Source organism: Coenobita brevimanus, chromosome 86 (assembly GCF_032717465.1).
Source record: "Coenobita brevimanus isolate Jiangsu-jjx chromosome 86, ASM3271746v2, whole genome shotgun sequence".
In the NCBI taxonomy this organism is placed as follows: Eukaryota; Metazoa; Arthropoda; class Malacostraca; order Decapoda; family Coenobitidae; genus Coenobita; species Coenobita brevimanus.
The window spans coordinates 16,373,303-16,443,155 of NC_137039.1; the positions used below are offsets into that span (position 1 = coordinate 16,373,303).

At 46.7% G+C, this 69,853-nt stretch overlaps 14 protein-coding genes across 14 annotated transcripts; all 14 read left to right on the forward strand.

Moving 5' to 3' along the window:
- The first annotated feature begins 6,417 nt into the window (after nt 1-6,417).
- LOC145410576 (uncharacterized) lies at nt 6,418-8,544 on the forward strand. The gene is made up of 2 exons (XM_080280692.1): nt 6,418-7,066; nt 8,081-8,544. Exons 1-2 carry the CDS (start codon nt 6,418-6,420, stop codon nt 8,542-8,544), a joined length of 1,113 nt encoding a protein of 370 aa, XP_080136818.1.
- Nucleotides 8,545-9,188: 644 nt separating this feature from the next.
- LOC145410577 (uncharacterized) lies at nt 9,189-10,121 on the forward strand. Its single transcript, XM_080280693.1, has one exon. The coding sequence runs from the start codon at nt 9,189-9,191 to the stop codon at nt 10,119-10,121; it is 933 nt and encodes a 310-aa protein (XP_080136819.1).
- A 6,991-nt stretch (nt 10,122-17,112) lies between these two features.
- LOC145410578 (uncharacterized) lies at nt 17,113-17,766 on the forward strand. Its single transcript, XM_080280694.1, has one exon. It carries the CDS (start codon nt 17,113-17,115, stop codon nt 17,764-17,766), a length of 654 nt encoding a protein of 217 aa, XP_080136820.1.
- A 95-nt stretch (nt 17,767-17,861) lies between these two features.
- LOC145410579 (uncharacterized) lies at nt 17,862-18,299 on the forward strand. The gene has a single exon (XM_080280695.1). The coding sequence runs from the start codon at nt 17,862-17,864 to the stop codon at nt 18,297-18,299; it is 438 nt and encodes a 145-aa protein (XP_080136821.1).
- A 5,418-nt stretch (nt 18,300-23,717) lies between these two features.
- LOC145410580 (uncharacterized) lies at nt 23,718-25,845 on the forward strand. The gene is made up of 2 exons (XM_080280696.1): nt 23,718-24,396; nt 25,382-25,845. The coding sequence occupies exons 1-2, from the start codon at nt 23,718-23,720 to the stop codon at nt 25,843-25,845; spliced, it is 1,143 nt and encodes a 380-aa protein (XP_080136822.1).
- A 97-nt stretch (nt 25,846-25,942) lies between these two features.
- LOC145410581 (uncharacterized) lies at nt 25,943-26,380 on the forward strand. The gene has a single exon (XM_080280697.1). It carries the CDS (start codon nt 25,943-25,945, stop codon nt 26,378-26,380), a length of 438 nt encoding a protein of 145 aa, XP_080136823.1.
- A 231-nt stretch (nt 26,381-26,611) lies between these two features.
- LOC145410582 (uncharacterized) lies at nt 26,612-27,373 on the forward strand. Its single transcript, XM_080280698.1, has one exon. It carries the CDS (start codon nt 26,612-26,614, stop codon nt 27,371-27,373), a length of 762 nt encoding a protein of 253 aa, XP_080136824.1.
- A 4,692-nt stretch (nt 27,374-32,065) lies between these two features.
- LOC145410583 (uncharacterized) lies at nt 32,066-34,041 on the forward strand. The gene is made up of 2 exons (XM_080280699.1): nt 32,066-32,744; nt 33,731-34,041. Exons 1-2 carry the CDS (start codon nt 32,066-32,068, stop codon nt 34,039-34,041), a joined length of 990 nt encoding a protein of 329 aa, XP_080136825.1.
- A 260-nt stretch (nt 34,042-34,301) lies between these two features.
- Nucleotides 34,302-34,700, forward strand: LOC145410584 (uncharacterized). Its single transcript, XM_080280700.1, has one exon. The coding sequence runs from the start codon at nt 34,302-34,304 to the stop codon at nt 34,698-34,700; it is 399 nt and encodes a 132-aa protein (XP_080136826.1).
- A 153-nt stretch (nt 34,701-34,853) lies between these two features.
- LOC145410585 (uncharacterized) lies at nt 34,854-35,735 on the forward strand. The gene has a single exon (XM_080280701.1). The coding sequence runs from the start codon at nt 34,854-34,856 to the stop codon at nt 35,733-35,735; it is 882 nt and encodes a 293-aa protein (XP_080136827.1).
- Nucleotides 35,736-35,813: 78 nt separating this feature from the next.
- On the forward strand, nt 35,814-36,377 carry LOC145410586 (uncharacterized). The gene has a single exon (XM_080280702.1). The coding sequence runs from the start codon at nt 35,814-35,816 to the stop codon at nt 36,375-36,377; it is 564 nt and encodes a 187-aa protein (XP_080136828.1).
- A 4,314-nt stretch (nt 36,378-40,691) lies between these two features.
- On the forward strand, nt 40,692-41,592 carry LOC145410587 (uncharacterized). The gene is made up of 2 exons (XM_080280703.1): nt 40,692-41,214; nt 41,282-41,592. Exons 1-2 carry the CDS (start codon nt 40,692-40,694, stop codon nt 41,590-41,592), a joined length of 834 nt encoding a protein of 277 aa, XP_080136829.1.
- A 260-nt stretch (nt 41,593-41,852) lies between these two features.
- Nucleotides 41,853-42,350, forward strand: LOC145410588 (uncharacterized). Its single transcript, XM_080280704.1, has one exon. It carries the CDS (start codon nt 41,853-41,855, stop codon nt 42,348-42,350), a length of 498 nt encoding a protein of 165 aa, XP_080136830.1.
- An 887-nt stretch (nt 42,351-43,237) lies between these two features.
- LOC145410590 (uncharacterized) lies at nt 43,238-43,924 on the forward strand. Its single transcript, XM_080280705.1, has one exon. It carries the CDS (start codon nt 43,238-43,240, stop codon nt 43,922-43,924), a length of 687 nt encoding a protein of 228 aa, XP_080136831.1.
- Nucleotides 43,925-69,853: the final 25,929 nt, after the last annotated feature.

A 69,853-nucleotide genomic window follows, 5' to 3' on the forward strand; every position in this document is an offset into this window, starting at 1 on the left:
AATGTGAGTGTAATATTCAGGAGGTCGGTACTGATATCGTAACGTCGCTTATATGCTATAATGTTGTGAATTAAAACTAATTAGTGCACCTTGGATATTAAGAGTTGTGATTGATACTAGGCTCTCAGTGAGAAATGTGAGTGTAATATTCAGGAGGTCGGTATTGATATCGTAATGTCGCTCATATGCTATAATGTTGTGAAATAAAACTAATTAGTGCACCTTTGATATTAAGAGTTGTGATTGATACTAGGCTCTCAATGAGAAATGTGAGTGTAATATTCAGGAGGTCAGTATTGACATCGTAACATCGCTCACATGCTATAATGTTGTGAATTAAAACTATTTAGTGCACCTTGGATATTAAGAGTTCTGATTGATACTAGGCTCTCAGTGAGAAATATGAGTGTAATATGCAGGAGGTCGGTATTGATATCATAACGTCGCTTATATGCTATAATGTTGTGAATTAAAACTAATTAGTGCACCTTGGATATTAGCCCTTTAACCACAGGTGTCATTCCAGAATGACAGTGACAAAACTGGACCAAACCGCGGGTGTCATTCTGGAATGATCGTGATTTTTTTGAACACCGCGCGTTTTCCCCGTGCGCAAATAGTCTCACTCAAGAGTAGCTGTCGAGTTCTTTCACGCCAGCCATCCCACACCTCCCTCCTCCAACCCCGAGGGGGCCCCCCCCACCCCTGCCCTGACCCGCGTCAGTCAGTATCTGTCCAGCTCTGTGCATGATAATGGCGCTCCGTCCCGACTCATTGTCGCTCGCTTCCTCCTCTACAATGATTAGTGCTAGTGTTCCCTCTACCTCTACACCGGTAAAGGAACTGCCGACGGCGAGGCAGAAGGGGTTGAGCACTCCTGAAATTAGAACAGCTGGACAAAACTGTAAGTACCACTCTTGATTGTGGCAGTGAAAGTGACACACTCACAGCAAGCAGTGATGATTTGGCAGTGATTGGTGGTGAACCATTTTCCATTGATAGTGACAGTGAGAAAGTGATCGTGTTGATTCCCCCCCACCACCCCCAACTTACTCTGGGAAAGGAAAGGCTCCTATGGCCAAATCTGGTATTGCACGTGGGAAGGGAGTGAAGCGCGGGCTCACGTCTCCCACACCAGGCCCTAGTACGCATTTCCCATCAGTTTCCCGTTCCCCTAGCCCTATTGCCCTCACATCATCATCATCATCATCTGTCATGCCCTCTCCTCAGTCTACATCATCTGAGGAGTACGAATTACCAAAGCCTGCAAAGCGAGGGAAGGCAGGCTGTGCAGGCCGTGCAGGCAGGCCTAGAACAAAGGGGATGCGTGGCAGTTGGAGGGCAAAGCTGGGCGATAAGCGAGGCGATAAGCGAGGTGATAAGCGGGGTAGAAAGGGTCAAGTTTCACCACGCACCAGGTCAGAAACCCCCCCCTGCCCCCCGCTCAGCTCCCTCACCCGTGCCACCCCCCCCACTCACCGCCCCCGCACTCACCCCCCTCCCCGTTGCCTCCTGCCTCACCCACCTCCCGCTTGCCTCCTGCCTCACCTCCTGCCTCATCCATTGCATCCACCTCAGCTCCTTCTCATGGGGAAACGAGTGGAATGCAACCTGCCCCTGCCACTGAACCACGCACAGGGCAAGTGGATGCATTTGTTTGGTCTGACGGTGGAGATTTTCAGCCACACAATCCACCGTTTGATATGACAAATGCTGGAATACAGCCTGCCTTCCCATGCAACGCAGGAGATGACTTTGTTGATTACTTCCTGGCCTTCATGGATGATGAAATCGTGCAGCATGTCAGCAATGAGACCAATAGGTATGCAGCTCAGTGTGCAGCAGAAGGGCTGGGACCTATTGGCTCACCAAAGCAAGTGTCGTGGTTGCCTGTCGGGATCAGAGAGCTGTATGTGTTCTTTGCACTAATGTTTTTGATGCCCCATATAAAGAGACATGAGTTGGAGGAGTACTGGCTCGTGGATGACATATCTACTATCCCAATATTCGGGAAGTATATGTCACGGGATCGGTTCCGACAGCTGCTTGGATACCTGCACTTCACTGACAATGACAACCCGTCCCAAACTGACCCTTTGTGGAAAGTGAGGGATTTTCTCAACAGGATTAGGGATCGATTTATGCGATTTTCCGGCCTATGCAGAAAGTCGTCATAGACGAATCCCTGGTATTGTTCAGAGGACGTCTCAAATTCATGCAGTACATCCCCAGCAAACGCCACCGCTTTGGGATAAAGTTCTTTGTGCTGTGTGACTGTGAGACGGGGTATATCCTGGATTTTGTCATTTACTCGGCTAGCACAATGGATGTGAACAGGAAAGACCCCCTTGGCTTCTCTGGCTCCGTTGTAAAAGTGCTGATGGAGAGGTATTTTGGTGGTAATCATGTGCTGTACACAGACAATTACTACACAGCACCGAAACTCTCCAAATACCTTGCTGAACACGGCATTGGCACTGTTGGCACTGTACGGAGCTATAGGAAAGAGTGGCCTAGTTTCCCCGAAGCATCATCATCATCCAGGGGAGATGTTCACCTGAAGAAGTCAGACAAGCTTCTTGCGATCAGGAGGCATGACAAGAAGGTCGTGAATATGATCAGCACCATCCACAAGGGGGAATTGAAGAGAACTGGGAAGGTCAGCTACAGGACGGGAGAGCCAATCATGAAGCCTGATGCCGTCATTGATTATAATGTAAATATGAGACTTGTTGATAAGTCTGATATGATGATTGGCGAAATCGACTGTCTCAGGAGAAACACCCGATGGTACAGGAAGGCTTGCCTGCACATGCTCGATATGTGCATGCTCAACGCCTTCATTCTCTACAAGACACAAGTCGGGGGCATAAGGCAACCATCACTGAGACAGTTTTCCAAGACTGTCGTGCAGCAGCTACTTGCACGATTTGGTCAGGTGACGGCATTGATCCCGAGGCGACACTCTGACACACAACCTGACCGTCTTGAGTGCCGCAATTACATGAGCCGGCACCAGCTTGTGAAATTACCTCTTACAGCAGGCGGCAGGTTGTCACAGGGCCGCTGCAGAGTATGTTCTACCACCACACGGAGGCCTAGGACGAGAAAAATGAGCACACACCAGTGCCTTGAATGCCAAGTCGCTCTATGTGTAACTCCGTGCTTTGCCAAGTACCACTCTCTGAGTAAATACTGAAAGTGACAGTGATATATAGTGATGCGACAGTGACGTGCTTTGCCAATAATTGTATAATGGATAATGTAGTAATAAAGGATATTTTGCCTAGAAAAAAAAAGGAAATATTGGCCAGTATAATAAGTGATATTGTAATAAGAGAATCTGTGGCACTTGTGGAATTCTGCGGCACTTATGTAATTCTGTGATGCGCCAGTGACGCAATATAATAATAAGTGCATTGTAAATATAATGTATATTGCCCATATTATATGTAAAATAATATTAGAAGTTAGAAAGAATGAAAAGATCGCATGAAACGTCAGTGAGTGGGTGCCGCCGCAGTGAAGTGAGGCGCAGCCGCAGTGAAGAGCGGGCGCAGCCGCAGGGAAGTGCCTTTTACCTACCTCAGTGAACACAGAGTGGGTGTTTATCGTATGTACAGTGTTCATATATGTTTATATTACTATTATGAGAGAGTGGTTGGCATTTGGTACTGGTGTGTGGGGCGTAAAATAGTTATTTCACATCCCTCACTTCTAACGGCTCTCCCCGTCCTGTGAAAGTCAACAAAGTCATGAAACCTACATCAATGGAAAGCTGAAGGTTAGTACTTTCTAATGGTACCTTATTTTTTTCTCTAGCTTTATTCTGTCCAGTTATTAAGGTTTAAAGGTTTGTTTACATTTGGCTGAAACCCCCGCGGGAGAGGACAGTCAGACCAAAACAATACCCGCGGTTAAAGGGTTAAGAGTTGTGATTGATACTAGGCTGTCATAGAGAAAGTTCTGGTGTGTCACTATACTTTAAAGGCTAAGCTTAGCACTCGCTGTCTGGCTGTTTGGAGTGTGATGGGATAAACGTTGCATGAACGAGAGTGTGACTAAGAGAGTTAAAAAAAAAAAAAAAATGGAACAGGGAGCGAAACTGAACATACCGGGCGGAACCCAACCTAACATACCGGGTGGAACCCAACCTAACATACTGGGCGGAACCCAACCTAACATACTGGGCAGAGCATACCAGGCGGAACATATCGGCATGGACAACCCAGAAGGAAAGAAACGTGCGGAACATGACGGGCAGAACGTAACCCATGGAACGGCTCAAAGGATAGTCAAGGAGGCAAGGGAAGCAACGAGGGGAGACGAGTACGAGACGGAGGGTGCGGGGACGATGATGGAAAAAAGAGAGGAGGAGAGGGCCGAATCTGGGCTGCAAGAATGCTTAGAGAAGTGGCTGGCAATTGAAGGCAGACTGGCTGAGGCACGTGAGAACGTGTTCATGAGAGCACTCCTGCCGACTCTGCAAACCCTGCAAGAACAGAACAAGGCGATCCATGATCACTTGACACAGCTGGAGAACTTCATGGGAATGGAAGGGAGGAAGGAGATGAGCTTGAGGCCACAGGTGCAGCCAGAGACTATAGCAGTACACGAAGGATCGGCAAAGAGGCCAAGATATGGTGATGGCATTGGAGACAAACAAATGTGGGAGACTGGGGGAACTCAGTGGGGGGAGCAGGAACAAATGCAAGAAGCAGTGAGTCTACATCAGGAAGAGTCAACAGTTAGCAGACTAGGGCCAAGGTGGCAAAGGTCAGGGAATCCGAAACTGACTAGATCAGGAACAGAAGAGCTGACATGCGTTGCCTCTATGGGCATGGAGGTGATAGTTTCTGGCTTGAAGGAATTGATTGCAGCCATGAGGTTGCCACAGACCCAACTACCAACCTTCGAAGGGAATAGCCGAAGGGAGTATTGGGAGTTCATTCGTGCATTCGAACAACACATAGGGAGGGCCGCAGTCCCAGAGGAATATAAGCTGCAGATGCTCATGCAAGCATGTGCAGTGTCTGTCAGGAACATGCTACAAACATGCAACTATTTGGACCCAAGAGAGGGTTATGAGAAGGCGGTGGCCATATTGGAGGACAGATACGGAGACACACATCAGTACATCCGAGAGATTGTGGAAGGAATACTTGAAGGGCCAATGATCAAAGGTGAGGATGAGGGTGGCCTTAGAAAATTCGCCGACAAGTTGGGGTCTTGTATTCTGAGTCTGGAGACCATCGGGAGATTGCAGGAGTTGGACACCGTTCGCCCGATGGACATGCTGTCGCATCGGTTGCCTGAAAGAGCATTTATGCGGTATAAGGATGAAACTTATGCCCACAACAAACGAAACGGATATTATCTCAGCGTTAAATGGTTGAAAACCATTATCATGGAGGAAGCGGACAGAGTGTGTGTGAGGAGGAGAACCAAGGAAAGGGGAGCAACCACCAAGCGATCCACCGAGGTTGGTGTTAGAAGGAATCCAGATGGGCGCGTGATCAGCTTGGCCACCATTGGTGATGACGAACCTGCGAGCGAGAGAGACTTTTGTCAGCTGTGCTGGGGGCTACACACCTGGTGGGTTGCAAGAGATTCCGTGCCATGAGAGTTGAAGAAAGGAGGTCTACGGTCAGATGGCTTAAATACTGTTATGTTTGCTTCAATGATACCCACTTGGCAGCTGAGTGCCGGGCCTCAGTATGGTGTGACATAGAGGGTTGCACTGGGAAACATTCATGATGGATACACCCGACCATCCCTGTAAGGCAAAGGCAGGAGTCTCTGTACCATTGGGAACCCAGGAAAAGAGACGGAGCAGAACCATGAATGGAGGGTCAGAGGAAACTGAGAGATGATCGTCGTTGATACACTGAGCAGGAGGAGGCACATGGAAACAAGCAGGGAGTACATTGAGCAGAGCCAGAGAAGAGAAGTGCTTCCTGTGGACAGACCGACAAACGTGATGAGGCAAGAATGGAGGGAACACTTTAGAGGCCCAAGCTCGAAAGGGGCAAAGGCGGGAATTAATGACTCACTGCTATGGCAGGAACAACGCGAATACATGGGCAGCTTCGCAAGGTGGCGTTGCCCATTATTGAAGTGAAGGTGGCTAGTAAAGGCTCGGATGCCGTAGTCTGGATGAGAGCACTTTTGGACTTTGGCAGCAACCGAATTTTCTGTACGACCCAATTGGCAAGCAGGCTGGGGGCACCACGGAGAACCGTATGGGTAACACTAGACTCTATAACTCAGGTGACAGTGCAGTGAACTGAGGAGATAGACTTAGTAGTTAGCAGTGGGCATTCCCGTAAACCGAACCAGAAGATATCGCAACATGGGGTGATTGTCACTCAGCGACTCCTTTCAACGCTGAAGGATTCAGTACCCTCTGTACAGGACATGGCACGATGGAGTCATTTGGCGGGAATAGAGCCACTGAACACATACGAAGGTGAGGAGCAACTATTGATTGGTCTTGATGCTCCACAAGCATTGACGCCCTTGGAGGTCAAGGCAGGGAACAGTGGAGAACCCTTTGCGATAAGGACGCCGCTGGGATGGACCGTCAGCGGACCTATACGACCTCGTGCTGAGGTAGAAGACAGACCAGAGGAGGTAGGATGTGTGGCTGTAGTGGACAACATTTCCCAGGAAACACGATTGGAGGAGCAAGTGCGACAGCTTTGGGAACTGGATGCAAGTTACTTGAAGAAGGGAGATGGCCTGTCTGTTGAAGACAATAGGGTGATAAAATTGTGGTCAAGCACGGTGACAAAGGTGATGGGGCACTACCAGCTCCCTATACCATGCAGACGAAATCCACCCAAGCTCCCAGACAACAAGTTAATGGCACTGAGGAGGTTAGAGAGCCTGAAGAAGAGGCTGGTCAGAGACTTGCCCTTACGACCGCGCTACACAGAAGAGATGCAACTGCTGCTAGATAAAGGCTACGCTGAATTGGTGCCTCATAATGAATTTCACACAAGGCCTCGCGTGTCCTGGTATCTGCTACACCATCCAGTGTTAAAAGCCAAACAAGCCCGGAGAGGTGCGCATCGTATTCGGCTCCTCAGCAGAATGTGTGTCGGTGTCTTTAACCCGCCCCATCCCGACGTTTTTCGGCCTTTTTTTTTTGGCTCAAACATCCGCTTTTGGTGAGAAACATCGAAAATTCATAGAGAAATCGCTCACCTGAGGTTAAAAATACCCGCTTTAGGTACGAGTACTTCCTTACCTGACTGGGTTTTCTAACAGGCTGGTACCAAAGAAAACGAGTTCTATGGAAGGGAAACTATTTTATCCACTCATAAACAGTATTTATTTATTTACTTGGTACGAATTTATATGTAGTACAAGAGTATAATGGTTTTCAAACAGTAATATAGGGATTATAAGCGTTGTTTCACTCACTAACTCATCACCATTCATGACCTTTTTTTTCCCACATTACCTGATCATCATTTCTGACTGTTTCTTCCTCTAGTGCTATGTAAACTTGTCCTCCACATTGTCATCGATTGGGGAATCACTCTGGCCCTGAATGTCTTTATTGGCCAGGTCACTGGTAACAGGTGAATTGCCGAGACAATTGCGTGCAGGGGGGGGTGAGAGGTTATGTGCTGTAAGGCATTGTTACTGCTTGACATCTTGTAGAGGAATAGAGGAAGGTGTTCCGTGTATACATGCCAAAAATCACTCGCAAAATCACTCGCGAAAATTGGAAATTGTGCAAATTAGGGACCTTGCAATTTTCCCGCATTAATTCACGTCGCTGGGACGGCGCGGGTTAAACAGCCAGAGCTACAAGGGCCTGATCTAAATAACAAACTGCTAGGGGTACTCCTCCAGTTTCGCCAAGGGTTAGTGGCCCTCATGGCGGACATAGAGGCTATGTTTCACCAGGTCAAGGTAGCTCCGGAACACACGGACGCCCTACGATTTCTTTCGTGGCCGGAAGGGGATGTACAGCAGACCCCCCTGACATACCGGATGATGGTGCACCTTTTTGGTGGGGTCTGCAGTCCGTCATATGTCTTGTATGCTTTAAAACGAACCTTTCTAGATCACAGAGATGTGTGTCCTGCCAACGTGGTGGATGCCCAGCAGAATTTATATGTGGATGACCTGCTTATCTCAATGCAATCTGCTGACGAAGGAATAAGGTTGGTAGAACAACTGCGACACGTCACCTCGCTGGGGGGCTTCAGACTCACCAAGTGGGTGAGCAACAGTAAGGAAGTACTCGAATCCATTCCCGAATCAGAGAGGCATAAGGAAGTAAAGGAGATCGACATAGAACGCAAGCCTCTTCCTGCAGAACGAGTCCTTGGAGTAAGGTGGGACCTAGAGAAGGACCAAATGGCAGTGGTCATGAAACACTTTGAGCAAGGGGGGTCAGTTACAAGGAGGGATCTCTTGCGTGTAATCAGCTCAGTATATGATCCGCTTGGATTCCTTGCACCACTCTTCGTTCGTGCCATGGTCAGATTGCAGGAGGAAGAAAGGGTGGGACGAGGCTATATCTGACAGCAATGAGGTGCAGTGGCTACGGTGGCTGGTAGAATTAACTCACCTCGCAGATTTCAGGATACCACGGTGCTATGGCCCAAGAAGTGCAAGGGGAATGTCATTTCAACTACATCACTTCTGTGATGCTTCACAAGTGGCATGTGGAGTAGTATCATACCTGAGGATCTCTGATGGGACCGGAGACGTTCACTGTGCCTTCGTCTACAGAAAGGCCAAGCTGGTCTCGCTAAAACAACTGACTATATCCCGTCTGGAGTTATGCTGCTGCGTTGGCTGTCAAGGTTGACGAGACATTAAGGCACGAGCTGTCGGTCGACGTGGGAGGGTCCATCTCCTGGACAGACAGCGTGATAGTACTACAGTATATACGTAACACAGAGAGGTGGTTTCACACGTTCAAAGTCAGTCGAGTAGCGGCCATACACGAACAATCAGAAGTGACCCAATGGAGGCACATGGGTTCAATACTGAACGCAGCAGGTGAAGCGACACGAGGACTGAGTTGCTACAAACTGAACAGAGGGTGTAGATGAATTGAAGGGCCCGACTTTCTCCGGAAAGAGAACAATCACTGGCCGCAAGAGCCTCGACTTATACTCGACCTGGGGACGGACCCAGAGGCAAAGGGGGATGCTACAACTATGGCAATAGGGGCTAAGCATGGAGAAGACCCGCTGGCGAGATTGTGGTCCAGATACTCGTCCTGGCACAGGCTGCTGCGAGGAGTTTCATGGATTAGAAGGTTTTTGTATTGGAGGCAAATGGGAGGACCAAGGCAAGTTGACAAATCAAAACTGAGGGTGAGTGAGCTCCGAGGGTCTCGAGCGGCAGTGTTGGGTTGTGTACAACGGGAATATTATGAACCCGAAATAAAGGACCTGAAGGAGCAGGGTGCACTTAGGAAAATGAGCCCACTGTTCCCGTTGGAGATGCACCTGGGGGAAGACGGACTCCTCTGTGCTGGAGGACGGTTGGAGAAAGCCCCCTTGATGACCGACAGCAAATACCCCGTGCTGTTGTCACGGGACCACCATGTCACGGAGCTTATAGTAAGAGAAACCCATGAGAACAAGCCTGGACACTCAGGAAGAGAACATACACTAGCAGTAATGCGCCAAGAGTTCTGGGTGCCCAAGGGACGAAGGCTGATTTACCGTGTGCTAAAACGGTGTCTCGTTTGTCGCCGAGTCAGTTGGAAGGAGTCACTGCAAAGACAAGCTAACCTCCCTGCTGACAGGGTATGCGTGGTGAAGGCACTGTTCACACATACTGGTGTGGACTGCTTTGGACCATTCATCGCAAAGCAGGGTAGGAAACGAGTGAAGCGGTGGGGTTGTCTCTTCACTTGCCTGAACTCAAGAGCCATACACCTGGAGATTCTTGATGGACTAGACGCTGATTCATTCCTCAATGCAATAACGCACTTTTCGGCAAGGAGGGGTGTACCGGAGTGCATTCGTTCCGACAATGGAACAAACATGATTAGAGCAAATAAGGAGCTCTGGGCTACAGTTCTCAGCTACAAGAAGAATGACAAGGTCCACAATGCACTGTTGAGGAAGGGAATTGAGTAGGAGTTCAACCCACCGCAAGCATCGCACATGGGTGGTGTATGGAAGCGACAGATCTGGACAGCCAGGAAGGTCTTGCAGGCGATAGTAGGCGCACAAGTTGTGGATGATGAGTGACGCCACACATTCTTTTGCGAAGTGGAGGAGATGGTCAATGGAAGGCCCATCACGCATACCTCCAGTCACGTCAGTGACATCGAAGCACTTACCCCACCGCATATTCTGCGCCCTAAGACTGTACTTCACTGCCCGTTAGGAGGTAAGGCAGAAGAGCCTGTAGCGGACATCTATCGGAAGAGTTGGAAGCATGCACAGTTCCTAGTGGATCGGTTCTGGAAACGATGGTTGAAGGTGTACTTACCATCCTTACGACAATGCCAGAAGCATTTCAAGTGGTTGCGTAATCTCCAAGTGGGGGACCTGATATTGGTGACGGATTGGAATGTACCCCGTCATCACTGGGTTCTGGGAAGACTGGTAGAGGCGAACCCGGTGACTATGGCGTCGTGAGGCATGTCAAGGTCAGGACGTCCACACGCAAAACCCTAAAACATGCCCTGCGAACAAGCTGTGTCTGCTGGAAGGGAGCTGCGAGTGAAAGTGTATACGGTATTGGTCGTAACCGACTAACGGGGGCAATCTTACCTCATCTAACGCAGTAAAGAGAGAAAGAGAGAGAGAGAGTGAGAGAGAGAGTATAGGAGAGAGAGAGAGGCACAAGGACGCTGACACGGTGTTTATATGTATGTACGGTCGCATCAGTATAAAATCCATTAGCCTAGCTATAATGAACACAAGGCCTTAGAATAGATGCTATGGGCGAGTGTGGGGGCAGTGTGTTGGTAGTCAGGGACGAGTGAGGGACGAAGTGACGTCAATCCTTGGATTTACTAGGCGGAGACTCCAAAAGGGGGGAGTTCAAGCAATGTGCGACTCCACGTCCATCCCGTGAAAGTGTTACTGCTGTGAGAATATTACGCCCGTGAGGGACTAGTGTTGTGTACTTCACACCCCTACCCACACACTGATACTGTAAGACGAGAATTGGACCCGCCACAAGTGAGTTGCCCTTGCTTACTTTAAGAATGCTTATTGATCTGTGCGTGGCTGATGTCACGACATAATCCAATTATAAATGTAGGAAACTAAGGACGAGAATTAAAGCGATATGTGTATACGAGGTAAACTTTGGTAAATTGTAATTCTGTGTATGACCCAGTGTTATAACAATGATGAGTGATGCCATTATGGCATACTGAGAGAGTAAAATTGCAATTCCAGGTATGACCGAATAAATAGTCGAGTCCAGCTGGGCGGGTTTCATTACCCGTTTCCCCCTCCAAGAGTGCAGGCGGTTACAGTCATACTTGGGGTCCGTTGGTGGGGGGAGCGGGCCCAACCAGACCTACAACAGCGCTGGGTGTGTTAAAGTCTACAGAGGCGGCCTACCTACGATCGGTGACACCGTCACTCAGGGTATCCTGGGTTGTGAGCGGGAAGACTCCACAGGACCACGAGTGTTGATAGGCAACTTTACTCAGGCGATTGAAAGCCGGGAGCCGATACGTTACGTCTGGTGCATCATAAAGAAAAATACGTTAGTTTACGTACTTAATAGGAACTTATTGCCCGTTTGCCAGACGATGTTATATAATCGTGACACATTAAATGTGAGAAATGTGAGTGTAATATTCAGGAGGTCGGTACTGATATCGTAACGTCGCTTATATATATATATATATATTTTTTATAAATAACAGAACGAAGGAAGGAAAAACAAATGGGTAAAAAAAAAAATAATCCATACACCAGATTACTGGTGTCCTCTGTTCATAAAATATCTGTAACAGTTAGACTTGAACAGTTGTGGGTTGAAATTTGGAGGAAAGCAACTCTGGGGAAGTGAGTTTCAGAGAGATGCAGTTCGGGGAATGAAAGAATTTGATAAGTAGAAGTTCTGCAATATGGTTGAGTGACATTCTAGTCATGAGCGCTACGAGATGCCCGTGTAGCACGAGGGAAGGCATGGAGAGGTGGCACCATGGACGCAACTTCGCCTGAGCATTTGCCAAAAAAATATCTGTAAAATAATCCAAGGGAGGCAACATTCCTTCTTACTTGCAGGGGAGGTAGTTTATATGTAATGGTAGGGTTGTTAATGATTCTAACAGCTTTATTCTGAATTTTGTCTAGTTGTCTTAATGCAACCTCTCCACAACCATACCACAAGGGTGAGCAACATTCAAGCTGAGAGCGCACATGACTCTTCTAAATTATAGCTAACTGCTCATTGGCGAAGAAGTTACGGACTCTGTAGAATAATCCAAGTTTCTTTGAGGCGGTTTTAGCAAGTGATCTGACATGAGAGGTCCAGCTGAGGGCACTGTTAAGTGAGACACCAAGAATTTCAATACTTTTGGAGTTGGGAATATTAGTAGCACTGAAGGTAATGTACGAATCTGGCAATATCTGTCTATTAGTAAACTGTATATATTTAGTTTTACTAGCATTAAAAGAGACAAGGTTGTTTTGTCCCCATTCACTGATTGTAGATAGATCTTGATTTATGGAGATGGCTGTACTGAGTTGAGAGGTAGAGATATTAGACTTTGTAAATGGATGTCTGAGTGTGCATAAACTACGTAGTGTTGAGTCATCTGCATATGAGTGAATGGGATTGTGAGTGACAAATAAGAGATCATTAATATGAACCAGAAATAGGGTTGGCGCCAGAACTGATCCCTGCGGCACGCCGGCGTTAATTGAGCGGAAATTTGAATATACATCATCTACTTTTACTCTTATTTTCCTGTCACTAAGATAAGAAGAAATCAAAGGAACAAAAGACGTTAGTCCATAGCAAGGGAGTTTGGACAGCAGAGAACGGTGCGATACTCTGTCGAAAGTTTTAGAGATATCAAGGCAACTGCATGCTATAATGTTGTGAATTAAAACTAATTAGTGCACCTTGGATATTAAGAGTTTTGATTGATACTAGGCTCTCAGTGAGAAATGTGAGTGTAATATTCAGGAGGTCGGTACTGATATCGTAACATCACTTATATGCTATAATGTTGTGAATTAAAACTAATTAGTGCACCTTGGATATTAAGAGTTGTGATTGATACTAGGCTCTCAGTGAGAAATGTGAGTGTAATATTCAGGAGGTCGGTATTGATATCGTAATGTCGCTCATATGCTATAATGTTGTGAATTAAAACTAATTAGTGCACCTTGGATATTAAGAGTTGTGAATGATACTAGGCTGTCATAGAGAAGGTTCTGGTGTGCCACTATACTTTAAGGGCTAAGCTTAGCGCTCGCTGTCTGGCTGTTTGGAGTGTGATGGGGTAAACGTTGCATGAACGAGAGTGTGACTAAGAGAGTTAAAAAAAAAAAAAAAAAAAAGGAAGAGGGAGCGGAACTGAACATACCGGGCGGAACCCAACCTAACATACCAGGTGGAACCCAACCTAACATACTGGGCAGAACCCAACCTAACATACTGGACGGAACCCAACCTAACATACTGGACGGAACCCAACCTAACATACCGGGCAGAGCATACCAGGCGGAACATATCGGCATGGACAACCCAGAAGGAAAGAAACGTGCGGAACATGACGGGCAGAACGTAACCCATGGAACGACTCAAAGGATAGTCAAGGAGGCAAGGGAAGCAACGGGGGGAGACGAGTACGAGACGGAGGCTGCGGGGACGAAGGATCGGCAAAGAGGCCAAGATATGGTGATGGCATTGGAGACAAACAAATGTGGGAGACTGGGGGAACCCAGTGGGGGGAGCAGGAACAGTTGCAAGAAGCAGTGACTCTACATCAAGAAGAGTCAACAATTAGCAGACTAGGGCCAAGGTGGCAAAGGTCAGGGAATCTGAAACTGACTAGATCAGGAACGGAAGAGCTGACATGCGTTGCCTCTATGGGCATGGAGGTGATAGCTTCTGGCTTGAAGGAATTGATTGCAGCCATGAGGTTGCCACAGACCCAACTACCAACCTTCGAAGGCAATAGCCGAGGGTAGTATTGGGAGTTCATTTGTGCATTCGAACAACACATAGGGAGGGCCGCAGTCCCAGAGGAATATAAGCTGCAGATGCTCATGCAAGCCTGTGCAGTGCCTGTCAGGAACATGCTAAAAACATGCAACTATTTGGACCCAAGAGAGGGTTATGAGAAGGCGATGGCCATATTGGGGGACAGATACGGAGACACACATCACTACATTCGAGAGATTGTGGAAGGAATACTTGAAGGGCCAATGATCAAAGGTGAGGATGAGGGTGGCCTTAGAAAATTCGCCGACGAGTTGGGGTCTTGTATTCTGAGTCTGGAGACCATCGGGAGGTTGCAGGAGTTGGACACCGTTCGCCCGATGGATGTGCTGTCGCATCGGTTGCCTGAAAGGGCATTTATGCGGTATGAGGATGTAACTTATGCCCACAACAAACAAAACGGGTATTATCCCAGCGTTAAATGGTTGAAAACCTTTATCCTGGAGGAAGCAGACAGAGTGTGTGTGAGGAGGAGAACCAAGGAAAGGGAGCAACCACCAAGCGATCCACCGAGGTTGGACTTAGAAGGAATCCAGATGGGCATGTGATCGGCTTGGCCACCATTGGTCATGATGAACCTGCGAGCGAAAGAGACTTGTGTCAGCTGTGCGGGGGGCTACACACCTGGTGGGTTGCAAGAGATTCCGTGCCATGAGAGCTGAAGAAAGGAGGTCCATGGTCAGATGGCTCAAATACTGTTATGATTGCTTGTATGATACCCACTTGGCATCTGAGTGCCGGGCCTCAGTGTGGTGTGACATAGAGGGTTGCACTGGGAAGCATTCATGATGGATACACCCGACCATCCCTGTAAGGCAAAGGCAGGAGTCCCCGTACCATTGGGAACCCAGGAAGGGAGACGGAGCAGAGCCACGGATGGAGGGTGAGAGGAAGCCGAGAGATGATCGTCGTTGATACACTCAGCAGGAGGAGGCAAATGGAAACAAGCAGGGAGTACATCGAGCAGAGCCAGAGAAGAGAAGTCCTTCCTGTGGACAGACCGACAAACGTGATGAGACAAGAATGGAGGGAACACTTAAGAGGCCCAAGCTCGAAAGGGACAAAGGCGGGAATTAATGACTCACCGCTACGGCAGGAACAATGCAGATACATGGGCAGCTTCGCAAGGTGGCGTTGCCCATTATTGAAGTGAAGGTAGCTAGTAAAGGCTCGGATGCCGTAGTCTGGACGAGAGCACTTTTGGACTTTGGCAGCAACCGGACCTTCTGTATGACCCAATTGGCAAGCAGGCTGGGGGCACCATGGAGAACTGTATGGGTAACACTAGACACTATAACTCAGGTGACGGTGTAGCGAACTGAGGAGATAGACTTAGTAGTTAGCAGCGGGCATTCCCATAAATCGAACCAAAAGATATCGCCGCATGGGGTGATTGTCACTCAGCGACTCCCTGCAACGCTGAAGGATTCAGTACCCTCTGTACAGGACATGGCACGATGGAGTCATTTGGCGGGAATAGAGCCACTGAACACATACGAAGGTGAGGAGCAATTATTGATTGGTCTTGATGCTCCACAAGCATTGACGCCCTTGGAGGTCAGGGCAGGGAACAGTGGAGAACCCTTTGCGATAAGGACGCTGCTGGGATGGACCGTCAGCGGACCTGTACAACCTCGTGCTGAGGTAGAAGAGAGACCAGAGGAGGTAGGATGTGTGGCTGTAGTGGACAACATTTCCCAGGAAACACGATTGGAGGAGCAAGCGCGACAGCTTTGGGAACTGGATGCAAGTTACTTGAAGAAGGGAGATGGCCTGTTCGTTGAAGACAATAGGGCGATAAAATTGTGGTCAAGCACGGTGACAAAGGTGATGGGGCACTACCAGCTCCCTATACCATTCAGACGAAATCCACCCAAGCTCCCAGACAACAAGTTAATGGCACTGAGGAGGTTAGAGGGCCTGAAGAAGAGGCTGGTCAGAGACCCGCCCTTACGCCAGCGCTACGCAGAAGAGATGCAACTGCTGCTAGATAGAGGCTACGCTGAACTGGTGCCTCATAATGAATTTCACACAAAGCCTCACGTGTCCTGGTATCTGCCACACCAACCAGTGTTAAACCCAAACAAGCCGGGAGAGGTGCTCATCGTATTCGACTGTGCAGCAGAATGCGTGTAGGTGTCTTTAACCCGCCCCATCCCGACGTTTTTGGACCTTTTTTTTTTTTTGCTCAAACATCCGCTTTTGGTGAGAAACATCGAAAATTCATAGAGAAATTGCTCACCTGTGGTTTAAAATACCCGCTTTAGGTACGAGTACTTCCTTACCTGACTGGGTTTTCTAACAGGCTGGCACCAAAGAAAACAAGTTTTATGGGAAGGAAACTATTTTATCCACTCATAAACAGTATATATTTATTTACTTGGTACGAATTTATATGTAGTACAAGAGTATATTGGTTTTCAAACAGTAATATAGGGATTATAAGCGTTGTTTCACTCACTAACTCATCACCATGCATGACTTTTTTTTTCCCACATTACCTGATCATCATTTCTGACTGTTTCTTCCTCTAGTGCTATGTAAACTTGGCCTCCATATTGTCATCGATTGGGGAATCACTCTGGCCCTGAATGTCTTTATTGGCCAGGTCACTAGTCACAGGTGAATTGCCGAGACAATGGCGTGCAGAGGGGGGAGAGGTTATGCGGTGTAAGGCATTGTTACTGCTTGGCATCTTGTAGAGAAATAGAGGAAGGTGTCCCCTGTATATGTGCCAAAAATCACTTGCAAAATCACTCGTGAAAATTGAAAATTGTGCAAATTAGGGACCTTGCAATGTTGCCGCATTAATTCACGTCGCCGGGACGGCGTGGGTTAAACAGCCAGGTGCTACAAGGGCCTGATCTAAATAAGAAACTGCTAGGGGTACTCCTCCAGTTTCGCCAAGGGTTAGTGGCCCTCATGGCGGACATAGAGGCTATGTTTCACCAGGTCAAGGTAGCTCCGGAACACACGGACGCCCTACGATTTCTTTCCTGGCCGGAAGGGGATGTACAGCAGACCCCCCTGACATACCGGATCATGGTGCACCTTTTCGGTGGGGTCTGGGGTCCATCATGCGCCTCATATGCTTTAAAACGAACCTTTCTAGATCACATAGATGTGTGTCCTGCCAACGTGGTGGATGCTCAGCAGAATTTATATGTGGATGACCTGCTTATCTCAATGCAATCTGCTGACGAAGGAATAAGGTTGGCAGAACACCTGCGACACGTCACCTCGCTGGGCGGCTTCAGACTCACCAAGTGGGAGAGCAACAGTAAGGAAGTACTCGAATCCATTCCCGAATCAGAGAGGCATAAGGAAGTAAAGGAGATCGACATAGAATGCAAGCCTCTTCCTACAGAACGAGCCCTTGGAGTAAGGTGTGACCTAGAGAAGGACCAAATGGCAGTGGTCATCAAACACTTTGAGCAAGGGGGGTCAGTTACAAGGAGGGATCTCTTGCGTGTAATCAGCTCAGTATATGATCTGCTTGGATTCCTTGCACCATTCCTCGTTTGTGCCAAGGTCAGATTACAGGAGGAAGAAAGGGTGGAACAAGGCTATATCTGACAGCAATGAGGTGCAGTGGACGGTGGCTGGAAGAATTAACTCACCTCGCAGATTTAAGGATACCACGGTGCTATGCCCCAAAAAGTGCAAGGGGAATGTCATTTCAACTACATCACTTCTGTGATTCTTCACAAGTGGCATATGGAGTAGTATCATACCTGAGGATCTCTGATGAGACCGGAGACTTTCACTTTGCCTTCGTCTACAGAAAGGACAAGCTGGCCCAGCTAAAACAACTGACTATATCCCGTCTGGAGTTATGTGCTGCTGCGTTGGCTTTCAAGGTTGACGAGACATTAAGGCACGAGCTGTCGGTCGACGTGGGAGGGTCCATCTCCTGGACAGACAGCGTGATAGTACTACAGTATATACGTAACACAGAGAGGCGGTTTCACACGTTCGTAGTCAGTCGAGTAGCGGCCATACACGAACAACTAGAAGTGACCCAATGGAGGCACATGGGTTCAATACTGAAAGCAGCAGGTGAAGCGACACGAGGACTGAGTTGCTACACACCGAACAGATTGTGTTGATGAATTGAAGGGCCCGACTTTCTCCGGAAAGAGAACAATCATTGGCCGCAAGAGCCTCGACTTATACTCGACCTGGGGACGGACCCAGAGGTAACGGGGGATGCTACAACTATGGCAATAGGGGCTAAGCACGGAGAAGACCCGCTGGCGAGATTATGGTCCAGATCCTCGTCCTGGCACAGCCTGCTGCGGGAGTTTCATGGCTTAGAAGGTTTTTGTATTGGAGGCAAATGGGAGGACCTAGGCAAGTTGACAAATCAAGACTGAGGGTGAGTGAGCTCCGAGCATCTCGAGGGGCAGTGTTGGGTTATGGAGAAAGCCCCCTTGATGACCAACAGCAAATACCCCGTGCTGTTGCCACGGGACCACCATGTCACGGAGCTTATAGTAAGAGAAACCCATGAGAACAAGGCTGGACACTCAGGAAGAGAACATACACTAGCAGTAAAGTGCCAAGAGTTCTGGGTGCCCAAGGGAAGAAGGCTGATCTACCGTGTGCTAAAACGGTGTCTCGTTTGTCGCCGAGTCAATTGGAAGGAGTCACTGCAAAGACAAGCTAACCTCCCTGCCGACAGGGTATGTGTGGTGAAGGCACTGTTCACACATACTGGTGTGGACTGCTTTGGACTATTCATCGCAAAGCAGGGTAGGAAACGGGTGAAGCGGTGGGGTTGTCTCTTCACTTGCCTGAACTCAAAAGCCATACACCTGGCGATTCTTGATGGACTAGACGCTGATTCATTCCTCAATGCAATAACGCGCTTCTCGGCAAGGAGGGGTGTACCGGAGTGCATTCGTTCCGACAATGGAACAAACATGATTAGAGCAAATAAGGAGCTCTGGGCTACAATTCTCAGCTAGAAGAAGAATGACAAGGTCCACAATGCACTGTTGATGAAGGGAATTGAGTGGGAGTTCAACCCACCGCATGCATCGCACATGGGTAGTGTATGGGAGCGACAGATCCGGACAGCCAGGAAGGTCTTGTAAGCGATAGTAGGCGCACAAGTTGTGGATGATGAGCGACTCCACACATTCTTTTGCGAAGTGGAGGAGATAGTCAACGGAAGGCCCATCACCCCGACCTCCAATCAAGTCAGTGACCTCAAAGCACTTACCCCACTGCATATTCTGCACCCTAAGACTACTTCACTGCCCGTTAGGAGGTAAGGCAGAAGAGCCTGTAGCGGACATCTACCGGAAGAGTTGGAAGCATGCAAAGTTCCTAGTGGACCAGTTCTGGAAGAGATGGTTGAAGGTGTACTTACCATCCTTACGACAACGCCAGAAGCATTTCAAGTGGTTGCGTAATCTCCAAGTGGGGGACCTGGTATTGGTGACGGATTGGAATGTACACCGTCATCACTGGGTTCTGGGAAGACTGGTAGAGGCGAATCCCGGTGACGATGGCGTGGTGAGGCATGTCAAGGTCAGGACGTCCACACGCAAAACCCTAAACACGACCTGCGAACAAGCTGTGCCTGCTTGAAGGGAGCTGCGAGTGAAAATGTATATGGTACTGGTCGTAACTGACTAACGGGAGCAGTCTTACCTCATCTAACGCGGTAAAGAGAGAAATAGAGAGAGAGTGAGAGAGAGAGTATAGGAGAGAGAGAGAGAGGCACAAGGACGCTGACACAGTGTTTATCTGTATGTACGGTCGCATCAGTATAACATCCATTAGCCTAGCTATAATGAACACCAGGCCTTAGAATAGATGCTATGGACGAGTGTGGGGGCAGTGTGTGGGTAGTCAGGGACGAGTGAGGGACGAAGTGACGTCGATCCTCGGATTTACTAGACGAAGACTCCAAAAGGGGGGAGTTCAAGCGATGTGCGACTCCACGTCCATCCCGTGAAAGTGTTACTGCTGTGAGAATATTACGCCCGTGAGGGACTAGTGTTGTGTACTTCACACTTCTACCCACACACTGATACTGTAAGACGAGAATTGGACCCGCCACAAGAGAGTTGCCCTTGGTTACATTAAGAATGCTTATTAATCTGCGCGTGTTTCATGTCACGACATAATCCAATTATAAATGTAGGAAAGTAAGGACGAGAATTAAAGCAACATGTGTATACGAGGTAAACTTTGGTAAATTGTAATTCTGTGTATGACCCAGTTTTATAATAATGACGAGTGATGCCATTATTGCATACTGAGAGAGTAAAATTGCAATTCCAGGTATGACCGAATAAATAGTCGAGTCCAGCTGGGCGGGTTTCATTACCCGTTTCCCCCTCCAAGAGTGCAGGCGGTTACAGTCATACTTGGGGTCCGTTGGTGTGGGGAGCGAGCCCGACCAGATCAACGACAGCGCTGGGTGTGTTAAAGTCTACGGAGGTGGCCTACCTACGATCGGTGACACCGTCACTCAGGTTATCCTGGGTTGTGAGCGGGAAGACCCTACAGGACCACGAGTGTTGATAAGCAACTTTACTCACGGGATTGAAAGCCGGGAGCTGATACGTTACGTCTGGTCCATTGTAAAGAAAAATACGTTAGTTTACGTACTTCGTAGGAACTTCTTGCCCGTGTGCCAGATGATGTTATATAATTGTGACACATATAATGTGAGAAATGTGAGTGTAATATTGAGGAGGTCGGTACTGATATCATAACGTCGCTTATATGCTATAATGTTGTGAATTAAAACTAGTTAGTGCACCTTGGATATTAAGAGTTGTGATTGATACTAGGCTGTCAATGAGAAATGTGAGTGTAATATTCAGTTCGTTATTGATATCGTAACGTCGCTCATATGCTATAATGTTGTGAAATAAAACTAATTAGTGCACCTTGGATATTAAGAGTTGTGATTGATACTAGGCTCTCAATGAGAAATGTGAGTGTAATATTCAGGAGGTCCGTATTGACATCGTAACGTTGCTCACATGCTATAATGTTGTGAATTAAAACTAATTAGTGCACCTTGGATATTAAGAGTTGTGAATGATACTAGGCTGTCATAGAGAAGGTTCTGGTGTGCCACTATACTTTAAAGGCTAAGCTTAGCGCTCGCTGTCTGGCTGTTTGGAGTGTGATGGGATAAACGTTGCATGAACGAGAGTGTGACTAAGAGAGTTAAAAAAAAAAAAAAAAAAAAGGAAGTGGGAGCCGAACCGAACATACAGCCTAACGTACCGGGTGGAACCCAACCTAACATACTGGGCGGAACCCAACCTAACATTCCGGGCGGAGCATACCAGGCGGAACATATCGGCATGGACAACCCAGAAGGAAAGGAACGTGCGGAACATGACGGGCAGAACAGAACCCATGGAACGGCTCAAAGGATAGTCAAGGAGGCAAAGGAAGCAACGGGGGGAGAGCAGTACGAGAAGGAGACTGCGGGGACGATGATGGAACAAAGAGAGGAGGAGAGGGCCGAATCTGGGCTGATAGAATGCTTAGAGAAGTGGCCGGCAATTGAAGGCAGACTGGCTGAGGCACGTGAGAACGTGTGCATGAAAGCCCTCCTGCCGACTCTGCAAACCCTGCAAGAACAGAACAAGGCGATCCATGATCATTTGACACAGTTGGAGAACTTGATGGGAATGGAAGGGAGGAAGGAGATGAGCTTGAGGCCACAGGTGCAGCGAGATTCTATAGCAGTACATGAAGGATCGGTAAAGATATGGTGATGGCATGGGAGACAAACAAATGTGGGAGACTGGGGGAACCCAGTGGGGGGAGCAGGAACAGATGCAAGAAGCAGTGACTCTACATCAAGAAGAGTCAACAGTTAGCGGACCAGGGCCAGGGTGGCAAAGGTCAGGGAATCCAAAACTGACTAGATCAGGAACATAACAGCTGACATGCGTTGCCCCTATGGGCATGGAGGTGATAGCTTCTGGCTTGAAGGAATTGATTGCAGCCATGAGGTATCCACAGACCCAACTACCAACCTTTGAAGGGAATAACCGAAGGGAGTATTGGGAGTTCATTTGTGCATTCGAACAACACATCGGGAGGGCCGCAGTCCCAGAGGAATATAAGCTGCAGACGCTCATGCAAGCATGTGCAGTGCCTGTCAGAAACATGCTACAAACATGCAACTATTTGGACCCAAGAGAGGGTTATGAGAAGGCGATGGCCATATTGGAAGACAGATACGGAGACACACATCATTACATCCCAGAGATTGTGGAAGGAGTACTTGAAGGGCCCATGATCAAAGGTGAGGATGAGAGTGGCCTTAGAAAATTCACTGACGATTTGGGGTCTTGTATTCTGAGTCTGGAGACCATCGGGAGATTGCAGGGTTTGGACACTGTTCGCCCGATGGACGTGCTGTCACATCGCTTGCCTGAAAGGGCACTTATGCGGTATGAGAATGAAACTTATGCCCACAACAAACGAAACGGGTATTATTCCAACGTTAAATGGTTGAAAACCTTTATCCTGGAGGAAGCGGACAGAGTGTGTGTGAGGAGGAGAACCAAGGAAAGGGGAGCAACCACCAAGCGATCCACCGAGGTTGGTGTTAGAAGGAATCCAGATGGGCGTGTGATCGGCTTGGCAACCATTGGTGATGATGAACCTGCGAGCGAGAGAGACTTGTGTCAGCTGTGCGGGGCGCTACACACCCTGGTGGGTTGCAAGAGATTCCGTGCCATGAGAGCTGAAGAAAGGAGGTCCACGGTCAGATGGCTCAATACTGTTATGTTTGCTTGAATGGTACCCACTTGGCAGCTGAGCGTAGGGCCTCAGTATGGTGTGACATAGAGGGTTGCACTGGGAAGCATTCATGATGGATACAGCCGACTGTCCCTGTAAGGCAAAGGCAGGAGTCCCTGTACCATTGGGAACCCAGGAAGTGAGACGGAGCAGAGCCACGGATGGAGGGTGAGAGGAAGCCGAGAGATGATCGTCGTTGATACACTCAGCAGGAGGAGGCAAATGGAAACAAGCAGGGAGTACATCGAGCAGAGCCAGAGAAGAGAAGTGCTTCCTGTGGACAGACCGACAAACGTGATGAGGCAAGAATGGAGGGAACACTTAAGAGGCCCAAGCTCGAAAAGGACAAAGGCGGGAATTAATGACTCACCGCTACGGCAGGAACAACGCAGATACATGGGCAGCTTCGCAAGGTGGCGTTGCCCATTATTGAAGTGAAGGTGGCTAGTAAAGGCTCGGATGCCGTAGTCTGGACGAGAGCACTTTTGGACTTTGGCAGCAACCGAACCTTCTGTATGACCCAATTGGCAAGCAGGCTGGGGGCACCATGGAGAACTGTATGGGTAACACTAGACACTATAACTCAGGTGACGGTGTAGCGAACTGAGGAGATAGACTTAGTAGTTAGCAGCGGGCATTCCCGTAAACCGAACCAAAAGATATCGCCGCATGGGGTGATTGTCACTCAGCGACTCCCTGCAACGCTGAAGGATTCAGTACCCTCTGTACAGGACATGGCACGATGGAGTCATTTGGCGGGAATAGAGCCACTGAACACATACGAAGGGGAGGAGCAATTATTGATTGGTCTTGATGCTCCACAAGCATTGACGCCCTTGGAGGTCAGGGCAGGGAACAGTGGAGAACCCTTTGCAATAAGGACGCTGCTGGGATGGACCGTCAGCGGACCTGTACAACCTCGTGCTGAGGTAGAAGAGAGACTAGAGGAGGTAGGATGTGTGGCTGTAGTGGACAACATTTCCCAGGAAACACGATTGGAGGAGCAAGCACGACAGTTTTGGGAACTGGATGCAAGTTACTTGAAGAAGGGAGATGGCCTGTCCGTTGAAGACAATAGGGTGATAAAATTGTGGTCAAGCACGGTGACAAAGGTGATGGGGCACTACCAGCTCCCTATACCATTCAGACAAAATCCACCCAAGCTCTCAGACAACAAGTTAATGGCACTGAGGAGGTTAGAGGGCCTGAAGAAGAGGCTGGTCAGAGACCCGCCCTTACGCCAGCGCTACGCAGAAGAGATGCAACTGCTGCTAGATAGAGGCTACATTGAATTGGTGCCTCATAATGAATTTCACACAAGGCCTCACGTGTCCTGGTATCTGCCACACCAACCAGTGTTAAACCCAAACAAGCCCGGAGAGGTGCTAATCGTATTCGACTGTGCAGCAGAATGTGTGTCGGTGTCTTTAACCCGCCCCATCCCGACGTTTTTGGACCTTTTTTTTTTTTGGCTCAAACATCCGCTTTTGGTGAGAAACATCGAAAATTCATAGAGAAATTGCTCACCTGTGGTTTAAAATACCCGCTTTAGGTACGAGTACTTCCTTACCTGACTGGGTTTTCTAACAGGCTGGCACCAAAGAAAACGAGTTTTATGGGAAGGAAACTATTTTATCCACTCATAAACAGTATATATTTATTTACTTGGTACGAATTTATATGTAGTACAAGAGTATATTGGTTTTCAAACAGTAATATAGGGATTATAAGCGTTGTTTCACTCACTAACTCATCACCATGCATGACCTTTTTTTTCCCACATTACCTGATCATCATTTCTGACTGTTTCTTCCTCTAGTGCTATGTAAACTTGGCCTCCACATTGTCATCGATTGGGGAATCACTCTGGCCCTGAATGTCTTTATTGTCCAGGTCACTAGTAACAGGTGAATTGCCGAGACAATGGCGTGCAGAGGGGGGGAGACGTTATGCGGTGTAAGGCATTGTTACTGCTTGGCATCTTGTAGAGGAATACAGGAAGGTGTCCCCTGTATACGTGCCAAAAATCACTTGCAAAATCACTCGCGAAAATTGAAAATTGTGCAAATTAGGGACCTTGCAATGTTGCCACATTAATTCACGTCGCCGGCACGGCGCGGGTTAAACAGCCAGGTGCTACAAGGGCCTGATCTAAATAAGAAACTGCTAGGGGTACTCCTCCAGTTTCGCCAAGGGTTAGTGGCCCTCATGGCGGACATAGAGGCTATGTTTCACCAGGTCAAGGTAGCTCCGGAACACACGGACGCCCTACGATTTCTTTCGTGGCCGGAAGGGGATGTACAGCAAACCCCCCTGACATACCGGATGATAGTGCACCTTTTCGGTGGGGTCTGGAGTCCATCATGTGCCTCATATGCTTTAAAACGAACCTTTCTAGATCACATAGATGTGTGTCCTGCCAACGTGGTGGATGCTCAGCAGAATTTATATGTGGATGACCTGCTTATCTCAATGCAATCTGCTGACGAAGGAATAAGGTTGGCAGAACACCTGCGACACGTCACCTCGCTGGGCGGCTTCAGACTCACCAAGTGGGAGAGCAACAGTAAGGAAGTACTCGAATCCATTCCCGAATCAGAGAGGCATAAGGAAGTAAAGGAGATCGACATAGAACGCAAGCCTCTTCCTACAGAACGAGCCCTTGGAGTAAGGTGGGACCTAGAGAAGGACCAAATGGCAGTGGTCATCAAACACTTTGAGCAAGGGGGTTCAGTTACAAGGAGGGATCTCTTGCGTGTAATCAGCTCAGTATATGATCCGCTTGGATTCCTTGCACCATTCCTCGTTTGTGCCAAGGTCAGATTGCAGGAGGAAGAAAGGGTGGAACAAGGCTATATCTGACAGCAATGAGGAGCAGTGGCGACGGTGGCTGGTAGAATTAACTCACCTCGCAGATTTCAGGATACCACGGTGCTATGACCCAAGAAGTGCAAGGGGAATGTCATTTCAACTACATCACTTCTGTGATGCTTCACAAGTGGCATATGGAGTAGTATCATACCTGAGGATCTCTGATGAGACCGGAGACTTTCACTGTGCCTTCGTCTACAGAAAGGACAAGCTGGCCCAGCTAAAACAACTGACTATATCCCGTCTGGAGTTATGTGCTGCTGCGTTGGCTGTCAAGGTTGACGAGACATTAAGGCACGAGCTGTCGGTCGACGTGGGAGGGTCCATCTCCTGGACTGACAGCGTGATAGTACTACAGTATATACGTAACACAGAGAGGCGGTTTCACACGTTCGTAGTCAGTCGAGTAGCGGCCATACACGAACAACTAGAAGTGACCCAATGGAGGCACATGGGTTCAATACTGAAAGCAGCAGGTGAAGCGACACGAGGACTGAGTTGCTACACACTGAACAGATTGTGTTGATGAATTGAAGGGCCCGACTTTCTCCGGAAAGAGAACAATCACTGGCCGCAAGAGCCTCGACTTATACTCGACCTGGGGACGGACCCAGAGGTAACGGGGGATGCTACAACTATGGCAATAGGGGCTAAGCATGGATAAGACCCGCTGGCGAGATTGTGGTCCAGATACTCGTCCTGGCACAGCCTGCTGCGGGGAGTTTCATGGATTAGAAGGTTTTTGTATTGGAGGCAAATGGGAGGACCAAGGCAAGTTGACAAATCAAGACTGAGGGTGAGTGAGCTCCGAGCATCTCGATGGGCAGTGTTGGGTTATGTACAACGGGAATATTATGAACCCAAAATAAAGGACCTGAAGGAGCAAGGTGCACTTAGGAAAACGAGCCCACTGTTCCCGTTGGAGCTGCACCTGGGGGAGGACAGACTCCTCTGTGCTGGAGGACGGTTGGAGAAAGCCCCCTTGATGACCAACAGCAAATACCCCGTGCTGTTGCCACGGGACCACCATGTCACGGAGCTTATAGTAAGAGAAACCCATGAGAACAAGGCTGGACACTCAGGAAGAGAACATACACTAGCAGTAAAGCGCCAAGAGTTCTGGGTGCCCAAGGGAAGAAGGCTGATCTACCGTGTGCTAAAACGGTGTCTCGTTTGTCGCCGAGTCAATTGGAAGGAGTCACTGCAAAGACAAGCTAACCTCCCTGCCGACAGGGTATGTGTGGTGAAGGCACTGTTCACACATACTGGTGTGGACTGCTTTGGACTATTCATCGCAAAGCAGGGTAGGAAACGGGTGAAGCGGTGGGGTTGTCTCTTCACTTGCCTGAACTCAAGAGCCATACACCTGGCGATTCTTGATGGACTAGACGCTGATTCATTCCTCAATGCAATAACGCGCTTCTCGGCAAGGAGGGGTGTACCGGAGTGCATTCGTTCCGACAATGGAACAAACATGATTAGAGCAAATAAGGAGCTCTGGGCTACAATTCTCAGCTAGAAGAAGAATGACAAGGTCCACAATGCACTGTTGATGAAGGGAATTGAGTGGGAGTTCAACCCACCGCATGCATCGCACATGGGTAGTGTATGGGAGCGACAGATCCGGACAGCCAGGAAGGTCTTGTAAGCGATAGTAGGCGCACAAGTTGTGGATGATGAGCGACTCCACACATTCTTTTGCGAAGTGGAGGAGATAGTCAACGGAAGGCCCATCACCCCGACCTCCAATCAAGTCAGTGACCTCAAAGCACTTACCCCACTGCATATTCTGCACCCTAAGACTGTACTTCACTGCCCGTTAGGAGGTAAGGCAGAAGAGCCTGTAGCGGACATCTACCGGAAGAGTTGGAAGCATGCAAAGTTCCTAGTGGACCAGTTCTGGAAGAGATGGTTGAAGGTGTACTTACCATCCTTACGACAACGACAGAAGCATTTCAAGTGGTTGCGTAATCTCCAAGTGGGGGACCTGGTATTGGTGACGGATTGGAATGTACACCGTCATCACTGGGTTCTGGGAAGACTGATAGAGGCGAATCCCGGTGATGATGGCGTGGTGAGGCATGTCAAGGTCAGGACGTCCACACGCAAAACCCTAAACACGACCTGCGAACAAGCTGTGCCTGCTTGAAGAGAGCTGCGAGTGAAATTGTATATAGTACTGGTTGTAACTGACTAACGGGGGCAGTCTTACCTCATCTAACGCGGTAAAGAGAGAAAGAGAGAGAGAGTGAGAGAGAGAGTATAGGAGAGAGAGAGAGAGGCACAAGGACGCTGACACAGTGTTTATCTGTATGTACGGTCGCATCAGTATAACATCCATTAGCCTAGCTATAATGAACACCAGGCCTTAGAATAGATGCTATGGACGAGTGTGGGGGCAGTGTGTGGGTAGTCAGGGACGAGTGAGGGACGAAGTGACGTCGATCCTCGGATTTACTAGACGAAGACTCCAAAAGGGGGGAGTTCAAGCGATGTGCGACTCCACGTCCATCCCGTGAAAGTGTTACTGCTGTGAGAATATTACGCCCGTGAGGGACTAGTGTTGTGTACTTCACACTTCTACCCACACACTGATACTGTAAGACGAGAATTGGACCCGCCACAAGAGAGTTGCCCTTGGTTACATTAAGAATGCTTATTAATCTGCGCGTGTTTCATGTCACGACATAATCCAATTATAAATGTAGGAAAGTAAGGACGAGAATTAAAGCAACATGTGTATACGAGGTAAACTTTGGTAAATTGTAATTCTGTGTATGACCCAGTTTTATAATAATGACGAGTGATGCCATTATTGCATACTGAGAGAGTAAAATTGCAATTCCAGGTATGACCGAATAAATAGTCGAGTCCAGCTGGGCGGGTTTCATTACCCGTTTCCCCCTCCAAGAGTGCAGGCGGTTACAGTCATACTTGGGGTCCGTTGGTGTGGGGAGCGAGCCCGACCAGATCAACGACAGCGCTGGGTGTGTTAAAGTCTACGGAGGTGGCCTACCTACGATCGGTGACACCGTCACTCAGGTTATCCTGGGTTGTGAGCGGGAAGACCCTACAGGACCACGAGTGTTGATAAGCAACTTTACTCACGGGATTGAAAGCCGGGAGCTGATACGTTACGTCTGGTGCATTGTAAAGAAAAATACGTTAGTTTACGTACTTCGTAGGAACTTCTTGCCCGTGTGCCAGATGATGTTATATAATTGTGACACATATAATGTGAGAAATGTGAGTGTAATATTGAGGAGGTCGGTACTGATATCATAACGTCGCTTATATGCTATAATGTTGTGAATTAAAACTAGTTAGTGCACCTTGGATATTAAGAGTTGTGATTGATACTAGGCTGTCAATGAGAAATGTGAGTGTAATATTCAGTTCGTTATTGATATCGTAACGTCGCTTATATGCTATAATGTTGTGAAATAAAACTAATTAGTGCACCTTGGATATTAAGAGTTGTGATTGATACTAGGCTCTCAATGAGAAATGTGAGTGTAATATTCAGGAGGTCCGTATTGACATCGTAACGTTGCTCACATGCTGTAATGTTGTGAATTAAAACTAATTAGTGCACCTTGGATATTAAGATTTGTTATTGATACAAGGCTCTCAGTGAGAAATGTAAGTGTAATATTCAGGAGGTCGGTATTGATATCGTAACGTCGCTTATATGCTATAATGTTGTGAATTAAAACTAATTAGTGCACCTTGGATTTTAAGAGTTGTGAATGATACTAGGCTGTCATAGAGAAGGTTCTGGTGTGCCACTATACTTTAAAGGCTAAGCTTAGCGCTCGCTGTCTGGCTGTTTGGAGTGTGATGGGATAAACGTTGCATGAACGAGAGTGTGACTAAGAGAGTTAAAAAAAAAAAAAAAAAAAAGGAAGTGGGAGCCGAACCGAACATACAACTTAACGCACCGGGTGGAACCCAACCTAACATACTGGGCGGAACCCAACCTAACATTCCGGGCGGAGCATACCAGGCGGAACATATCGGCATGGACAACCCAGAAGGAAAGGAACGTGCGGAACATGACGGGCAGAACAGAACCCATGGAACGGCTCAAAGGATAGTCAAGGAGGCAAAGGAAGCAACGGGGGGAGAGCAGTACGAGACGGAGACTGCGGGGACGATGATGGAACAAAGTGAGGAGGAGAGGGCCGAATCTGGGCTGATAGAATGCTTAGAGAAGTGGCCGGCAATTGAAGGCAGACTGGCTGAGGCACGTGAGAACGTGTGCATGAAAGCCCTCCTGCCGACTCTGCAAACCCTGCAAGAACAGAACAAGGCGATCCATGATCATTTGACACAGTTGGAGAACTTGATGGGAATGGAAGGGAGGAAGGAGATGAGCTTGAGGCCACAGGTGCAGCGAGAGACTATAGCAGTACATGAAGGATCGGTAAAGCTATGGTGATGGCATGGGAGACAAACAAATGTGGGAGACTGGGGGAACCCAGTGGGGGGAGCAGGAACAGATGCAAGAAGCAGTGACTCTACCTCAAGAAGAGTCAACAGTTAGTGGACCAGGGCCAGGGGGGCAAAGGTCAGGGAATCCAAAACTGACTAGATCAGGAACATAACAGCTGACATGCGTTGCCCCTATGGGCATGGAGGTGATAGCTTCTGGCTTGAAGGAATTGATTGCAGCCATGAGGTATCCACAGACCCAACTACCAACCTTTGAAGGGAATAACCGAAGGGAGTATTGGGAGTTCATTTGTGCATTCGAACAACACATAGGGAGGGCCGCAGTCCCAGAGGAATATAAGCTGCAGACGCTCATGCAAGCATGTGCAGTGCCTGTCAGAAACATGCTACAAACATGCAACTATTTGGACCCAAGAGAGGGTTATGAGAAGGCGATGGCCATATTGGAAGACAGATATGGAGACACACATCATTACATCCCAGAGATTGTGGAAGGAGTACTTGAAGGGCCCATGATCAAAGGTGAGGATGAGAGTGGCCTTAGAAAATTCACTGACGAGTTGGGGTCTTGTATTCTGAGTCTGGAGACCATCGGGAGATTGCAGGGGTTGGACACTGTTCGCCCGATGGACGTGCTGTCACATCGCTTGCCTGAAAGGGCACTTATGCGGTATGAGAATGAAACTTATGCCCACAACAAACGAAACGGGTATTATTCCAACGTTAAATGGTTGAAAAAATTTATCCTGGAGGAAGCGGACAGAGTGTGTGTGAGGAGGAGAACCAAGGAAAGGGGAGCAACCACCAAGCGATCCACCGAGGCTGGTGTTAGAAGGAATCCAGATGGGCGTGTGATCGGCTTGGCCACCATTGGTGATGATGAACCTGTGAGCGAGAGAGACTTGTGTCAGCTGTGCGGGGTGCTACACACCTTGGTGGGTTGCAAGAGATTCCGTGCCATGAGAGCTGAAGAAAGGAGGTCCACGGTCAGATGGCTCAATACTGTTATGTTTGCTTGAATGGTACCCACTTGGCAGCTGAGCGTAGGGCCTCAGTATGGTGTGACATAGAGGGTTGCACTGGGAAGCATTCATGATGGATACACCCGACCGTCCCTGTAAGGCAAAGGCAGGAGTCCCTGTACCATTGGGAACCCAGGAAGGGAGACGGAGCAGAGTCACGGATGGAGGGTGAGAGGAAGCCGAGAGATGATCGTCGTTGATACACTCAGCAGGAGGAGGCACATGGAAACAAGCAGGGAGTACATCGAGCAGAGCCAGAGAAGAGAAGTGCTTCCTGTGGACAGACCGACAAACGTGATGAGGCAAGAATGGAGGGAACACTTAAGAGGCCCAAGCTCGAAAAGGACAAAGGCGGGAATTAATGACTCACCGCTACGGCAGGAACAACGCAGATACATGGGCAGCTTCGCAAGGTGGCGTTGCCCATTATTGAAGTGAAGGTGGCTAGTAAAGGCTCGGATGCCGTAGTCTGGACGAGAGCACTTTTGGACTTTGGCAGCAACCGAACCTTCTGTATGACCCAATTGGCAAGCAGGCTGGGGGCACCATGGAGAACTGTATGGGTAACACTAGACACTATAACTCAGGTGACGGTGTAGCGAACTGAGGAGATAGACTTAGTAGTTAGCAGCGGGCATTCCCGTAAACCGAACCAAAAGATATCGCCGCATGGGGTGATTGTCACTCAGCGACTCCCTGCAACGCTGAAGGATTCAGTACCCTCTGTACAGGACATGGCACGATGGAGTCATTTGGCGGGAATAGAGCCACTGAACACATGCGAAGGGGAGGAGCAATTATTGATTGGTCTTGATGCTCCACAAGCATTGACGCCCTTGGAGGTCAGGGCAGGGAACAGTGGAGAACCCTTTGCAATAAGGACGCTGCTGGGATGGACCGTCAGCGGACCTGTACAACCTCGTGCTGAGGTAGAAGAGAGACTAGAGGAGGTAGGATGTGTGGCTGTAGTGGACAACATTTCCCAGGAAACACGATTGGAGGAGCAAGCACGACAGTTTTGGGAACTGGATGCAAGTTACTTGAAGAAGGGAGATGGCCTGTCCGTTGAAGACAATAGGGTGATAAAATTGTGGTCAAGCACGGTGACAAAGGTGATGGGGCACTACCAGCTCCCTATACCATTCAGACGAAATCCACCGAAGCTCTCAGACAACAAGTTAATGGCACTGAGGAGGTTAGAGGGCCTGAAGAAGAGGCTGGTCAGAGACCCGCCCTTACGCCAGCGCTACGCAGAAGAGATGCAACTGCTGCTAGATAGAGGCTACATTGAATTGGTGCCTCATAATGAATTTCACACAAGGTCTCACGTGTCCTGGTATCTGCCACACCAACCAGTGTTAAACCCAAACAAGCCCGGAGAGGTGCTAATCGTATTCGACTGTGCAGCAGAATGTGTGTCGGTGTCTTTAACCCGCCCCATCCCGACGTTTTTGGACCTTTTTTTTTTTTGGCTCAAACATCCGCTTTTGGTGAGAAACATCGAAAATTCATAGAGAAATTGCTCACCTGTGGTTTAAAATACCCGCTCTAGGTACGAGTACTTCCTTACCTGACTGGGTTTTCTAACAGGCTGGCACCAAAGAAAACGAGTTTTATGGGAAGGAAACTATTTTATCCACTCATAAACAGTATATATTTATTTACTTGGTACGAAGTTATATGTAGTACAAGAGTATATTGGTTTTCAAACAGTAATATAGGGATTATAAGCGTTGTTTCACTCACTAACTCATCACCATGCATGACCTTTTTTTTCCCACATTACCTGATCATCATTTCTGACTGTTTCTTCCTCTAGTGCTATGTAAACTTGGCCTCCACATTGTCATCGATTGGGGAATCACTCTGGCCCTGAATGTCTTTATTGTCCAGGTCACTAGTAACAGGTGAATTGCCGAGACAATGGCGTGCAGAGGGGGGGAGACGTTATGCGGTGTAAGGCATTGTTACTGCTTGGCATCTTGTAGAGGAATACAGGAAGGTGTCCCCTGTATACGTGCCAAAAATCACTTGCAAAATCACTCGCGAAAATTGAAAATTGTGCAAATTAGGGACCTTGCAATGTTGCCACATTAATTCACTTCGCCGGCACAGCGCGGGTTAAACAGCCAGGTGCTACAAGGGCCTGATCTAAATAACAAACTCCTGGAGGTACTCCTCCGGTTTTGCCAAGGGTTAGTGGCCCTCATGGCGGACAGAGAGGCTATGTTTCACCAGGTCAAGGTAGCTCCGGAACACTCGGACACCCTACGATTTCTTTCGTGGCTGGAAGGGGATGTACAGCAGACCCCCCCTGACATACCGGATGACGGTGCACCTTTTCGGTGGGGTCTGGAGTCCATCATGTGCCTCGTATGCTTTAAAACGAACCTTTCTAGATCACAGAGATGTGTGTCCTGACAACGTGGTGGATGCCCAGCAGAATTTTTATGTGGACGACCTGCTTATCTCAATGCAATCTGCTGACGAAGGAATAAGGTTGGCAGAACAACTGCGACACATCACCTCACTGGGAGGCTTCAGACTCACCAAGTGGGCGAGCAACAGTAAGGAAGTACTTGAATCCATTCTCAAATCAGAGAGGCATAAGGAAGTAAAGGAGATCAACATAGAACGCAAGCCTCTTCCTGCAGAACGAGCCCTTGGAGTAAGGTGGGACCTAGAGAAGGACCAAATGGAGTGGTCATGAAACACTTTGAGCAAGGGGGTTCAGTTACAAGGAGGGATCTCTTGCGTGTAATCAGCTCAGTATATGACCCGCTTGGATTCCTTGCACCATTCCTCATTCGTGCCAAGGTCATCTTCCAAGAGGAATGCAGGAGGAAGAAAGGGTGGAACAAGGCTATATCTGACAGCAATGAGGTGCAGTGGCGATGGTGGCTGGTAGAATTAACTCACCTCGCAGATTTCAGGATACCACGGTGATATGACCCAAGAAGTGCAAGGGGAATGTCATTTCAACTACATCACTTCCGTAATGCTTCCCAAGTGGCATATGGAGTAGTATCAAACCTGAGGATCTCTGATGAGACCGGAGACGTTCACTGTGCCTTCATCTACACAAAGGCCAAGCTGGCCCTGCCAAAACAACTAACTATATCCCGTCTGGAGTTATGCGCTGCTGCGTTGGCTGTCAAGGTTGACGAGACATTAAGGCACGAGCTGTCGGTCGACGTGGGAGGGTCCATCTTCTGGACAGACAGCGTGATAGTACTACAGTATATACGTAACACAGAGTGGCGGTTTCACACGTTCGTAGCCAATCGAGTAGCGGCCATACACGAACAATCAGAAGTGACCCAGTGGAGGCACGTGGGTTCAATACTGAAACCCAGCAGGATGACGTGACACGAGGAATGAGTTGCTACAAACTGAACAGAGGGTGTAGATGTATTGGAAGGGCCCGACTTTCTCCGGCAAGAGAACAATCACTGGCCGCAAGAGCCTTGACTTATACTCGACCTGGGGACGGACCCAGAGGTAAAGCGGGATGCTACAACTATGGCAATAGGGGCTAAGCATGGAGAAGACCCACTGGCGAGATCGTGGTCCAGATACTCGTCCTGGCACAGGCTGCTGCGGGGAGTTTCATGGATTAGAAGGTTTTTGTATTGGAGGCAAATGGGAGGACCAAGGCAAGTTGACAAATCAAGACTGAGGGAGAGTGAGTTCCAAGCGTCTCGAGCAGCAGTGTTGGGTTGTGTACTACGGGAATATTATGAACCCGAAAAAAAGGACCTGAAGGAGCAGGGTGCACTTAGGAAAACGAGCCTACTGTTCCCGCTTGAGCCGCACCTGGGGGAGGACGGACTCCTTCATGCTGGAGGACGGATAGAGAAAGCCCCCTTGATGACCGACAGGAAATACCCCATGCTGTTGCCACGGGACCACCATGTCACGGAGCTTATAGTAAGAGAAACCCATGAGAACAAGGCTGGACACTCAGGAAGAGAACATACACTAGCAGTAAAGCGCCAAGAGTTCTGGGTGCCCAAGGGACGAAGGCTGATCTACCGTGTGCTAAAACGGTGTCTCGTTTGTCGCCGAGTCAATTGGAAGGAGTCACTGCAAAGACAAGCTAACCTCCCTGCCGACAGGGTATGCGTGGTGAAGGCACTGTTCACACATACTGGTGTGGACTGCTTTGGACTATTCATCGCAAAGCAGGGTAGGAAACGGGTGAAGCGGTGGGGTTGTCTCTTCACTTGCCTGAACTCAAGAGCCATACACCTGGAGATTCTTGATGGACTAGACGCTGATTCATTCCTCAATGCAATAACGCGCTTCTCGGCAAGGAAGGGTGTACCGGAGTGCATTCGTTCCGACAATGGAACAAACATGATTAGAGCAAATAAGGAGCTCTGGGCTACAATTCTCAGCTAGAAGAAGAATGACAAGGTCCACAATGCACTGTTGAGGAAGGAAATTGAGTGGGAGTTCAACCCAAAGCATGCATCGCACATGGGTGGTGTATGGGAGCGACAGATCCGGACAGTCAGGAAGGTCTTGCAAGCGATAGTAGGCACACAAGTTGTGGACAATGAGCTACTCCACACATTCTTTTGCAAAGTGGAGGAGATAGTCAACGGAAGGCCCATCGCCCCGACCTCCAATCATGTCAGTGACCTCGAAGCACTTACCCCACTGCATATTCTGCGCACTAAGACTGTACCTCACTGCCCGTTAGGAGGTAAGGCAGAAGAGCCTGTAGGGGACATCTATCGGAAGAGTTGGAAGCATGCACAGTTCCTAGTGGACCAGTTCTGGAAGCGATGTTTGAAAGTGTACTTACCATCCTTACGACAACGCCAGAAGCATTTCAAGTGGCTGCGTAATTTCCAAGTGGGGGACCTGGTATTGGTGACGGATACGAATGTACCCCGTCATCACTGGGTTCTGGGAAGACTGGTAGAGTCGAATCCCGGTGACGATGGCGTGGTGAGGCACGTCAAGGTCAGGACGTCCACACACAAAACCCTAAACACGACCTGCGAACAAGCTGTGTCTGCTGGAAGGGAGCTGTGAGTGAAAGTGTATATGGTATTGGTTGTAACCGACTAACGGGGGCAGTCTTACCTCATCTAACGCGGTAAAGAGAGAAAGAGAGAGAGAGTGAGAGAGAGAGTACCGTATAGGAGAGAGAGAGAGAGGCACAAGGACGCTGACACAGTGTTTATCTGTATGTACGGTCGCATCAGTATAACATCCATTAGCCTAGCTATAATGAACACCAGGCCTTAGAATAGACGCTATGGACGAGTGTGGGGGCAGTGTGTGGGTAGTCAGGGACGAGTGAGGGACGAAGTGACGTCGATCCTTGGATTTACTAGACGGAGACTCCAAAAGGGGGGAGTTCAAGCGATGTGCGACTCCACGTCCATCCCTTGAAAGTGTTACTGCTGTGAGAATATTACTCCCGTGAGGGACTAGTGTTGTGTACTTCACACTTCTACCCACACACTGATACTGTAAGACGAGAATTGGACCCGCCACAAGAGAGTTGCCCTTGGTTACGTTAAGAATGCTTATTAATCTGCGTGTGGTTGATGTCACGACATAATCCAATTATAAATGTAGGAAAGTAAGGACGAGAATTAAAGCGATATGTGTATACGAGGTAAACTTTGATAAATTGTAATTCTCTGTATGACCCAGTATTATAATAATGACGAGGGATGTCATTATTGCATACTGAGAGAGTAAAATTGCAATTCCAGGTATGACCGAATAAATAGTCGAGTCCAGCTGGGCGGGTTTCATTACCCGATTCCCCCTCCGAGAGTGCAGGCGGTTACAGTCATACTTGGGGTCCGTTGGTGTGGGGAGCGAGCCCGGCCAGATCTACGACAGCGCTGGGTGTGTTAAAGTCTACGGAGGTGGCCTACCTACGATCGGTGACACCGTCACTCAGGTTATCCTGGGTTGTGAGCGGGAAGACCCTACAGGACCACGAGTGTTGATAAGCAACTTTACTCACGCGATTGAAAGCCGGGAGCTGATACGTTACGTCTGGTGCATTGTAAAGAAAAATACGTTAGTTTACGTACTTCGTAGGAACTTCTTGCCCGTGTGCCAGATGATGTTATATAATTGTGACACATTAAATGTGAGAAATGTGAGTGTAATATTCAGGAGGTCGGTACTGATATCGTAATGTCGCTCATATGCTATAATGTTGTGAAATAAAACTAACTAGTGCACCTTGGATATTAAGAGTTGTGATTGATACTAGGCTCTCAATGAGAAATGTGAGTGTAATATTCAGGAGGTCGGTATTGACATCGTAACGTTGCTCACATGCAATAATGTTGTGAATTAAAACTAATTAGTGCACCTTGGATATTAAGATTTGTTATTGATACTAGGTTCTGAGTGAGAAATGTAAGTGTAATATTGAGCAGGTCGGTATTGATATCGTAACGTCGCTTGTATGCTATAATGTTGTGAATTAAAACTAATTAGTGCACCTTGGATATTAAGAGTTGTGATTGATACTAGGCTGTCATAGAGAATGTTCTGGTGTGCCACTATACTTTAAAGACTAAGCTTAGCGCTCGCTGTCTGGCTGTTTGGAGTGTGATGGGATAAACGTTGCATGAACGAGAGTGTGACTAAGAGAGTTAAAAAAAAAAAAAAAAAAGGAAGTGGGAGCCGAACCGAACATACCGGGCGGAACCCAACCTAACGTACCGGGTGGAACCCAACCTAACATACTGGGCGGAACCCAATCTAACATACCGGGCGGAGCATACCAGGCGGAACATATCGGCATGGACAACCCAGAAGGAAAGGAACGTGCGGAACATGATGGGCAGAACATAACCCATGGAACGGCTCAAAGGATAGTCAAGGAGGCAAAGGAAGCAACGGGGGGAGAGCAGTACGAGACGGAGACTGCGGGGACGATGATGGAACAAAGAGAGGAGGAGAGGGCCGAATCTGGGCTGAAAGAATGCTTAGAGAAGTGGCCGGCAATTGAAGGCAGACTGGCTGAGGCACGTAAGAACGTGTGCATGAAAGCCCTCCTGCCGACTCTGCAAACCCTGCAAGAACAGAACAAGGCGATCCATGATCATTTGACACAGTTGGAGAACTTGATGGGAATGGAAGGGAGGAAGGAGATGAGCTTGAGGCCACAGGTGCAGCCAGAGACTATAGTAGTACATGAAGGATCGGTAAAGATATGGTGATGGCATGGGAGACAAACGAATGTGGGAGACTGGGGGAACCCAGTGGGGGGAGCAGGAACAGATGCAAGAAGCAGTGACTCTACATCAAGAAGAGTCAACAGTTAGTGGACCAGGGCCAGGGTGGCAAAGGTCAGGGAATCCAAAACTGACTAGATCAGGAACGTAAGAGCTGACATGCGTTGCCCCTATGGGCATGGAGGTGATAGCTTCTGGCTTGAAGGAATTGATTGCAGCCATGAGGTATCCACAGACCCAACTACCAACCTTTGAAGGGAATAACCGAAGGGAGTATTGGGAGTTCATTCGTGCATTCGAACAACACATAGGGAGGGCCGCAGTCCCAGAGGAATATAAGCTGCAGACGCTCATGCAAGCATGTGCAGTGCCTGTCAGAAACATGCTACAAACACGCAACTATTTGGACCCAAGAGAGGGTTATGAGATGGCGATGGCCATATTGGAAGACAGATACGGAGACACACATCATTACATCCGAGAGATTGTGGAAGGAATACTTGAAGGGCCCATGATCAAAGGTGAGGATGAGAGTGGCCTTAGAAAATTCACTGACGAGTTGGGGTCTTGTATTCTGAGTCTGGAGACCGTCGGGAGATTGCAGGGGTTGGACACCGTTCGCCCGATGGACGTGCTGTCACATCGGTTGCCTGAAAGGGCACTTATGCGGTATGAGAATGAAACTTATGCCCACAACAAACGAAACGGGTATTATTCCAGCGTTAAATAGTTGAAAACCTTTATCCTGGAGGAAGCGGACAGAGTGTGTGTGAGGAGGAGAACCAAGGAAAGGGGAGCAACCACCAAGCGATCCACTGAGGTTGGTGTTAGAAGGAATCCAGATGGGCGTGTGATCGGCTTGGCCACCATTGGTGATGATGAACCTGCGAGCGAGAGAGACTTGTGTCAGCTGTGCGGGGCGCTACACACCCTGGTGGGTTGCAAGAGATTCCGTGCCATGAGAGCTGAAGAAAGGAGGTCCACGGTCAGATGGCTCAAATACTGTTATGTTTGCTTGAATGGTACCCACTTGGCAGCTGAGTGTAGGGCCTCAGTATGGTGTGACATAGAGGGTTGCACTGGGAAGCATTCACGATGGATACACCCGACCGTCCCTGTAAGGCAAAGGCAGGAGTCCCTGTACCATTGGGAACCCAGGAAGGGAGACGGAGCAGAGCCACGGATGGAGGGTGAGAGGAAGCCGAGAGATGATCGTCGTTGATACACTCAGCAGGAGGAGGCAAATGGAAACAAGCAGGGAGTACATCGAGCAGAGCCAGAGAAGAGAAGTGCTTCCTGTGGACAGACCGACAAACGTGATGAGGCAAGAATGGAGGGAACACTTAAGAGGCCCAAGCTCGAAAGGGACAAAGGCGGGAATTAATGACTCACCGCTACAGCAGGAACAACGCAGATACATGGGCAGCTTCGCAAGGTGGCGTTGCCCATTATTGAAGTGAAGGTGGCTAGTAAAGGCTCGGATGCCGTAGTCTGGACGAGAGCACTTTTGGACTTTGGCAGCAACCGAACCTTCTGTATGACCCAATTGGCAAGCAGGCTGGGGGCACCATGGAGAACTGTATGGGTAACACTAGACACTATAACTCAGGTGACGGTGTAGCGAACTGAGGAGATAGACTTAGTAGTTAGCAGCGGGCATTCCCGTAAACTGAACCAAAAGATATCGCCGCATGGGGTGATTGTCACTCAGCGACTCCCTGCAACGCTGAAGGATTCAGTACCCTCTGTACAGGACATGGCACGATGGAGTCATTTGGCGGGAATAGAGCCACTGAACACATACGAAGGTGAGGTGCAACTATTGATTGGTCTTGATGCTCCACAAGCATTGACGCCCTTGGAGGTCAGGGCAGGGAACAGTGGAGAACCCTTTGCAATAAGGACGCCGCTGGGATGGACCGTCAGCGGACCTGTACGACCTCGTGCTGAGGTAGAAGACAGACCAGAGGAGGTAGGATGTGTGGCTGTAGTGGACAACAATTCCCAGGAAACACGATTGGAGGAGCAATTGCGACTGTTTTGGGAACTGGATGCAAGTTACTGGAAGAAGGGGGATGGCCTGTCCGTTGACAATAGGGTGATAAAATTGTGGTCAAGCACGGTGACATAGGCGATGGGGCACTACCAGCTCCCTATGCCATTCAGACGAAATCCACCCAAGCTCCCAGACAACAAGTTAATGGCACTGAGGAGGTTAGAGAGCCTGAAGAAGAGGCTGCTCAGAGAACCGCCCTTATGCCAGCGCTACGCAGAAGAGATGCAACTGCTGTTAGATAAAGGCTACGCTGAATTGGTGCCTTATAATGAATTTCACACAAGGCCTCACGTGTCCTGGTATCTGCCACACCTTCCTGTGTTAAACTCAAACAAGCCCAGAAAGGTGCGCATCATATTCGACCTTGCAGCAGAATATGGGTCGGTGTCTTTAAACAGCCAGGTGCTACAAAGGCCTGATCTAAATAACAAACTCCTGGAGGTACTCCTCCGGTTTTGCCAAGGGTTAGTGGCCCTCATGGCGGACAGAGAGGCTATGTTTCACCAGGTCAAGGTAGCTCCGGAACACACGGACACCCTACGATTTCTTTCGTGGCTGGAAGGGGATGTACAGCAGACCCCCCCTGACATACCGGATGACGGTGCACCTTTTCGGTGGGGTCTGGAGTCCATCATGTGCCTCGTATGCTTTAAAACGAACCTTTCTAGATCACAGAGATGTGTGTCCTGACAACGTGGTGGATGCCCAGCAGAATTTTTATGTGGACGACCTGCTTATCTCAATGCAATCTGCTGACGAAGGAATAAGGTTGGCAGAACAACTGCGACACATCACCTCACTGGGAGGCTTCAGACTCGCCAAGTGGGCGAGCAACAGTAAGGAAGTACTTGAATCCATTCTCAAATCAGAGAGGCATAAGGAAGTAAAGGAGATCAACATAGAACGCAAGCCTCTTCCTGCAGAACGAGCCCTTGGAGTAAGGTGGGACCTAGAGAAGGACCAAATGGAGTGGTCATGAAACACTTTGAGCAAGGGGGGTCAGTTACAAGGAGGGATCTCTTGCGTGTAATCAGCTCAGTATATGACCCGCTTGGATTCCTTGCACCATTCCTCATTCGTGCCAAGGTCATCTTCCAAGAGGAATGCAGGAGGAAAAAAGGGTGGGACGAGGCTATATCTGACAGCAATGAGGTGCAGTGGCGATGGTGGCTGGTAGAATTAACTCACCTCGCAGATTTCAGGATACCACGGTGATATGACCCAAGAAGTGCAAGGGGAATGTCATTTCAACTACATCACTTCCGTAATGCTTCCCAAGTGGCATATGGAGTAGTATCAAACCTGAGGATCTCTGATGAGACCGGAGACGTTCACTGTGCCTTCATCTACACAAAGGCCAAGCTGGCCCTGCCAAAACAACTAACTATATCCCGTCTGGAGTTATGCGCTGCTGCGTTGGCTGTCAAGGTTGACGAGACATTAAGGCACGAGCTGTCGGTCGACGTGGGAGGGTCCATCTTCTGGACAGACAGCGTGATAGTACTACAGTATATACGTAACACAGAGTGGCGGTTTCACACGTTCGTAGCCAATCGAGTAGCGGCCATACACGAACAATCAGAAGTGACCCAGTGGAGACATATGGGTTCAATACTGAACCCAGCAGATGACGTGACACGAGGAATGAGTTGCTACAAACTGAACAGAGGGTGTAGATGTATGGAAGGGCCCGACTTTCTCCGGCAAGAGAACAATCACTGGCCGCAAGAGCCTTGACTTATACTCGACCTGCGGACGGACCCAGAGGAAAAGCGGGATGCTACAACTATGGCAATAGGGGCTAAGCATGGAGAAGACCCACTGGCGAGATCGTGGTCCAGATACTCGTCCTGGCACAGGCTGCTGCGGGGAGTTTCATGGATTAGAAGGTTTTTGTATTGGAGGCAAATGGGAGGACCAAGGCAAGTTGACAAATCAAGACTGAGGGAGAGTGAGTTCCAAGCGTCTCGAGCAGCAGTGTTGGGTTGTGTACAACGGGAATATTATGAACCCGAAAAAAAGGACCTGAAGGAGCAGGGTGCACTTAGGAAAACGAGCCTACTGTTCCCGCTTGAGCCGCACCTGGGGGAGGACGGACTCCTTCATGCTGGAGGACGGATAGAGAAAGCCCCCTTGATGACCGACAGGAAATACCCCGTGCTGTTGCCACGGGACCACCATGTCACGGAGCTTATAGTACGAGAAACCTATGAGAACAAGGCTGGACACTCAGGAAGAGAACATACACTAGCAGTAATGCGCCAGGAGTTCTGGGTGCCCAAGGGACGAAGGCTGATTTACCCTGTGCTAAACGGTGTCTCGTTTGTCGCTGAGTCAATTGGAAGGAGTCACTGCAAAGACAAGCTAACCTCCCTGCTGACAGGGTATGCGTGGTGAAGGCACCATTCACACATACTGGTGTGGACTGCTTTGGACCATTCATCGTAAAGCAGGGTAGGAAACGGGTGAAGAGGTGGGGTTGTCTCTTCACTTGCCTGAACTCAAGAGCCATACACCTGGAGATTCTTGATGGACTAGACGCTGATTCATTCTTCAATGCAATAACGCGCTTCTCGCCAAGGAAGGGTGTACCGGAGTGCATTCGTTCCGACAATGGAACAAACATGATTAGAGCAAATAAGGAGCTCTGGGCTACAGTTCTCAGCTGGGAGAAGAATGACAAGGTCCACAATGCACTGTTGAGGAAGGGAATTGAGTGGGAGTTCAACCCACTGCATGCATTGCACATGGGCGGTGTATGGGAGCGACAGATCCGGACAGTCAGGAAGGTCTTGCAAGCGATAGTAGGCACACAAGTTGTGGACAATGAGCTACTCCACACATTCTTTTGCAAAGTGGAGGAGATAGTCAACGGAAGGCCCATCGCCCCGACCTCCAATCATGTCAGTGACCTCGAAGCACTTACCCCACTGCATATTCTGCGCACTAAGACTGTACCTCACTGCCCGTTAGGAGGTAAGGCAGAAGAGCCTGTAGGGGACATCTATCGGAAGAGTTGGAAGCATGCACAGTTCCTAGTGGACCAGTTCTGGAAGCGATGTTTGAAAGTGTACTTACCATCCTTACGACAACGCCAGAAGCATTTCAAGTGGCTGCGTAATTTCCAAGTGGGGGACCTGGTATTGGTGACGGATACGAATGTACCCCGTCATCACTGGGTTCTGGGAAGACTGGTAGAGGCGAATCCCGGTGACGATGGCGTGGTGAGGCACGTCAAGGTCAGGATGTCCATACGCAAAACCCTAAACACGACCTGCGAACAAGCTGTGTCTGCTGGAAGGGAGCTGTGAGTGAAAGTGTATATGGTATTGGTTGTAACCGACTAACGGGGGGAGTCTTACCGCATCTAACGCGGTAAAGAGAGAAAGAGAGAGAGAGTGAGAGAGAGAGTATAGGAGAGAGAGAGAGGCACAAGGATCCTGACACGGTGTTTAAATGTATGTACGGTCGCGTCAGTATAACATCCATTAGCCTAGCTATAATGAACACCAGGCCTTAGAATAGACGCTATGGGCGAGTGTGGGGGCATGTGGGTAGTAAGGGACGAGTGAGGGACGAAGTGACGTCGATCCTTAGATTTTCTAGACGGAGACTCCAAAAGAGGGGAGTTCAAGCGATTTGCGACTCCACGTCCATCCCGTGAAAGTGTTACTGTTGTGAGAATATTACGCCCGTGAGGGACTAGTGTTGTGTACTTCACACCTCTACCCACACACTTATACTGTAAGACGAAAATTGGACCCGCCACAAGTGAGTTGCCCTTGCTTACTTTAAGAATGCTTATTGATCTGCGCTTGGTTGATGTCATGACATAATCCAGTTATAAATGTAGGAAAGTAAGGACGAGAATTAAAGCGATACGTGTATACGAGGTAAACTTTGGTAAATTGTAATTCTGTGTATGACCCAGTGTTATAACAATGACGAGTGATGCCATTATAGCGTACTGAGAGAGTAAAATTGCAATTCCAGGTATGACCGAATAAATAGTCGAGTCCAGCTGGTCGGGTTTCATAACCCGTTTCCCCCTCCAAGAGTGCAGGCGGTTACAATATATATATATATATATATATATATATATATATATATATATATATATATATATATATGGGAGACAAACAAAAAAGGAACATTAATTGTGTACTTTTGTACCCAGTCGGTGGCAAACCTGATTCTGAAGAAGGTAGGTTTTTTTTTTTTTATGATGGAAGGAAAAATAAGGAAGAGTTAATTTCCTCTTGGTATAGCCGTTTTGTGAAAATTTTACATAGCTAAGGTGTCAGTATTGAAGGTGTTACTGAAGATCTCCTGAAACCTGAAACAACCGTCTGAAAGTAGGGTGATAACAAGTAAGGGGCAATCTTTGTGAGGGAAATATGATTTTAACCTTCAATAACCTCTTCGGTGCAAGAACACTTGACTACTCTAAATACAGTTGTCTGGTAAAAACAGGAATAAGACAAGACGTCACTGCATTGAAGAGAATGGTAATCCTATTGTGTTACTAATACAAACACTGCCGGTATTAAAAAAAATAAAAGAGAGACTATAACACCAAGTCGTTCAATCGATGACTTTAATTCTTGTCACCTCCAAGTAGGTTCAATCGCTTGGCTGATTGTACAGACGTCATCATACTGAAAAGTTCCTGTTCCTTATGCATAATACTGATACAAGTTATGTCAGTAATAACTGAAGTTATATAAATATAACGTAAAATATTCAGGTGAGGTTTACGTTATAAACTAGTATGGACAAAGTGGTAGCCTACAATGTCTCCCATGCCGAGAACACTGTTCAAAATGCCATGATAAAACAGATGGTAGAGGCAATGGTAGGTGTTAATACTGGCAGAAGTAAGTAGTGATAACGACTAAACACGTCTCGGTGGCAAACTAGTAGACTGCTTAGATAGGAAACGAAAAGAGCTTCAGTTCGATCTCGGGATCGGGTAGGGAATGATCGATAATATACTGCGAGTATTATCGGTTTGATACACGTAAATAATAAGAAAAATCCTTTAACCCATGTGCTCTAATTTCGTTCTAAAATGTTGCTATATCTACTCAAGAATGTGACTAAATTTGGTCAAATTTTTTGGCAAATAAAGACAAATTTACAGTTCCCAAATGGAACATCAGCCACAGCAATACCAAACAAATAAAAGCTAGTGCGATTAACGTTCTGTCGAGGGAAAGATATATATATATATATATATATATATATATATATATATATATATATATATATATATATATATATATATATATATATATATATATATATATATATATATATATATATATATATATATGGAGCCTCTGTGGTACAGTGGTAGAGTGTGCGTTTCGTACACGGGTGAACCAGGGTTCGCACCCCGCCAGGGTAATAAACTTTGGGAGTGTTCACCCGACCACGTACTACAGAACATTGGCGGACACAAGGGGTGCTGTGGTTGAACCAGTGTCGCGTACTATATAGTATGCTTGCACCCAGTCGGCTTGCGCGGGCCGATTACACTTGGTTCACGGACTATACACACAGCCAAAGCCACTCCAACACTACAGTTACACTTGCAAGCACTTCTCACCCTACATGCAATCTCTACCAGACAGCCTATGCCACTTGGTAGAGATACATTGGCTGTATCATCCCGACTTTAGTCGGGATACGCCGGTCCTGCAGTGGATACTCAAATGGCTAACGATGATACTCAAATGGCTAACGATGATGATATATATATATATATATATATATATATATATATATATATATATATTATATCTATCTATCTATCTATCTATATATATATATATATATATATATATTATATATATCTATCTATCTATCTATCGATCTATATATGTATATATATATTATATCTATCTATCTATCTATCTATCTATTTATATTATATATATATATATATATATATATATATATATATATATATATATATATATATATATATATATATATATATATATAATACTGGCCCACAACTGATGATTTAATTCAGCTCGCACTAGCACACCGCAGCCAAAGGATTAAGGATACCTGGCTCTTTTCAAGAATAGACTCCTCCTCAGTCAGATCATGTAGTAAATCCGGATTTACAAACAAGTTTGTGATCAAGTGTCTGTTATAAATATCATTTGTTTTCACAGGAAGAACAAGAAGAAGAGCAATAAAAACCTAGTGCCAAAATCCAGCACAAAGCCCGATCATCGGCTACAAGATGCTTATACTGGGTAGTCCATGAGCACAGACGCGGCATGCTGAACAGGGTCAGTGGAAGAAGTATATCACATTACGGATGGGGTTACTGAAGTAGGGAACGGAATTAGATGTCAGGAAGTAGACCAATTGACTTAAGGAAGGACATGTTATTATCGATGGAAAAGTACGGTGATTCTCGGTGAAAGTCTGCAAGAAAGGGGGAACGTTGGAGGTGAGACAGGAAAAGAAAAGAAATGTGTTGCTGTAGAGTGTAAAGAGGACAATCAAGGAAAATATAGCATACGGAGAGGATGGCGTACGGAGAGGAAGGCGGTCACCAGACATCAAATAAGACTGGGTAAGTCTAGTATGACCAATTCTAAGACGAGCTCAAGAAGTCTCCCACTTCCTATTACGGTGGCAAGGGGTCAACCAAGGAGAAATACAGGGTTGAACAGTACGGAGTTTATTATTAGTGACAGAGTCCCAGCAAGACTGCCATCGATGTTTAAGGAAGGAAGATAAGGCAGGAAGGAAATCATAGACTGGAATGAGTAAGAAAGGAGAAGCATCTTTGGCAACAGCTGGGCGAGCCAACTGATCCGCACGTTCATTGCCTGCGATGCCTACATGTCCTGGAACCCAACAGAACTGAACAGTTTTATGACGAGAAGAAATACGGAACAACCATTCTAAGATACGAAGGACTAAATGGTGAGAAGGAGAAGGTGACTGAAGAAGGGATAGAGCACCAAAAGAGTCAGAGAACATCAGAAATGAGGAAGAGGAGGAGCGATGAATATACCATAACATAAGCAAGAGGGCATACAACTCGGCTGTTAAAACACTTGCACAAACAGGAAAGCTAAAGTTATAAAAGGTGTCAGGAAAGAGAACTGCAAACCCGACACCTTCTGAGGTTTTGGAACCAGCTGTGTATACAAGGACTGCAGAAGAATGGCGGGAAAAATGCTCTAAAAACCGGGAACGGAGAATGAGTGATAAGAATTGGACTTGGAATAAGGGAAAATGGAAGAACAAACGTTGGGGCGAGGGAGAAGTCATGGAGGAAAAAGACTCGTGCGGAAAGAGAAAGAGAAAGCATTACTAATGGTAAAGGAGGAGTGTGAGAGGAGGGTACGAGCTCGAATTGGATAAGGTGGTTTGATCCTAGGATCTGAGGAAAGGGTGCTCAAGACAGGACCCGGGGGGAAACAGGGATGGGGTATTTGGGAAACAGTGCAACTTAGCATAGGTACGAAGAGTGAGTAAAGCACGACGACAGAAAAGTGAAGGAATTCCTGATTCAGCATAGAAACCTTCAACTGGGGAAGATTTAAAAGCGCCAATAGCCAGACGCAAACCGTGATGATGCACAGAATCATGTTGTTGGAGGGTAGTATCTGAGGCAGAAGAATAAACCTGGCAACTATAATCAAGTTTGGAGAGAAGAAGAACAGTATGGAGGTCAAGGAGAGTACTTCGATCGGCACCTACAACACATGAGACAAAGTTTTTAAGAGATGGAGGTGCGGCAAAGGTCAAATTTTTAAGGAGGCAATATGGTCCTTCCAAGTAAGACGAGAGTAAAAAATAAGGCCAAGAAAGGAAACAGGTTTTATATGGGAGAGGAGAGCCATAAAGAAAAAGAATCGGGTGAGGAATAAGACGAGAGTGGGTAAAAGTGGTGGCATGAGACTTATGAGGAGAGAAACGGAAACGAAAACCATGGGTAGTAGCCCATTTTGAGGAAGCAGAAACTGCATGGTGAATAAGACCACTAAGAGCAGAGATGTCAGAATCTCCTGCATTTATTGCAAAGTCACCCACATGTAAAGAAGAGCAAACACCAACTAGGAGGCAAGAAACAATCTCATTAATTGCCAATAAAATGACAGTAGTGCTAAGACCACTGCCTTGGAGGACACCTTCAAATTGTGGAAAGGGATCCAAATAAATATGCTGAACACAGACCTGAAAGAAACGGGCTGACAGAAAATTCTTCAAGAAAACACCAAGGTTACCATCAATACCACAAAAATGAACTGTGGCCAGAATATGAATGCACCAGGTAGTATCATATGCCTTCTCAAGGCCAAAGAAAACTGCGATAACAGATTGGTGGGTGGCAAAGGCAGAGTGGATATAAGCTTCTATATTAAGGAGAGGCGTTAATGTACCATGGGCTTTTCGAAAACCAAACTGAGAGGATGACAAAAGCTGTTTGGATTCTAGAAGCCATATAAGACGGTGATTTATCATACGCTCGAACAACTTGCAGAGACAGCTGGTGAGAGCAGTGGGATGATAATCCTGAGGAATATGGCCTAGAAATGGGAAAATGATGGCGTTATGAAAACAGGGGGGAAAATGCCCTCGGTCCAGATACGATTGTAAATAGCTAATAAAAAGGACATTGCCGCGGGGTGAAAGGTGCAGGAGCATATTTCAATATATGCCACTGGGACCTTCTCAAGTGTTCTTACAGAGATGAAGGGGGGAGGACAATTCATGGAGTGTGAAAAGTGCATTATATGACTGACTAGACGACAGCTGGAAGACAACAGGCGTACATTCAGAAACAGCTTTAAGGGCATGGAATTCAGGGGAGAGATGAGAACTACTACTGACATTTCTAAAATGAAGACCCAAACTGTTAGTGACAAGATGCGCATCTGCTACTGACTAAATGAAGGACAGGGGAAGGCACGGGAATAATTATGCTTACCGGCTATTTTGCAAATACGTTTCCAGATGGAACCAATGGGTGTATTGGTAGTAATAGTGAAACGTCTAACCTCCAGCTACGGCGTGTAGCCTGTTTAACAATCCTGTGAAGAGAAGCGTAGGACTTTTTAAACAAAAGAAATGCACTCTGTTCATCCGGGGAGTTGCGTTTGCGCAGGTACCTTTTCCAACATGCCCGTTTGACACGGAGTGCCACAGTGCAATCCGAGTCACACCAAGGGACACATTTAGAAGAAAAAGGATGAGACGACCTAGAAATCGCAGTCAAAACTGCACGCAGAACTAAAACATATTTAAAACAGTAGGAAAAGAGGCAGGGGGTATGGAGGGAACCGACAGAGAAGTAAAAAACGTCCAGTCAGCTTTTAGAAAACACCACCGGGGAGGTCCGAGCACAGGAAAATAGGAAGTAAGAGTAAGTTTAATAGGAAACTGATTGCTATAGCCTACACAGCATCGGAAAGAACAGACCAATGAAAAACTAAAGAAAGAAAGGGGGAACAGAAAGAGAGAGATCGAGACATTAGAATGTCTGAGTTCTGGCATCAAAATGTGTTGATGCTCCTGTATTCAATAAAGACAAATCATTAGTAAAAACAAATGTCTCAAGGTGGCGGCCACGAGAATTAGTAACAGTATCGCCCCGTAAAGCATGGAGGCAATTAAATTCACCTAACAGTAAAACTGGGGTGCGCAACTAGGACAATAAAAGAGATAAGAGAGATAAGGCATGAAAATCAATAGGTTGTGGGGGAAAGAAATAAATGGAAATTCCAGTAACCTAACGACCGAGAAAAACACGAACAAAATGACATGGAACAGTGGTGTTAAGGGACAGATGTTCATGAGGAAATGTATGGTGGACTAAGATAGCTGAAACAGAAAGAGAAGCAGAGAAGGAGAAGAAACAATAGCCAGGTATAGATACTGGAGGAGAAGACAAACGAGGTTCTTGTAAACAGACCAAGGAGAGACAGTGAACCGAAAGAAGATAGCGGAAATCATTGTGATGGGCCGTAAAACTTCGAATGTTCCATTGTAAAATAGACATACTAAAACTTTAGAACATCAAATAAAAGTAAAAACTCAACAGAATAGTAGAATCTGGGAAAGACAAAAGGAAACAAATACTAAAGATAAAATATAATACTCAGGAAGTAAAATATAATACAGAATAGTAACTTATATTACCTAGTCGTTATGATAGTACGAACAGGGGCAGAAGGTGAAATTGGTGGACGAGTGGGATGGTCACTATAGCCTGGTGGCATGGGGAGAAGTAGAGGGAAAGGAGTTCTGACAGAAGTGGAAAAGGAGAGGGGCAAAGAGGAGGAGGGGACAGAACGTGAAGGAGGGAGAAATGAAGGAGGGAGAGGAGTGGGCGGGAGGTCAGGCAGCACAGGATGAAATTCAATAGAGAGGGTGGAAGGAGAGAGTACAGCATTGTCTACTGAATCTGGCGTGGAAGTTAAATTATAATCCACAATCTTGGGGATGGTTTCACTGTCGTCATCGTCAAAGGGTTTCGTGTCACAAGTAGCTGGCAATGGAGTGGTCCGGAGACGTGACTGAGGAGACTGCTGAGATGTGGATTTCAATGAGGCAGAATGTATAGGTCTGGAGGGGCTGGTATTTGTCGCACGGACTTTACGAGCTGCAGAAGTAGAAGGATGGGTAGTACAGGCCTTAGAGTCCAATGCAATGGACAGTCTGCACTTACCGCTAGAGGAGGATGGGGGTCAGATAATACGTTGGGCAAGAGGTGCCAAACGGCGGGTATGAGAAACAGAACTGGAGGAGTGAGAGGAGGGACGAGATTGGGAAAGGGAGGAAGGACGAGGAGAGGGAACAGGTAAGGAAGGGGATGGAGAGGAAGTAGAGGTAGAGGAATCTAAAACAGAGAAAGAATTTGAGACAGGAACAAGAGAAGTCCATAAGGAGGGGATTGAAGTAAAGGGGGATTTAGGTAGAGAGGAGGGAGAGGTGGAAATGGGAGTATTGGGAGGAAGGGATGGGGAGACAACAGTCACAGGGGTAAGGACAGAGTGAGAGGTGAGAAGATGAGAAATGGGCGGAGAGGAAAGGGGGACAACAGATACAGAGACAGGTGCAGAGGGGGAGGAAGAAATAGTACTGGTACTAGATGTCACTACAGGAGGAGGACGGGCTACACGTGTATAGGTAATGGTAGGATGATGACCGAGGCCACAAACTCTGCAATGTGCCCCACAAAGGGAGAGGCCAGTTTTCCAGTGGATACTAGACACTCTGCCCCAAAGAGGTAGACGGGACATTGCCGGTAGGTGGCAAAATTGCTGCCCTGACAGTTGGGACAGAAACGGATGGTGGAAGTGCAGTCTGAGGAAGCATGACTAGTCAGTGCACAGTTGGCACAGACTCTAGATGATCATCAGTATTTGGCAGGGTTGCCAAAATACCAACATGATGTGCATTGGCGAGGAAATGGAATAAACTGACGCACTTTAAGAACAGTACCCCCAGTAATGACCGCAGGAGGCAGATCACAAGAGTTGAAGACTATTTTTATGATATTGGCTGGTGCTTGTTGGCGTCCAAGAGGGGGAATCGGTTAACAATGTGCTGAGCGTATTGGGTGATGATATTCAAAAAGAATTAGCTCAAATGTCATTAGAGCATTCTGTAAAAATCCTCTGGTCGAAGGACATTGATGATGGTAAAGGGACGGTGCCAGAGGCAGAATTTAGCTGGATATCTGGGGACATGGAGATGGGTTGTCCTGAACTGTTGACTAGGGATGCTACCTTCTCGGCTTGAGCAGCCATTCATGCAGGCTGAGAAGGTGACATCCCTGCCTACCTGTCAAAGTAGGGAGAGGTGGAGTGAAAGGTCGTCAGTCGTCTCGTGGATATTGAAAATTTTCGACCATGTATGTGAACCGAATAGAGAGGAGGTGAGGGAAGGGGCAGGCACCTAGGGAGAGGGACGAGGTCGGGAGAGAGGGACAGAGGACACAGAAGGAATAGACAGGAGGTGAAGGAGGAAGGTAAAGGTGAAGTGTGACGATAGTAGAGGGACTCACTGAAGTAGACAGAAAAGAAACTGGATAGGTGGAAGACACAGTAGAGAAGGAGGATGGGTTGTTTCATGTAACTGAACGTGTGGGAGGAGGGGAGGAAGTTGAGGCCACAGTCAAAGGGGAGTCCTGGGTTGTCACCATAATCAGGCCAGAAGAGTTAACTTTATCCTTATAATTTAAAATGGTAGATTTCACCAGCCCATCCCCCACCCACCGCGGAGCCCAATGAGGGGAGGCTGATGTTGGATCAGACTCACCCAACATACCCAGGGACAGTGGAAGAGATATACATGCACACTGGTGTGGAATGGCAGCCGCGGACCAAGGCGGTGCCCACCAAACAGTGTTCGCTTGACCCTAGCTGAGGTTGACTGAACCAATACAAGGCCAGCCGATTTGCCCAGCAGTCACACTAGACCACCCGTCTTACCCCAACTCCCCTACCAAACAAGTGTGTTGCCCACCACAGGGAACTGCACCCTGCCCCATGACGGACTCCCAGATAGAGGGGTGCAGGAAATACACAGAATGCCACGCACGGCAAACACGTGGGGAGGAAACAGTCTTGCCAGAGATGACAAAAGGAGGTAGAGACTAGTAACATCACTAGAAGGCCTCCACTATTGGGCAATGATAGAGAAAAAGGAAGGAAAAAGATATTGAATAAGAAAAAGAGCCCTGCAAAAATTAGTTGAGGCAGTGGCAGGGACCCAAGGAGAGGGCAGAGTAGAAACCTCGCCATATCTCCTCCACTTATCAAAACCCAATCAACCCCTCCACGACGACAGCAAGTGGGGCAACGGGGGGGGGGGGAGGGGCAGGAGGAATAAGAAAGTGCTGATTCATCTTTGAGGTTTCCACATCAGCGTGTGAAGAGCTACTGTGTTTCTTCTGTTTCTTTTACCTCCGACAAGGAGGTTGTGTTTTACCCTGCATTGATTTGCTTGTTTGTCTGTCTGTCTGTCTATCTGTCTGTTAGCAGGATTACTCATAAAGTTATGAACGGATTTTGAGGAAATTTTGTGGAAGGGTGGGCCATGGTTCAAGGAATAAATGATTAAATTTAGGGCTGGATCCGAAACTGGATCCGGATCCGGTTTTGAATCATCCCGCAAAATATCTGCAGCAGTTCTCAATGAATTTCAACGATATTTTGTGGAAAGGTGCGTCATGGACCAAGAAAGAATTGATTAAATTTGGGGGAGGATACGGTCCCGGATCGTATATCCACGGATAAGGATCCGTGATTGCTTAAAAAGTTGTGAACGGATTTTAAGGAAATTTGGTGGAAGGGCGGGCTATGGGCCAATGAAGAAATAATTAAATTTTAGGTTGGATCCGGAGTATCATGCACAACATATCCAAAAGTTCTCAATGAATGTTAATGAAATTCCGTGGAATGGTGTGCCATGGACCAAGAAAGAATTGATTAAATATTGAACCGGATCCTGATCCTATATCCACGGACCCGGATCCGGATCCTTTTTTAATGGTAATACCATTGGCAGAGGTATGCGCTCTGTAAACGCTTTCTAGCTTCCCCTTTCTCCCCAACGCTTTTTCAACCTCGCCGCATTACTTTTTTTCATTTTGCATGAAACTTGGCACAACTGTTCCTCTGGCAATTAATTGCAGACAACTTACACCATATTCATTTATGTTAATTTGGGCATTACTGTATGAAGGAATTTATGGGATCAAACCCCAAGCCATGTTAACAAGGAAATTTTGAGCTACATTGATTTTGTGTCCTCATTATTAATTATTGTCATTTGCACAGAGGTTCTTCAGGGCACTGTTGCTGTGTGAAGATGATTTTGCATTCCTTTGGGATGGTTGGCAGTCTTGTGTCTTATGTTCTTCCTGAAAAAATAAATCTTAGATACTAGAGAAGATTATCGTATGTTATTTTTTCATATCAATGAATAGGTAAGGAAAAAAGCAGAACCTTAGTATGCCTCTTGTTCTTCCTGTAAGAACAGTCCTGAGATACTACAGAGAACTGATTATTTAGTGTACGTACTTTGGTCCAATCAACCGAAGAGACTGAATTTTCGTCGTTGCTTAAGGAAGTTCCCTGGTAGCTTTTTTATTACCATTTTTTGTCTATATAAAGGATAGTAATTATATCTGGTATATTTCCTATGAAAGTCAATAACGAAAGATCCGAAATAACAGGAAAAGATTAGCAAGACATAATATTCAAAATAGAGAGCAAATGAAAAGATGTTAGAAAGCCTCCCTAACTGATGAGAATACGGCTCAGGACTTTCACCTGTGGCTGAGTGAGGCTACCAGAGGACTACCCTTGGAACCAATCATGGAGAACATCATAGGCAGGAACCCTTCACGGCCAATGTAGTAATCACATCTCCCTGTTGGATAAAATTGTTGTTGTTATAATTATTGCTATTATCATTTTTATTGTTGCTGGTGTTAGTCTTGTTATTGTTACTGTTGTTGCTGTCTCAGGTTCATATGGATGTAAATGCAGTGGAAAGAGATCTAAAGAGGCCCTGCTGCAGTCCATCGTTACCCTTTCTTGGGATCAGGTGTTTAGGGATATTTACAAGCTTCACCGTCCAGTTACATAACTACCACCACTGGAATGTGCCAGTCTTCAGCACCTAGATAAAGTAAACTCTCATTATGTGTTAGGCATTTCTTCCACGAAATAACATTTTTTAATTAAAGAAAAAAAAACGGCATTGAAAATTGGATGTAGATAATTTTGATTTATATGCAGAAATGGAATGTTAACTGACAATCTTTTTAAATAATAAGTAGGTTCAGTTGCCGAGAAAGGTATGAATATTCAGCTTATATATAACAACGATTGACTCTGTGCGACATGAAGTACTTTTTTTTCAACTTTATTCCTTTTTACCAACAAAAGATCCAGCCTTCACTGAACTATCCACTACTAAAACGCCCTAATAACATGCGTAAGGTTCGTAGCCGTTCACAATATTTCTCGCCAGTTTTCAGAGTTTCTCCCTATCAGAATAAAATTAATTAGAAGCAACATGAATGCACTAAAAAGCGAGGGCTATCTAAAAGCAGAGCAAATCATTCCAGTATGTTTTTTCTTGCGTCACATGGTACTGTCAGAGTGCTGTTGGACGCCTTCACTTGGTGATTGACTCTTGATCCAATGAACTTTGCACAGTTATTGGGTATGAGGAACTGAGGAAGTGGTTCGATTTTGGTGAAAATCCACCAGGTATATGGGTGGGAGTGGGAACCCACCAGGAGTAAGGGTGGGAGGAGGGGGGGGGGTCAATTTTGGGACGTGGGTGGTGTGTTGTAACCTGTGGTCACTTTGCTCTAGTTGTATCCTGAAATCGTTTTCTTACTTCTATGTTTTACCTTATTTATAAATTCATAAAAAAAAAAAATCACGTACTCAGCTAAGTTCTTGCTGCACTAGAGTATTTTCTATTTATTATCACAGCCAAGCATTTTTGCACTTGTACTGTGAGCTTACTTACAATGTAACCTGAGAAGGTTTTATTATACCTATATTTTTCCTGATATTTTAATTTCTTCTGTAGCATTCCCAATATGTACAATCAAAGACAAAAGACGTGTCGTTAAATCTGGTATAAGCATCTGCTGAAAAGTTCAGGTTCTTGTACGTTCTACTTTGTGTCATCTGGATGATTGGAAGTGCTAACAGGAGTTGCCATTTCATCCAGGTGACGAGACTTTGAAGGCGGACACAGTTTTAATAAATACACACACACACACACACACACACACACACACACACACACATATATATATATATATATATATATATATATATATATATATATATATATATATATATATATATATATATATATATATATATATATATATATATATATATGAACTGTTTCTCAACTTTATCTTTTTACTTTCCACCTGACAAAGCCAATGGAGGGCGTTGTTATCACTGGGATCAATAGGCGTTTGTCCGTAGAGCTGGGCAGCAGGACTCCTTGCAGGGAGCAGAGATTTCTTTTCTGGGCCTGAACACAGAAGGTATTTCTATCTATCTATCTATCTATTGCCAGACGTCTCAATCCCGTTTGAGGTGGCCACAAACAAATCGCCTCCAAGTCGCCCTGTCCCCCGCCATTTCACTGCCCTGCTCCCAACTCACACACCCCTCTCTCATATACCTCTCCACCCCATCCCTCCATCTCATCCTCGGCCTCCCCCTCCCTCTTCCCCCCTCCACCTCACTCACATACACTCTCTTCGTCAGTCTTTCACCCTCCATCCTCTCCACATGGCCAAACCACCTCAATGTGTTCCTCATAACGCTTCCTATCACATCCACATCCACACCACAACGCTCTTTTATATCCTCATTCGTCAGCCTGTCTCTCCATGTGACTCCACAGGCTCCTCTTAAAAAACTCATTTCCACTGCTCTCACTCTTGACTTGTGTCCTTCAACAACGTCCAAGCTTCACTTCCATACGTTAGAGTTGGTATCACAATATCGTCATGTAGTAACTTTTTCACTTCCATGCTCACTTCCCTGTTTCTTATTACTGCTTTCAAAGAAGCAGCAACCTTTCTTCCCTGCTGTATCCTTTCAAGCACTTCACCCTCCAAACCTCCATCCTTACTCATCACACTACCCAGGTACTTAAATGTACTCACATTTTCCAATTCCTCACCATCCAACCTCGCTGTACATTCACTGACTTCACCTCTGTCAAAGACCATCACTTTACTCTTCCCTACATTCACCTTTAGATTCCGTTTCTTACACACTCTCCCAAACTCATCCACCAAGCCCTGCAGCTCCTCTTCGTCTTCACTCAACAACACAGTATCATCTGCAAACAACAGTACAGGGAGTCTCCAAACACTATCCTCTCTCACCAGGGCCACTCCAACATCCACTACCCTACCTTGTACCTCTTTTATTACCCCATCCATGTACAGATTGAACAACCATGGAGACATGACACATCCCTGTTTCAACCCAACTTTCAAAGAGAAAAATTCACTTAGTTCACCATCCACACGCACTGCAGCCTTCGCACCATCGTACATACTCTTCACAGCATTCAACAACTTCCCATCTACATTCTTAAAACTTTCCACAATCCTTGTCTATCCACCCTATCATATGCTTTCTCCAAATCCATGAAAGCCGCATACAACTTCTTTCTCTTCTCTAGAAACTTTTCTACTAAAGATCTAAGAATGAATATCTGATCTACACAACCTCTTCCCTTCCTCAAGCCTACCTGCTCTTCTCCAACTAATTTCTCTGTTCTTTCTCTAACTCTGTCAAAAAGTATCATACCATACACTTTTCCTATTATACTAAAAAGACAAATGCCCCTATGATTACCACACATTTCTTTTTCCCCTTTTCCTTTGTATAAGGGAATAATTATACCTGACATCCAATCCTCCGGGACTCTACCTTCCTCCCAGGCCAATCTTCACATCTTCCACATCCTTTCTACTATTATCTCTCCCACGTGCTTCAGCATTTCACCACACACTCCATCAATTCCTGGGGCCTTCCCTGATTTAACTTTCTTCATTGCTTCCACAACTTCTATCCTACTGATTTCTTCCTGTCTTCTCACCTCCCTCCTTCTCCCAGCCATTCCCCAGCCACTTATACTCGCATTACTTCCATCCTCTATGTTCAACAATTCCTTAAAGTGTTCTCTCCATCTGCTCACTTTTTCTCCCTTCTCCACTAGTAATCTATCATTTTTATCTTTCACTCCCCTGCTAACTTCACTTCCATCCTGTCTTACTCTTTTCACCTCTTTCCAGAACATTTTCTTACAGTCCCTCCACTTTACACTCAAATTCCTTCCAAATTCGTCATCCACTCTCTTCTTACTCTCTCTTACTAATCTTTTCACCTCTCTCTTTCTTTCTACATTTAACTCTCACTTCCACCTCTCAACTTCTTCCACGCCGCTATTTCTCATCCATTCATTGTATGTTTTCTTCTTTTGTGCCACAGCCTGTCTCACCTCTTCAGTCCACCACGCTGTTCCTTGCACCCCCCCTCCATCTTCTCTTCCTTCCACACACCACATCACATGCTGCACATATTTCTTCTGTAAATATCCTACACACACCTTCCACATCTCCCATCTGCTCCAATTCATATTTGCCCAATCGTTCCTCCACTCCTCTCTTATACTCTGCCTTTCTCTCATCCTCTTGTAACCTTTTCACTCTCCTTGCAACTACTCCTTCCTCTCGTCTTCCCCTTCTTCTATTCCTCCATCTTACTTGAATCCTAATTCTGGCCAGCACCAGGTAGTGGTCAGAAAGTCCACTTCCTCAACCTCTATAAGCTCTTGCATCCATACACATCTTCGCATCCTTTCATCCACACACACATAATCAATCATTGCCTTCCTTTCATTCAGTTCACCACCCACCCTTCTCATCACTCGCCATGTACACCTGTGGATCATTTTATGCCTGAAGAGGGTATTGGCTATCACCAACCCCTTCCCAGCACAAATGTCCACTAACGCACTGCCATTCTCATCTATCTCAGCAGGCACACCCCACTCACCAACTATTCCATCAACCTTCACATTCCCAACTTTACCATTCATATCACCGATCAAAAATACTCTCTCATTCCTTCCAAACTTTTCCATGCACACTTCTACATTTGTCCAGAACTCTTCTCTCACTCTTCTAGCACGATCTTGCGTTGGCGCATGCACACACACACACAATCGCCCACATTTGTATTCCAACTTTCAACTTTACCCACACAATCCTTGACCCAACTGATCCATACTGTCTTATGCTCTTCTTCCATCTTTTACTCACAACTATACATACTCCTTCCTTTGCCCTCTCATTCTCACCTACCCCTGCACATATACCCCATCCATACTCCCATTCTCTCACACTTTCTCCTCTCCACTTTGTTTCAGTTATTCCACATACATCCACTTTCGCACCCTCAAGCACCTGGAGAATCTCTCTCTCTTTCACCTCATCATTCGCTCACATAGTTATATATCTTTTAGTGAACTGGTGCCTTTTAATATGTAGTGTGCTATGTGTTTATTTAATAATAAAAAAAAAATCCAGCGATTTTGATGCACCCTGTGCAAGGAATCTAATGTGCCCAGGGTATGTGTCCTCAAAGCGTTCTCCTTACACCCACCTTTAAAAGGAAAGATGGGGGGGGGGCGTTATGCACTTGATTTAGTGTGCAGGGAGGTGGGGGGTATATTCTGTGCTTGATCAGGTGGAGAGCTGCCAGACCGTATCATTGCTTATGTTTTTAATACCCTGTAAGGAACACTGCAGTTCAATTAAGTAAGGACTTGTAGGAATTTTGGTTGTATTTTTTCATTCTGGAGGCTTGAATGATAAGTGAATGGAAGCGTGGCCCATTTGATTGGGCAAGTTTGGGCTGTCTGGACAATTGCTACTCCTCACCTTGCCCTTGGTGGGAAAGGAAGTCCGGATGATGATGATGATGATGATGATTTTTTTCATTAATTTGATTTCTACCTTGCTGAAGTTGGTAACTGTAAGCTGCGATTGCAATTATCTGTTATTAAACAGCAATGTTATATATGACAGAGTTATTCTATAATGACAATTGAATGTTTTGATATGAGTGTCGAAATATTTCCCACAGCCTGGAATTCGAGAAAATAACTCAGAAGACCGAAGTCTTTGAGCAACTGTTTGTGTCCTTCCTTCATTTTAAGTTCAGTTCGTCTCTTAGTAAAAGCAGCTTTCAGGTGCCACCTTCCATCGTTGTGATTATTTCCTGATCCAGTATTGGTGTGGTAACACTACTGCGACCTAATTATGACCGCTGTCTCTCCGAATATGTTTCACATATCGTCCTTTGGACGTACAGTTTGACAAATGGATGTTAAGGTTTCAGAATATCCTGGGTTCGTTTATATGGTCACCCCATCAGTAGCAGATATGAAGCTTGAGGAAAGTCAGGCTCACTCACTAACCACGAATATGTAGCCGTGGTGGAGCTCTCATAAAGTCTCACATGATTCATTTAATCTTAGGGCAAAACCCGGACACGACTTTTGTATTTAATTGTACACGGTATACACTTTCCCACATATCAATGCCTCATACGTCACCTCACTGTGGAAACTGAACAAGCGCTCAGTGCACCGTGAGTCCTTGCACTCACTACACTAGTAGTGCATCTCCTTGGGAAATTGCTGCCATCCCTAACTGCTCAAGCACACCTGGCATCCCCAGTATTGTTTTCCCTGCAGGTGTGTACCACAAGTTCACCATGCAGTGATGGAAGATTTAGTCTCCCTGGGTGACCCATTTTCGGCAGAACAGCAGCACTGTCTCTAATTGATGCTAGTGTCTGATCACTTCCATACTCTGCTAGTAGCTCATGCAAAAGTTCTTTCTCAAATTCATGTAAAGAAAGACCTGTCCCAACAACCTGCCCGAACAGTATAATATGCATTTAGCACAGTAATACCAGGAAGGTGTCAAAACGCCTTCCTGTTCAACTTGCTGCATTTTTGGAGACAGTCGATGACCCCTATCTGCACATCTGACTTATCTACGAGTTGCATGATGCCGTAATCACTGACAGCATTAATCTTGATCAAGGACTCCTTGGTTCTACGATCCTTCTTTAAAGTGGCCTCCCTCGCACCCTAATGATATGTGGTAAGCATGTTGACCTTCTGCTTGTCCTGCCAGTGGGTGGCCAACATACAGGGTGGTGCAAAAGTAGATTGACATTATTGTGTTTTATTATGTTTGTAAAAGTCTTGTTATGTAAAACTCTTATGTGTTGAAGTGTGGCTGACAGACTCCAGGAATGTGTCAATGGTGAGGGCGGAAACTTTGAACACTTACGAAACTAAAAGTGTGTCTTTTGTGTTGGAATAAATGGTAAATGTCAACCTTTTTTTGCGACATATTTGGACATTTCCTAGTGAGTAAATTCCCCTTTTTAGTCTCTGCAGGGAAGGCAGGGTAGTGCTTCCTACTGGGCATTACAGTGCCGCAGGTTCTTGTCATTCAAGAACATTCAACCATTATCTGTGAACAGAATTTTGTTAGTCCTGAAGTATATACCTATTAGCATTTTCACAACAGTTCCAGAGAAACCGTGCTGGTCATCACTAGGGCTATGCGCATGTGAGGCAGAGTAAACTATAAAGTCCAGTACATATCTAGTCTTGCAGTAAAAAACGACAAAGACTTTGATGCCAAAACGATGATGTTTGGACAACATGTACAGATAAATGCCACTCATCTCTGGAGCAACAGAAGTGACTCCTCCACAGCTACCTTTTGAACAGGCTGGAAAAATTTGGTGAGATTCCTTGATCATGGTCAAAATTGGTCAAGTTTTTCACATCTTCTCATTGGGTTCAGGTCGCCGGTCCCTTGCCATTACCATGAATATCCAAAAAGAAGACGCGTGCCTGTGAGATTGTTCATGATACAATCATTTGTGGATGGCATGCTTTATTAAGTATGCCATCAACAGTGTCAGAGCTAATCACTCGTATAATCACCCACTTCCACAGGTTCGAGTGGTCACGGAATGTGAGTTCAAGCCAACGTAGGGAGATTTCTTAGTGAAAGTTTATCTTGTGCGACAGGTATTTCTTCATGGAGACAGAAATAATCCAATGAAAAAATACAAGATGTGAAAGGTCACCGTACTCGATAAATGATATCCAGCTCAATCCTGCATCATCCTTGAACATGCTTGGGGTTTCATTCACTCGAGACTTATTTTGGAAAGATCATCTTACATCTGTTGGAAAAATCTGCTTCCAAGAGATTAGGTGTGCTAAGCTGACTCGTACCTTCTTTACCCCAGCACAGTTGTTGACTTTATACACGGGTTTTATTCGCTCCTGTGTAGAGTGCAACTCTCATGTGTGGGGAGGCTCCCCACATCCAGCTCTTCTCAATAGGGTGGAGTCAAAGGCTTTTCGTCTCATTAACTCTCCTCCTCTTACTGGCTCCCTTCAACCTCTGTCTCTTCACCACACTGTTGCATCTTTATCTCTATTCTATCGTTACTTCAATGGTCACTGCTCCTCTGAACTGTCTGCTTGCATCCCTCCACCTCTACGACGGGTGGGTAGCACCCGTCTAGCAACAAACTCTCATCCCTTTTCTGTCCATTTCCCTAATGCAAGAGTTAACCGTTACTTCCAGTCCTTCATTAATACAACGGGTCAGCTCTGGAACTGTCTCCCTCTGTCTGTATTTCCTACTTCCTATGATCTCAAGAGTTTCAAACACAGTGTGTCCAGGCATCTCGAAATTAATAGATCTTGAATTTGGCTCTTTATTGTATTGTCTTTGTTTTGTTTCTTGGAAGGAACTATTTTGCTGGCTCCTAGCCTTTGGTTCCTTCTTCCTCGCATTAAAAAAAAAAAAAAAATTCTCCCTGACACCTACCTGCAAATCATCTTAGAGGCAGCAACCTAAAACTCAAATCCTTCCCCCTCCTCCCACACAAAGGACTACATAGTCCCCACACATGGCCCTGGGGCGATGGCCACATGCATGATGTCCGCCCTGATCTCTTGGCCGGTCAGCATGGCCACATATAAGGTCTCTTGTGCGGCAAGGAGTGGGGGGACAATAGGATGAATCAGTGGGTGGTAATTCTATCTACACCAAACTACATGCACAGTACACACTATACTTCCTTTTCCAAAATTAAAAAAAAAATCATGGCGTCTCATCACCCTGCCTCGGAGTCCCTGGGGGGGGGGACCATAAATCCCCCCACCTTCTGCCCCTCTCCCGGTGACGACTCGAGGTACCTGCAACCACTGTCTGACTCTCTTCTTAATTTCTGCAACATTCGCCGCCTTTCCTCTAACTTTCGCTCTGTTCAGCACCACCTCTCCTCCTCTAAACCTCACCTTTTTCTGAGACTCAGCTGTCTGAGGCAATTGACAGCAAACCCTTTTCTGTATTCTCCTACTTTCTCTATACTCATTTCAAAGCCAAAGATGGCTGTTGTGCATATATACGCAATGACTTATCTTGCTCTTGTGTTTCTGAACTCGATTCTTCTGAATTCTCTACACTTTGGCTTCGGCTTTCCTGTCATTCTCTGACTAAATATATCTGTGCTGTTTACTTATCCCCTAATTCTACTATCAAAAATTCTTTGACTATCTTCTTTCTACGATGTAACACATTCTATCCATTTCTCCTTTCTCTGAAATCTCCATTCTAGGAGATTTCAATGTTCACCACCACCACCTTTGGCTCTCCTCTCCTTTCACTGATCCACCTGGTGAACAAGCCTTCATCTTTTCTATCCTTAATGACCTAGAGCAGCTTGTACAGCACCCTACCCGTATCCCTGACCGCCTTGGAGAGAGCTCCAACATACTTGACCTCGTCCTTACAACTAATCCTTCTGCTTACACTGTTAATTTTTCTCTCCGTTGGGCTCCTTCGATCACAATCTTATCACCTTAACCTGTCCTATCACTCCGGTACAGCCTGTGGACCCTCCAGGGAAATGTCGTCTGTGGCATTTTGGAGCCGCAGACTGGGAGGCCCTCAGGCAAAACTTCTTTTATTTTCCCTGGAATGATTATTGCTTTCATGTCCGGGAGCCATCTGAGTGTGCCTTATGCATTACGGATGTTATTCTCTCGGACATGGAAGCATACATTCCTTTCTCATATCCTTTGACTAACGCAAAAAAGCTTTGGTTTAAGCACTCTTGTTCTAATGCTGTCCGCAACAAGGAGAGGGCCTACAAAAGGTACCGGAGCCAACTCATCCCTGAATCACATCATCTTTACGTTTCTGCCCGGAATCGTGCTAAGTCTGTTCTTCGTTCTGCTAAAAATAATTTCATCTGTACTAAAATTAATGCTCTCAACTCTCAAACTCGAATTCTTCCCGCTCCTTCTGGCACCTTGCCAAAAACCTTTCTAACAACTTTACCTTTTCATCCTTCCCTCCTGTTTTCTACTCTGATGGTTCTGTAGCTATTTCTTCTACTGATAAAGCAGATCTCTTCACACAGACTTTCTCCTCCAATTCCACCTTAGACGATTCCGGTGCTGTTCCCCCATCACTTCCCCCCTCTGACTTCCTCATGGCTGACATTAAAATTTCTTCAGCTGATGTATTTTCTGCCATCACTGGCATCAATACTAACAAGGCATATGGGCCTGATGGAGTCCCTCCTGTTGTTCTCAAGAACTGTGCTTCTGTGCTTACACCCTGCCTAGGCAAACTCTTTTGCCTTTGTCAATTTGTACCTTTCCTTCTTGCTGGAAGTTTGCTCTCATTCAGCCAGTCCCAAAGAACGGTGAACACTCCCAACCCTCCAACTATCGTCCATTTGCTTTAACGTCCTGTATTTAAAAAGTTTTTGAGTCAATTCTCAAATGAAAAATTTTAAGGCATATTTCCTATCACAACCTTCTTTCTAATCGTCAGTACGGGTTCCGTCAGGGACGCTCCACTGGCGGTCTTCTCACCTACCTTTCAGACTCCTGGTCATCCTCCTTTCGGGACTTTGGCGAAAGCTTTGCCATTGCACTTGACATCTCAAAGGCTTTCGATCGAGTCTGGCATAAATCTTTAATTTCCAAACTGCCCTCTTACGGTTTCTATCCTATCTGTGCCTTCAACGCTAACTTCCTTTCTAGTCGTTCTATAGTCGCTGTTGTAGACAGCCATCATTCTTCTAGATCTATCAGCAGTGGTATTCCTCAGGGCTCTGTCCTATCACCAACTCTCTTCCTTTTATTCATCAATGACCTTCTAAGCTGTATATCTAGCCCTATCCACTCATATGCTGATGACTCCACCCTTCACCTTTCCATTCGGTTCCCGCAACGCCCATCTCAGCAGTTACTTCAACAAACAAGGGATGAGGCTATGGGACACCTAATGTCTGACCTGGCTTGTATCTCTGACTGGGGTAAAAATAATCTTGTTGTTTTTATTACATCTAAGACTCAGTTCTTACACCTATCAACCCATCAAAAGCTTCCACAGGTATACCCACTAATGTTTCATAATATTCAGCTTAATCCTGCATCATCCTTGAACATGCTTGGGGTTTCATTTACTCGGGACTTATCTTGGAAAGATCATATTACATCTCTTATAAAATCTGCTTCCAAGAGATTGGGTGTCCTAAGCCGACTCCGTTCTTTATTTACCCCTGCACAAATGTTGACCCTATACAGGGGTTTTATCCGCCCCTGTGTGGAGTAAAACTCTCATGTGTGGAGAGGCTCCCCAGATACAGCTCTTCTCAATAGGGTGGAGTCAAAGGCTTTTCATCTCATTAACTCTCCTCCTCTTACTGACTCCCTTCAACCTCTGTCTCTTCACCGCACTGTTGCATCTTTATCTCTTTTCTATCGCTACTTTAATGGTCCCTGCTCCTCTGAAGTGTCTGCATGCATTCCTCCACCCCTATGACGGGCGCTTAGCACCCGTCTAGCAGTCATCTCTCATCCCTTTTCTGTCCAACTCTCTAATGCAAGAGTTATCCGTTACTCCCAGTCCTTCATATATGCAACAGGTCAACTCTGGAAATGTCTCCCTCTGTCTGTATTTCCTGCTGCCTATGATCTCCAGTCTTTCAAATACAGTGTCTCCAGGCATCTCGAAATGAATGGATCTTGAATTTGGCTCTCTCTTGTATTTTGTTTTTCTCTTGGAGGAAACTTTTATTGCTGGCTCATGGCCTTTGGTTCCTTCTTCCTCGCATAAAAAAAAAAATCACAGTGCGGCAAAACCTGAGGAGTGATGGGAGGTGACGCTGCCTATTGTGGCTGCCCACGTGGTTGCCTTTGTGGTTGTAAGGGCGCAAATGAAGGGCCACACTGTGGAGGCATCACCCTCAATGTTCAAGGATGGGGTGATGTGGGAGCTGAGGGTAGGGCTGCCGAAATATGGCGTTTCTCCTACACATGTATTTCTGTCTGCTTGAGCCTCTGCGCTTGAGTCTGACGTCTCAAAGCAGTTTCCTGACATGTTGGATGGGCTGGAGATGTCACGATGCATTACGGGAATATCGGCCACCACGGTGGAGTTCCCGGAGTCCCTCTCAAGTGGTGTGATAGCGTAATGGAAGGAAGCACTGGAAGGCAGCTGGGCACGTTACTCTTCACATGGCACTCACATTGTCAATGGTAGTCTTTCCTCTCGATAATGATGACACCGTCACCTTTAATGCCCTCTCAATAACACTAGCACCCAACCTCTTCCTTGGATGCCTGGGAGGCTTGCCAAGGGTGGAGATGGTAGGGGTTCGGCAGCCACTCACTGCAGGTAAGGAATGGGACCATGCAGATGAAGAACTCATGGTTCTTCTCAATAGTGTGCCTGATGGAAAACTGGCCTGGGTGGCCACAAGACTCCTAGAAGCCCACATGACTATCAGGGCACCACTGAAAATGGGTAGGAATTCAGTGTTATGAAAGGCAAAGTAGCTCCAGAACTCATCTCAGAAACCCCAGCCACCTGTTTCATGACATCTATGGCCAACATCCAAGCTTTAGGGATTATGAAAGTGTCTTCTGGCACTTCACACTGTTAGGCAAAATTTTTCATTATCAAAGACTGTCAACTTTACCAAGTGAATGCAGGATGGTGGCCACACAACTACAATACATTGACATACTTCTGTACAAACTGGCACGATAAGTAGTCAGCATAGAACATACTGTACGATTTGTTTTATGCTTGGGCTCATGACCTCACAATACCTATAAAGACTTTTTTTAATTGTTACGAAAAACAAAGTAAGTAATAAGGACTAGCACCAAGCCCAAGAGGACTATATGGCACTAAAACCGCTGCATAAAAATGACGGGTATGCTGTGGTGCAATAAAAGCAGAGTGGAAGGCGGGGAAGACACTAAATGTGAGGCAAGATACAGGTTTGAGAAAGGAAGTGCATGTGATGTGTGATGGAAAACACAGGGGATTCACCAAGAAGATCAGCTAAGGTAGGGGGACGTCCAAGGAAGTAAAGGAACAGGAGAGTCTGTCTGTGCACAGCGCAGAACCGAGGGCAGTCAAGCAAAAGATGGTTGACCGTGAGTGAAACCTGACAACATTGACCAATTGGAAGAGTGTCTCCTGACATTAGAGAGCCATGTGAGATCCGCATGTGACCAAGGCGCAAACGGGCTATGGCTGTTTCCCAACGCCTCTTGCGATGAGAGGACGACTGCCAGGGAGTGACAGTATGTGTGATGGAGTGGAGTTTGTTATCAGTTGTAGATGTCCATTCTGCTTGCCACCACTGGCCAAGGAGACGGGTAACAATTGGGAAATAATCAGTTGCCGGGATAGGATGAGGTGTGACAGAGTGAGAGGTGACAGCTGTACGTGCCAGGTAATCAACCCTCTCATTACCCGGTATCCCAACATGGCCTGGGACCCAACAGAAGGAGACAGACTTTAATTTGGTGGTAATATGGAACAACCATTCATGTGTCTCCACCACTAGCAGGTTTCTGGCCGGGATAGACTGATTACCATGTAGTGTACTAGGTGAATCTGTGAAAATAAAGAAAGTGTGTAAACTTGACCGGTATATAACACGAAGGGCCAGTAAAATGGCCAGCAGTTCAGGACTGAAAATACTGGCAACTGGTGGAAGGCAGATCTGATAGGTATGGTCTGGAAAAAGAACAGCAAAACCCGAGCCCACAGAAGACTTAGAGCCGTCTGTGTACACTGGGGTCGCTGAGGATTGACAATGCACGTGATCCATAAAAAGATGATAGAGTTCCTGGGAGGTGGAAGAGGACTTTGGGCGAGAAAGCAGGGCATCACAAACAATAGGGCGAGGAAGAAGCCAAGGCAGAACATAGAATCTCACAGAGGGAGAACTGAAATAGCTGGGAAAGAAAGAGATGCAAGTAACTTGGAGACCCTACAAGGAAAAGATGAAGCTAACAAGGGTGGAAAAGGAGGGGAGAGGTGCATAACAGGAAGGGAAACCTGCAGATGGGTGTTGAAGAAGGCAAATATGGTAACAGAGAGTTAACTTGTCATGGCTGGAGGACAGAGCAGGCATACCCGACTCGACATACAGGCTCATACCCAAGGTGGTGCGAAAAGGACCCAATGCCAGACGTAAACCATGATGGTGAACAGAATCTAGGTGCCAAAGGGAGGAAGATGAGGCAGATGCACAAACCTGACAGCCATAATCAATCTCCGACAAAACTAAGACAGTATGGAGACGGGGCAGAGTTGTACGGTCTGCACCCCAGGACATATGACTGAGAGTTTGTAATAACCGAAGTCTGAGGGAAGCAGAGGTCTTAAGGGATGTGAGATGCGGGGACCAAGTCAGTCAAGAAGCAAAGATAAGGCCAAGGAAAGGGGCTGATAATCGATATGGCAGGGGGGCACTATATAGTGTAAGAGGGGGTTGAGGAACTGAATGACAGATTGTAAAAGTTATAGCACAGGATTTCGTGGGGGAGAATTTAAAGCCATGATCCGTGGCCCACCCTGCAGCGGCATCTATAGGTGATTGAAGCAGGGCTCGTAAGGCCAAGACATCCGCTACAGTTGCATATATAGCAAAATTATCTACATACAATGAAGCATGAACACCATGTGGGAGAGATGAAACGATGTCATTTATTGCAAGGATAAAAAGAGTAGTACTAAGCACACATCCCTGTGGGACACCCTCATGCTGTACATAAGACCGAGATAAGACATTCTGAAGGTGTACACAGAAGGTCCGGTTACAAAGAAAGTTCTGCAAGAAGACACCCATATTGCCATTAATTCCAGAGTGTTGTAGAACACGGAGAATGTTATACCTCCAGACTGTATCATAAGCCTTTTCAAGATAAAAAAAAAAAAAAAAAACACAGCTATGACCACCTTTGAGTTAGTGAAGGCTTGTTGGATGAAGGTTGTTAGCCTCATCAGGGGATCTAGGGTACTCCTCCCCTTGCGGTAACCACATTGTAAGGGGGAGATCGCACCGCTTGAGTCTAAATGCCACCTTAGGTGAGAGTTTACCATATTTTCCATTAGTTTGCATAGACAGCTAACAAGAGCAATGGGGAAATAATCTCCAGGTGATGACCAAGATTTGCCAGGTTTAAGGAATGATAGGAGGTAGACCTGTCTGTATTCATTAGGGAAGTTCCCAGTGAACCATATAGTATTA

Coding starts and splice junctions, on each gene's coding strand:
- LOC145410576 (XM_080280692.1), top strand. CDS start 6,418: ATGGCACGATGGAGTCATTTGGCGGGAATAGAGCCACTGAACACATAC. Junction 7,067..8,080: donor AGCCAAACAAGCCCGGAGAG/GTGCGCATCGTA, acceptor GAACCTTTCTAG/ATCACAGAGATGTGTGTCCT.
- LOC145410577 (XM_080280693.1), top strand. CDS start 9,189: ATGGCAATAGGGGCTAAGCATGGAGAAGACCCGCTGGCGAGATTGTGG.
- LOC145410578 (XM_080280694.1), top strand. CDS start 17,113: ATGGCGGACATAGAGGCTATGTTTCACCAGGTCAAGGTAGCTCCGGAA.
- LOC145410579 (XM_080280695.1), top strand. CDS start 17,862: ATGTCATTTCAACTACATCACTTCTGTGATTCTTCACAAGTGGCATAT.
- LOC145410580 (XM_080280696.1), top strand. CDS start 23,718: ATGGCACGATGGAGTCATTTGGCGGGAATAGAGCCACTGAACACATAC. Junction 24,397..25,381: donor ATTCGACTGTGCAGCAGAAT/GTGTGTCGGTGT, acceptor GAACCTTTCTAG/ATCACATAGATGTGTGTCCT.
- LOC145410581 (XM_080280697.1), top strand. CDS start 25,943: ATGTCATTTCAACTACATCACTTCTGTGATGCTTCACAAGTGGCATAT.
- LOC145410582 (XM_080280698.1), top strand. CDS start 26,612: ATGGGAGGACCAAGGCAAGTTGACAAATCAAGACTGAGGGTGAGTGAG.
- LOC145410583 (XM_080280699.1), top strand. CDS start 32,066: ATGGCACGATGGAGTCATTTGGCGGGAATAGAGCCACTGAACACATGC. Junction 32,745..33,730: donor ATTCGACTGTGCAGCAGAAT/GTGTGTCGGTGT, acceptor GAACCTTTCTAG/ATCACAGAGATGTGTGTCCT.
- LOC145410584 (XM_080280700.1), top strand. CDS start 34,302: ATGTCATTTCAACTACATCACTTCCGTAATGCTTCCCAAGTGGCATAT.
- LOC145410585 (XM_080280701.1), top strand. CDS start 34,854: ATGGCAATAGGGGCTAAGCATGGAGAAGACCCACTGGCGAGATCGTGG.
- LOC145410586 (XM_080280702.1), top strand. CDS start 35,814: ATGGGTGGTGTATGGGAGCGACAGATCCGGACAGTCAGGAAGGTCTTG.
- LOC145410587 (XM_080280703.1), top strand. CDS start 40,692: ATGGGGCACTACCAGCTCCCTATGCCATTCAGACGAAATCCACCCAAG. Junction 41,215..41,281: donor CCCTGACATACCGGATGACG/GTGCACCTTTTC, acceptor GAACCTTTCTAG/ATCACAGAGATGTGTGTCCT.
- LOC145410588 (XM_080280704.1), top strand. CDS start 41,853: ATGTCATTTCAACTACATCACTTCCGTAATGCTTCCCAAGTGGCATAT.
- LOC145410590 (XM_080280705.1), top strand. CDS start 43,238: ATGATTAGAGCAAATAAGGAGCTCTGGGCTACAGTTCTCAGCTGGGAG.